Consider the following 72,089-nt stretch of genomic DNA (forward strand, 5'->3'; position numbering starts at 1 on the left):
GGGAAATGTGCAGGTCATAGTGGATGGCTTTGCTGCAATGGGATTCCCTAACTGTGGTGGGGTCATAGACGGAACCCATATCCCTATCTTGGCACCGGAGCACCAAGCCGGCGAGTACATAAACCGCAAGGGGTACTTTTCAATAGTGCTGCAAGCTCTGGTGGATCACAAGGGACGTTTCACCAACATCAACGTGGGATGGCCGGGAAAGGTACATGACGCTCGCATCTTCAGGAAATCTGGTCTGAATCAAAAGCTGCATGAAGGGACTTTATTCCCAGACCAGAAAATAACTGTTGGGGACGTTGAAATGCCTATATGTATCCCTGGGGACCCAGCCTACCCCTTAATGCCATGGCTCATGAAGCCGTACACAGGCAGCCTGGACAGTAGTCAGGAGCTGTTCAACTACAGGCTGAGCAAGTGCAGAATGGTGGTAGAATGTGCATTTGGACGTTTAAAGGCGCGTTGGTGCAGTTCACTGACTCGCTTAGACCTCAGCGAAACCAATATTCCCATTGTTATTACTGCTTGCTGTGTGCTCCACAATCTCTGAGAGTAAGGGGGAGACGTTTATGGCGGGGTGGGAGGTTGAGGCAAATCGCCTGGCTGCTGGTTACGCGCAGCCAGACACCAGGGCGGTTAGAAGAGCACAGGAGGGCGCGGTACGCATGAGAGAAGCTTTGAAAACCAGTTTCATGACTGGCCAGGCTACGGTGTGTAAGTTCTGTTTGTTTCTCCTTGATGAAACCCCCCGCCCCTTGGTTCACTCTACTTCCCTGTAAGCTAACCACCCTCCCCTCCTCCCTTCGATCACCGCTTGCAGAGGCAATAAAGTCATTGTTGCTTCACATTTCATGCATTCTTTACTCATTCATCACACAAATAGGGGGATGACTACCAAGGTAGCCCAGGAGGGGTGGTGGAGGAGGGAAGGAAAATGCCACACAGCACTTTAAAAGTTTACAACTTTAAAATTTATTGAATGCCAGCCTTCTGTTTTTTGGGCAATCCTCTGTGGTGGAGTGGCTGGTTGGCCGGTGGCCCCCCCACCGCGTTCTTGGGCGTCGAGGCTATGGAACTTGGAGAGGAGGGCGGTTGGTTACACAGGGGCTGTAGTGGCAGTCTGTGCTCCAGCTGCCTTTGCTGCAGCTCAACCATACACTGGAGCATACTGGTTTGATCCTCCAGCAGCCTCAGCATTGAATCCTGCCTCCTCTCATCATGCTGCTGCCACATTTGAGCTTCAGCCCTGTCTTCAGCCCGCCACTTTCTCTCTTCAGCCCACCACCTCTCCTCCCGGTCATTTTGTGCTTTCCTGCACTCTGACATTACTTGCCTCCATGCATTCATCTGTGCTCTGTCAGTGTGGGAGGACAGCATGAGCTCAGAGAACATTTCATCATGAGTGCGTTTTTTTTCTTTCTAATCTTCACTAGCCTCTGGGAAGGAGAAGATCCTGTGATCATTGAAACACATGCAGCTGGTGGAGAAAAAAAAAGGGACAGTGGTATTTAAAAAGACACATTTTATAAAACAGTGGCTACACTCTTTCAGGGTAAACCTTGCTGTTAACATTACATACATAGCACATGTGCTTTCGTTACAAGGTCGCATTTTGCCTCCCCCCACCGCCTGGCTACCCCCACAACCCTCCCCCCTCCCCGTGGCTAACAGCGGGGAACGTTTCTGTTCAGCCACAGGCAAACAGCCCAGCAAGAACGGGCTCCTCTGAGTGTCCCTTGAAGAAAAGCATCCTATTTCAACCAGGTGACCATGAATGATATCTCACTCTCCTGAGGATAACACAGAGAGATAAAGAACGGATGTTGTTTGAACACCAGCAAACATGTACAACAAAGCATTGCAGTGTAATGATTCCCGAGTACGTGTTACTGGCCTGGAGTGGTGAAGTGTCCTACCATGGAGGACGCAATAAGGCTGCCTTCCCCAGAAACCTTTTGCAAAGGCTTTGGGAGTACATCCAGGAGAGCCGCGAATGCCAGGGCAAATTAATCCTTTCACATGCTTGCTTTTAAACCATGTATAGTATTTTAAAAGGTACACTCACCGGAGGTCCCTTCTCCGCCTGCCGGGTCCAGGAGGCAGCCTTGGGTGGGTTCGGGGTGTACTGGCTCCAGGTCCAGGGTGAGAAACAATTCCTGGCTGTCGGGAAAACCGGTTTCTCCGCTTGCTTGCTGTGAGCTATCTACAACCTCATCATCATCACCATCTTCTTCGTCCCCAAAACCTGCTTCCGTGTTGCCTCCATCTCCATTGAAGGAGTCAAACAACACGGCTGGGGTAGTGGTGGCTGAACCCCCTAAAATGGCATGCAGCTCATCATAGAAGCGGCATGTTTGGGGCTGTGACCCAGAGCGGCCGTTCGCCTCTCTGGTTTTCTGGTAGGCTTGCCTCAGCTCCTTAGGTTTCACGCGGCACTGCTTCGGGTCCCTGTTATGGCCTCTGTCCTTCATGCCCTGGGAGATTTTGACAAAGGTTTTGGCATTTCGAAAACTGGAACGGAGTTCTGATAGCACAGATTCCTCTCCCCATACAGCGATCAGATCCCAGACCTCCCGTTCAGTCCATGCTGGAGCTCTTTTGCGATTCTGGGACTCCATCATGGTCACCTCTGCTGATGAGCTCTGCATGGTCACCTGCAGCTTGCCACACTGGCCAAACAGGAAATGAGATTCAAAAGTTTGCGGTTCTTTTCCTGACTACCTGGCCAGTGCATCTGAGTTGAGAGTGCTGTCCAGAGCAGTCATAATGGAGCACTCTGGGATAGCTCCCGGAGGCCAATACCGTCGAATTGTGTCCACAGTACCCCAAATTCGACCCGGCAAGGCCGATTTAAGCGCTAATCCACTTGTCAGGGGTGGAGTAAGGAAATCGATTTTAAGAGCCCTGTAAGTTGAAATAAAGGGCTTCATCATGTGGACGGGTGCATGTTTACATCGATTTAACGCTGCTAAATTCAACCTAAAGTCCTAGTGTAGACCAGGGCTAAGAGAACTAATTGTGCATAGGTTGGCTAATCAATGGCTAAGAGGGGATACGATAGTTAACAGTCTACAAATATCTGAAGGGTGTTAACACCAATGAAGGGGAATAATTATTTAGGATGGTACAAGGATGTGTAATTAGGTCTAATGGGATGAATCAAAAGAGGGAAAAATTAGGCTGAATAGAACAAAAAACTTCCTAGCGGTGAGATTAGGTCATTGTGTCACAGGTGTAGTGGATTTAAGCCCATCACTTGGGATATTTAAAAACTAGAGAGACAAAGGACTATACATGACAATAGGAAACATTCCTGCATTGTCTGGATCACTTAATTGTTATTCTTCACCTCAGAGTTCTATGATTCTCTGAACACACTCCAGCCGTGGTAGAAAATAACAGGATATGCAGACTGAGTTTTTATGCTCTCATCACCATGCCAATTCTCATTTTTACGTTTGTTCATTTCTTTCATGGTTAAGAACTCCAGAAGGATGCTTTCTTGCCCCATCTCAACAGAACAAGATAACAAAGAACAGAACTAAACTCTAGCTGTTTACAATGAATTGTGGCCTTTCACATCTAACAAACGTGTAAGCAAGGCTGAGAGTGATGTTGCTGTGAAATGATGAGCAGCCTTGACAATAACAAAAAGCCACTTCAAAGAAAACCCTGAAGGTCAAAACACCAACGAAAGGAAAGGGGAGAGAACAAAACAGCAAGAGACAGGAAAAACCAGAGCAAGGACCCAATCCTGCAAACTGACAGCTTGCCAGATGAACGCCCATTGGTTTCAATATGAGTTTCTTATGAGGAAAGTTTGCAGGATCTGGCTCCAAATCACTATCAAAAGGCACCTCACAGCACCTTATAAAACTGATTAAGCTTCAGAAGCCCCTGTGGGATGTAGGTAACTATCACAGGAGTCATTCTACTAAGCAGGAAACTTAGGCCTGGTCTACACTAGAGAGGCAGCTTACGTCTACACTACCTCTGTAAGTGTCTACACTACCAGGATGATTCCGCCGATGTAAATGGCCCACTACATCGATTTAGTAACTCCACCTCTGCAAGAGGCACAGTGCTTAGGTTGATGTAAGTAGGGCAACGCAGTGTCCGTGTAGACACAGAGTTACTTACATTGCCTGTTGGGTGTCAGCCCCGATGCCAACGGCTGACAGCTGGAGTCCTGCTGCCACCTCCCAATGAGGGATCGCAGGTGGGGAGAAGGATAGCCCATGCCTGGCCACTGCCTGGCGTGAGCTCTCCTCCCTTTTCTCTCTCAATCTCTCACCAGGAAGCGGTGGTGGGGCTCCGGACTGTCAGCCCTGGTGGTGGGACTCCGGGGCTGTCAGTGCCCTGCAATGCCAGTTAAATCGGTGGAAGCTCTCCTGGTGAGGATGGGCACTGCCGACAGGAGCGAGCGTGAACATCCAAAACTGCAGTAATTACTCAGTGGCTGTACATACACCTAAGTGAAGCCGACTTAATTTTGTATTGTAGACAAGGCCTAAGAGTCACACAGAGAGTTCACCTTCCCTGCAGTAACCATCAGAAGGACCATTTGTGACCACTAACAAAGAACGTCTCTGTCCCAGTCCCAGAGAAAAAGCGATTTTTTTGTTTCTGGTAACAGAGGAGCGTTGTACCTATTCTGTAAGCACTCATGCAGTGCCCCCACGGCAAATAGGGCTAGCAGCTGGGGATACTCTGGTCTGGTGAATGCAGTAGGTTGTGTCTAACTCACAGGCACATGGGTGCTTTTGAAAACCCCACTAGTTGTCTATCTGCATGTGAAGGGGCCTAAATACCTTTAAAAAAAAAACACACAGGACCTTTGTCTTCATTGCCAAAAAGGTGTGTTCTTATAGCGAGAAAGCTAATGTATGTTAGTGCTCTCAATGTAAAATCCTAGCGAAGGCTAGGCTCTGTATTTTTTACCACAATGAAGCTAGTTAAGATCAAACCTGGCAGGAGAGGCAGGGGTATCGTGTTGAACTTGCCTAGTTACATCTTGCTAATAGCAGCCTATGCCTCGTCTGCTCCTTGTAAAATTGGGTGAACATGCATTCGGTATCTTGTTGTAAAAACCCATCTTTTTTGCCAGTGAAGACAATGTCAGTTTACTGTTGTTGTGTACCACAGACTGAAGTTTATCGCACTTCCTTATCACCTTTCCCCAAGAATCAAAGAACTTTGCAAACATTATGGACCAAAATTTGCTCTCTGTTAAATCAGTGCAACTCCAGATTACCTCCCCTAATAACTGAATTGACTGCAGTGGAGTCACTCCAGATTTACAGCAATTCATCTGAGAAAACAATTTGACCTATACTAATTGCATGGGAAAGCCTCCGTGTAGCTTTCCAACCCATACACAGTTAGTGCCTGGAAAGTTAAGAAAATAGGTATATTTGGCTGTATGATGTTTAGTGACTCCTTTCTGCAGTGCATGCAACAGACTGGGCCAGTGGATTCTGAAGGCATTTACTGACATTCTATGTGGTTCTTCTTCCTTTCAACCACAGTTTCTCACATTTTGCAAAAACAACCTGAAGTTAAAATCTTGTGCAAAAAAACCTCACAAGACCCTTGAAGCTCTTTAGTTTTTGGGGAACTCAATGTAGGCTGCATATCTTGGGACAAAGTGCACAGAGCCACTAAATCCAGTTGACAAGATACTTCATGCAAACAGTACCTGGCAGATTGACACTTCACTCTGATGTGTGCCATTTTCAACTGCAACTATAGAGCTGTAAAATGTACCCAAGATGCTTTCCTTTGCATGTAAAACTGGGCTTATCAATCATATTCCATATTAAAGGGATTACTGTTGGTGACACATAGAAGTTGTCATTAAATTTCTCTCCGCTGTTCCTGGATACCATCTTTTCTTTCCTTTCTCTAAGTACATCTTTTCCTAAAGTACATGCATAATGGATTCCACACAAGTTCTTCCAAGGCACCGCTTTACTCTCTGCTTGTTGCATATGAAAAGTGGCTTTAAATTTGACAATAAAAAGATATTATGGTGTTTTCTTGATTTGTTCACTTATTTCTCTCATAGCTTGGGACAGGCAAGAAATCCACCGCTGTTGCTCACAGTCAGTGATGGAGGAAAATAAGGATTATTATAATATGGAATCAACGTATCCTACAGCCTTAATAGGCAGGGAAATATACTTCCAAATTAGATAGTTGTGCAGTTTCAGGCTCTGATCAGAATTTGATAAGCCATGTGTAATATGCCCTAACTAGAGATTCTTGATACTGTCCTTTCTGGAGTTCATTGCTAATAGACGTCTTCCAAGCCAGAATAGAACAACATCTACATTCTTATCCCTTACAGCTACTTAACTGTAATTCTTACTGTAGCTTGACAGCTATAAAGGCTTACGAGGGACACCTAGTGGCTGCATTTGCTGTAATCCTTCATGATCCTGCATTCATTAATCCATCTCTCTCCGATTCATGCCTTGGCTCCATAAACGGACACTAACTGTCTCGGTAATTCACTCATTGATTTATGAACCTGGGATAGGTTTGTTTTGACCTAACTATTTGATTAGTCCTGGTAGCTACTTCTATTAAGGGGATGCATCTTTTTTTGGCAGGGGTATAAGCAAAGGGGCAAATAAAGGACAGTTTATGCTTTATGCATAAATGAAGGCACAAAAGCTTTCAGAGCCAGATTCTACTTTTCATTCCATAGAGGTTGTGTTTGCCAGATCAGCTCAACAAGCCAGAACGAGTCTCTTTACTCACTCTTACAGTCCTCCGCACACTCCCCTACTTAGGGTAATTAATCCCCACTGCCTTCAATGGCTGGACTTTGTAGTAATCCTTGTAATTAACCCTATGTGAGATACTGCTGATTAGCCAGTTGCTAGAGAGAGTCCCAGCTCCACAAAGGTATTTCAGTGCCTAGCCCCCAGAGTTTTAGGCTCCACTTCAACACACAAAACTTCAACTCAACTGCTGCCTAAACACAATCAGCACCTACATTCTTTGCAGAAAAAGTTCCCTCGGTGCTTAAGATTCTGCTTCCGAGCATGTGCACTGCGGCCCCACTCCAGGCACCCAGATACCTATCTCCCTTGAACCCCAAATGATCCACAAATCAGATGAAGACAGGTGGACAGACGCCTATCTTGGCCACAGGCACAATCAGGTAGGCATGCTCAGACGCTGCCTCCCAGATCGGGTCCCATTCAAAATCTCACAAGTGCTGGTGCTGCCACCTATACCTTATAACTTTTCACCTGGAGGCTAGACCACTTGCCTGGAATGTGGGAGACGCAGGTTCAGTTCCCCCTCAGAGAGAGAAGGGGGAGGAAAAAGGATTTTAACAGGGGTCTCCCTCACCACTCAGGTGGAACAGCTTGAGATACTCTGATGTGGCTATTCCACTATATATAAATCCTCAAAGAGTCAGAGCAAAGCAGAGTGAGAATGATTCTGCAGCCTGGTTGTCAGGGCACCCACCTGGGAAACCCAGTGTCCAGTCCCCCACACGTATCACCAAGAGGCATAGGAGACCCCAATCCAAATCCTTTCTCCCCCTGTTTGAGGAGGCACTTAAACCTGGGTCTCCCATGTCCCACGCAGGTGCTCTAACTACTGGTGCTATAGGATATTCTGATGTAGGGCTCCCTTCTCTCTCTTGCTGAAGCTGTTCCACTTCTGTGTAATTAATTAAAGAGTCATTGAAGCATGGTGACTGGACCCTGGGGAAAGAGTCAATTTGAATGAACAGTTTAGCCACATTTCTGTCTGCTGGGGTGTTCCTCAAAGCATTCTGGGAAATCTCTTCTTGAAGGAATACTGCTTTGCTGGTGCTTCCTATAAACTACATGTTAAAAATCAAAACAAAATAATCCTAATAAACTTTGATTTGGCCACAGTTCTCCTGGTTGGGCTGTCCTCACTGACTCAGGCCAATCAGTTCTTCCACCTCTGGCTTACTGTTCCCCTTGGGGTCACCTTCCTCTGCTGGTATCTCCCTGTTCCGAGAACATATCTCTATGTTCCCATATATCCATATAGATATGTCCCATACCTCTTTCCCAGAGCTGGTCCTGGTTAGTTGGGAGAGACAGGAGCCTTGCCCTGCTCTGTGTTCAAGGCTCCTGGTCCGGGGCCCTGAAAGGGAAAGTAGACCAGGTCTCCCCGCAAACACAACTATACCCCCAGGACTGCTTCCTCTCTCCCTGTAACTGCCTCTCCCATTTTCCTAGGCTTTTGGGGATCTCAAAACTCCCCAAACCTTAACAGGGGCATTCTGTGGAACCGGGTCTGGCTGATCCCCTAGGCCCCACTACCCTTAAAGGGGACAGATGACCCATTACAACTCCCCACTTCTTTCAGACCACTTTAAGCACTGGTTCTGAGCCAATGCCCTGTCACAGGATTAGGAGGTGACATACTGCTTTCTTATGGATGAGACATAAAGCAAAGGTCTTCTGAGCTTCATGGGCATTTAAAACACCACGGCACTGCTTTGCGGGTGGACAAGCGTTAACCTCAGTATCCCAAAATTCTGGTTTAGGCAGAATCAGATTGTCCATCTAAAGTCCCCACTTAACTTTCACGTAGATACATTCTTCTTCTTCAATTCCTGCCCTGAACTGCTGTACAACATTGATGTATATCAGGGGTAGGCAACCGATGGCATGGGTGCCAAAGGCGGCACGTGAGCGGATTGTCAGTGGCACTCACACTGCCCGGGTCCTGGCCACTGATCCAGGGGGCTCTGCATTTTAATTTAATTTTAAATGAAGCTTCTTAAACATTTTAAAAACCTTATTGACTTTACATACAACAATAGTTTAGTTATATATTATAGACTTATAGAAACAGACCTCCTAAAAACGTTAAATGTATTACTGGCACGCAAAACCTTAAATTAGAGTGAATAAATGAAGACTCGGCACACCACGTCTGAAAGGTTGCTGACCCCTGATGTATATTTTAAACAGCAGCCTCATTTAACTTCAAAGGCATTTAAGCTCAGTCTCCGTTCATCACCCACCACACACAGTGAGTCATCCTAACTACCACCCATGCAACAGTTGATATTTAATCCATCTCGGTCTCCCTGTTTTATTCCATTGTATCATACAGAACAGAGATTTGCTCTTAAATAAACAGCCATTTACATATAAATGCATATCCTACTTGATATGGATGAGCTTTACAAAAGTATTCCAAAGGATACTCACGTGATTTTCCAGATTAGTAGCATTAGTCTAAAAGAAGTGCAATTCCCTTTTATGTAGAAAACCAACTTCAGCCACGTCAGGTCAGATTTTTAAAAGGTATTTTAGGCACCTAAAGATGTAGGCAGGCAGCTGGTGGGATTTTCAAACATGCCTAAGCAGGTTAGGCCCCCAAATCCCATGGATTTCAATGCACTTGAGGCAGCTAACTTGTTTAGGCCCTTTTGTGGTGATCTATAGCTTTAGGTGCCTAAATACCTCTGCAGATCAGGGCCTGATGCTGAGATTAATTCCATATCACTCAAAGCTTTCTACACTTTTCCTTTTCTTATGCTTATACTTTCATGCCTGGGTTTCTTGGGCATTACTGATAGAAATAAGGAAACTCTTTACTTACCTGGGCTACTTGAACCACTTTGAAAACTTTTAATAAAAATCTACTAGTAGGTGTTGGAGGCATAGCTTTGAGAGCTGTCAGGGAAAGAACAGACCTGGCCTACTTGCTTCTAGCCCCACTAGCGGGCACACTGCAAAACAGCAGTGTTAAAGGCTTCCAACCCTGGTCTCTGATACTTCAGGGGAATTCTCACAAATGTGCCTCAGAATGTACCTAATTATATAATGCCTATACAATACTTAACTGTCTTGTATTATAGGGGGACATTTCTCCTCACCCTAGCTCAGTGGTGATCAGTTTATGCCCTGAAGCATAAGGATTTTAAAAATGTTATCCTATTATAATTATAAATGTTATTAATAATTATGTTTATTAAGGTAGTGTGTACCTACCAACCCAGATTGGAGCCCCATGTGTTAGGCACTGTACAAACACAGAGCGGTAGACAGTTCCTGCCCAGAGGAGTCCGCAATCTAAATAGGCCAGGCTACCACACAAAATCAAAATGAACAATGTGATAGCAGCCAATGTCATCGCAGTTCCATGATTTTTTCGGGGGGGGGGGGGGGGGGGGGGGCAGGGAGGGGAGTTAGACAGGGATAAGCTATGACAGCAAACGAGGTGTGTATTCATTTCAAGAGTTTATTCTATGTCCTTGAGCTGGTACTTAAAATGTTTTTGCAGGTTTATCACCTACTGGGAATTAGGTCAAATGGGTTCCATAGTGCTCAGAAGAATTAATTTTATCACTGAAAAATTTACCTGCTCCTTTTCACACACACCCTTTACTGCAAGACATCCTGTCTCTGCCAGTAATTACTATTAAAATATGCCATATTCTTGCTGAATACAAAAAACAACTTAAAAAAACCACAACCTTGCAGATAAAAGCTGTTACAACATAGGAGTTCACAACAGCTAGGTCTCTTAATGTCAGCAAATAGTCTTATGAAAGAAGAAAGGAATCTCTGCATCTTATCAAAGGAATGACTTACCATTTACAGCCAATAGCACCAATATTGCCTCATTTCTAAAGAACACATAATATTGATTGGATACAGATCAGCAGCATAACTTGAAAAAAATCCCTGTGTGCACTGTATAAGGCTATCCAGGGAGAATGAAAGAAGAGTTAGTGTGTCAGGTATTCCATGTTTTATATCTAAATTAACCATCCTACTAAGAAATATAAAAAGTGCTAATTAGGGCCAACATGTTAATCAGTTAAGAAAGGCAACAGCCCTGCCTTTCTATCCTCTTCCAATAAATAATAATAATAATTTGATTTTAACAAAGGGAATTCCCCACTGTGTGTGTTCTGTTGCTAATTACATGTTCCAAATGGGATGAGAACAACATAATGGCAGATGCTTACACAATGTTTACCCCTGAGCAACTGAACAGAATTAAGCAAATTTACAGAGAGGTAACTTTAATTGTCGGAGTAAGAATAGGTTAGAGCAAGTTACAATTTAATATTAACAGCTGTCAGAATTTTCAGACTTAAAAGCCTCTGCACTAATAGTGCAAAACTAAGAGAACTACACATTTGCAAGAATCAATTACATTAGTAACTCAAGCCCATATCCACACAGGTACCAAAGTCTTGGGTTTAGGAGTCTGTCCCACTTTTAGTCTCCACTATGATCCACAAAACTCCAACCAAACTATGGCACCAAATGAGTTTAGGCGCATAATGTTTCTGAGCACGTACACCAGTGCCTCTGTCTGGCTCTCCAGACACTGTATTTTCCACCTAAACCCCGGAGCAATTCGTGACCTGGGGGAAAGCAAGTGTGCATCCACCTTAGTTATGTGCAGGACCCAATCCCATGGGCAGCCTCTGACTGACCAGATTTTAAATGGGACCTGATGTGGTAGACTCTGAGGAGGTGCTGCTGCCATCCACTTTATAATTTTTAACCCAATAGTTAGAGCACTCATCTGGGATGTGGGAGACCCAGGTAAAATTTACCTGCTCTTACGGACGGTTGGTGGTGGGGAGGAGGATTTGAATAGGGGACTCCCACCTTTCAGGAATGTTCTAATCACTGAGCTCTGGGATACTCTGATGCAGGGCTCCCTCCATCTCTTCTGTTGAAGCTCTTCCACTGTGGATAAATGAGTGATTGGAGCAGGTGGGCTGGCCCCTGGGTCACTCACCACACGTGGGTGCCTGAGCCGCTGGACTAGAGTCATTCTCACAATCTCTCTTCTCTCTCTGACCCAATGACTGTTGCACTGTGGATAAAGACTCAAAAGTCATACAGCAAGAGAAAGAGCACAATTCTATAGTCTACATACAATCTCTGAGAGCTCAGTGGCTAGGGCACTCTTCTGAGATGTAAGCGACCCCTGTTCCAATCTATTCTCCCCTCTGGCAAAGGTGGAATTAAACCTAGGGCTCAAACATCCTAGGTGAATGCTAACCACTGGGCTAAAAGTTAAAAGGTAGGTGGCACCCCCTCTCCCCCAGCTCCTTTGTGTGGACCGAGCCAGGCATCTAACTCATTCCCGCAACCAGATGAATTCCCATTTGGGGATCACTAAGCAGAGATAGGCACCTGCCTCTGACCGAGGGGTAGGATTTAGCACAATCCCCCCTCATCAGTAGCCCCTTACCTATCGCACTGAAAGACGCCTCTCTCCCCCAATTCATTGTATAGGGAGCGTAAGTGCCTAATTCAGGCTTTGTGGATTGCAGTGGTGTTCCTGTGATTTTCTAGGTGCCATGATGCTCAGCATTGCAATACCCAAGACCCTTTGTGGATCAAGGCTTCTGTGATTCAAATAAAGTATTTGTGTAACAACTTGAGAATTTTTATATTATGTAGGAACTAAACGCTTTTGAAGGGGGTAGTTAAGACAACTTTAGATTTCTTTGTGACAAATTTTGCCTTTGGTCTGGAAGGCAACTAAAAAAAGTCTTTTGTAGTGACAAGTATATAATTAATCTGATACTGCTTATTAAAGGTCTCTCTTCCACCCAAGAGAGCAAGAAAATGTGTAGCTGAATTTAGCATGAGCACCTAGATTATCAAGCTTGTTGTGTCTGAATCAGATACTATTTTTTTCCCCAGGGTGGTACATTTCTTTAGAAAGGGCAGGCCAAATTATTAGAGGGACTTTTAAAACCATACATAGATACCTACCTTTCTGGAGCAGTTACAACCAAACATGTAATTTCTAGAAAAATTCACTCCTCTCAAGAATCTTAGTAGCTGTGTTTCCAGGAACAAATTTGTGAAGTTAAAGGTGGGAAACTCCTGAAACGTAATTTAACCAATACAGATACAGCTGTTTAAGCATAAAGTTCGAACACCACTCATCTCACCTGAGGAGAGCCTGACTTTTACAGACAGTATTTAGAACAGCTTTTAGGTTTTGGTCTTTGTTTCACATGGCTTGTTTTAAAAAGCATACAAAAAGACATTAAAAAAATCAAGCAATCTTTTCCACAAGATTCAGGTGTAACCAAGATTTCCATCAAAGCTTCCACACTCACATGTTTTGGAATTCTCTCCCCACCCAATCATCAATAAGCACTTTTCTCCTCAGGACACTTGCCAAAATCATAACTATCGATTTTCCTTTTAGAGAATTAAATAATCCACTTGAGTAGTTTGCCGTTTTATCTCTGCTAAGCTATGAAAGATCCATTAATTACCATCCTCCCTTACTTCCAATTGTATTTTGATCTTTGTATTTTATGCTATTTAATCTGCAGTACTAATTAAAAAGATAGGTATGCAGATGTGTACATTTTAACAAACATCTAAAGTTAAATTATCTGTATTAACTGGGTTATAATCATTCCTGGTGTGCAAGCAATATTCACTTTTCACTGGCATGGTTATATAACAAGTGTATTCTTCATTGCCTCAACAAGCAAATGTTTTGAAAATGTGTTATTATTCCAACAAGATTTGCCCAAAGGGTAAAACAAGACAAAACATATGCACGCTGAAGCTAGGTGAAACTTGTGATCGTGTGTGTGTGAGATGTTAGTATAATTTCCATAATAAGGACTTAAAGCAATACTCTAGATGGCAAGTCCCAATGCTGTTTCACACAAGAACCCACATGTTCTAAAGATTACCGAAGGCAGTCCAGCGAAAGCCTCTACTCAGCACCAACTGTCAAGAGGTTAAGAAATAGCATCTTACATATTCAGTTCCCCTCCTGGACAGTGTGTACATGAATCTAACCAGTATGTACAGTAAGAGGAAATGATATGCCCATAGTGCATTTTGCATGTATACACAGCAAATGCACAATTTAAAAGGAAGTAATGCAATATATGATTTAGTGACAATTTGCCTGTGGGAACCCAAAGGCCAAGTCCAGCCCTCCTTAATGTTTGTGAAATCCTCTGATGTCAAGGGGGCTGCATAGCAGTGACCCATGGCAGAATTTATGCTAGGATGTTAAAATACTCAGATTTCACAGTTGGTTCTTCATCTCTTGCAAACCAATTATTGCTTTTAATCCAACCCAAAACATGTTGTGGAAATTTCATTTTGTTCTAACAACATTTCAGTTATTATTTCAAGTCAGTCAAGGGGAGTTAAATGTTTATATGCAAAAGGTTCACAAGCCAGCTGCTCCTTATGGCATTTCCACTTCAAATCTTTTGTGTTCAGTAGTTTAAATTGAAAGACACAATTAGAATTCTTTTCAGAGATATTTGGCATGTTAGCTCTTCAGCAAAGAGCAAATACAAAAACCAAAACCCAAACCAACCCAAAGACAAGTATTATTGCAGAATAACTTTTTGCATTTAATATACTACAGAAATGAGGCTTGTGTATAGTGAGTGGACTTGAAATTTTAGTTCATCTCTGATTTAAAAGGGAGAAGTGCTGGGATGGGGAAGGAGGGGGAAGCTCGTTGTATCAAACATAGTCAATGTCTGAATAGACAGATAACACAGACCGATGCAGATTTTTTTTAAAAAAACAAAAAAAATGTTCTATTTTACTATGTTTAGAACATTTAAAAAAAGACCAGAAGGGTGTGTTTTTTTTGTTTGTTTTTGTTTTGTTTTTTTTTTAAAAAGAGAACACACTATCAGAAATACTACTATTCAGTAAAAACATTCTAGAGTTTACATGAAGCAAATGCATCGTGTGGTCTCTTTTAGCTGGAAAAAGTCATGAAATGTCTTGTGTCTGCCTTAATTTTATCAAAAGTTACTGAGCATTTTATTTGGAAGGGGTGGTGGTTTGGGGTGGGGGATAACAAAATTTTCATGTTTTGAAACTGCCAGAGATTTTGAAAGCTCACGTCAAGGGAGGTGTCTATTTGTTACTGTTTGTTCTCAGTTCAGAACAGAGTAAGCATGGGAGGGCAAGAAATATGACATTTAAACATTCCCTTGCTTTATATTTCTGCCACACCTTTGGATAAAGTTGTTTGTATTGAACAAAGGCATCAAAGAGCATAGACGAACAAGGACTGAGGCGGATACAAATCCCACATTACATAAACAGCCCTGAGGCTTACCATAACCACAGTAATAGCATTTGAAGCAGATCGAGCTTCTGATCATTTGGAAATTTGCACACAGCTTTTCAGAGCATACAAGAACAACCTGCCTTTTCTCTCTTGTGAAACAGTTACTGTTACTGCACGAAAGAGAGCAGAGACCACACAGAAGAATTAGGACCAAGTCCTGCAGCCCTCATTGAGAAAAGCTCTTCACAGATTTAAAGGCAAGTTTTCAGTGAGCAAAAGCTGAAGGACTTGGCACTTACTGGAGATATTGCACTTGGCAAAAAGGGAGGCAGCTATAAAAGCAAAGCGGCAACACATGCCATGCTGCTGTACTTTTATCCCTTTTAACACTTCATGCTCTTTTCCAGGCATATGGACAACAACATGACAACTACCTGAAAGACAAATCCATTATTTTAGCCAGAGGAATTTAAGTTAGTTTGAGAGAGAGAGAGAAACAAAGCAAAGCAAAACAAACGGTGGAGGGGCTTATGCAATAAGAGGTCTGATCTCGCTATTATGGCCTGGAACAAATGGAGTTTCTTCGTTGACACCAATGCAAACTGCACTAGAGCATCTAAAAATTTTAATCCCAACCAGTGTTTATTGTATAGAAGTGAATACAAATGCTGCAAACAAAAGTTTCCCCAACAGCCAATTCAATGCAACTTCATTAACATCCAGGGTTGAGATATCAACTCCCTGGCTACATATTTAGTACTCCCTTATGATAACCAAGATGATGGATTTGGAGGAAAACACCTGAGGCTAAGGCAGAGAACTGGAATGGACTGGTGACCTGCACAAAAGGTCAAACCCAAGCTGTACTTTACCCAGTCTTCAGCTGAATGGGAGGGGATGCCACATCAGTCACTGAAGGAGTTCCTAGTTAGAACAGAGTAGGTACCTGATATTTCTTATGTAAAAAATTATTAACTTGGGCTGGAGGGAAGGAATCCAGCCCATGAAGGATACTACCTTTATATCACAGAGCACTGGTAAAGGACACAAATACCGTCTTTTCCTTTCTAGGTTACTATCAAGACATTCCTCACCCCCAAAGGCCCCTTTAGGTTGGCCACGCTGGTGTTGATACTTTATGATAATCAAGTAGTTAATGCCCAGTATCCTTTGGTGACAAATGATATGGACAAGGAAGATACAAAAAAAAAAAAAAAAAAAAAAAAAACCCACAGACACACAACAGCACATTTTAAACTCAAAACAATACTTTGTTAAGAAGAGACATGGAATAAGCCGATATTTATTCTTTCTTCTCACTTTCCTCAGGGGTAGGGTCTGCTGGAGGCTCTTCAACAGTTGCACTATTGCTCTCTGAACCAGTGTTACTATCACTAGTTCCTTCCTCTGCAGCACTGTCAGCCCCTTCCTGGCCACTCTCCTTATCTTCGGGTGTGGACGTTCCTTCTTCACCATTCTGCTGGCTCTCTGTAGTTTCTTCTGGGTGAGCCTCCTCTGGAAGAAGACATTTCTCAGTGTCATTTACACCACTATAGTTGACTATGCAAATACATTTTAGGTGCTAGAGAGTTACAGGAGAGAAAGAATGGTCAGGGATCTCTTTGTTACGATTTGAGATCAATAATTTACATTGTTTAGAGATTTTTAGTAGTCACTGCTCTGGAAAAATCTCATAAAACATGCATGCATATATAAGGTACCTTCCACACTACTTCTTAAAAGTACTCTGCAGCCTCTAACCTTAAGAAGAATGGTAGCCACAAATAAAAAAAAAGAAAATAAAGCAACAGAACTTCAACTTCCCTACCATGCTCACCTACCCCCAGCTGTTATGACAAGCTGTGGTTCCGAATGATGCAGTCATGCTTTCAATATCTAATTCTTCCACTAGTGCCACCACTTTTGGTTTGGCAAGCAAATTTGACAGTGGGGGAGGTAAACAAGGGTTAAAGACGACAGGTACAGCCAGGGAAGTGCAGCTTTCCCATGTCTGCTAAAAACAGAGGGAGAGCTCCCTCTCCTCCTTCACTGATGCAGTGAAAACTCCCTGTTTTGTTTCAATCTACATTAATGACTAAAAGATAAGGTGAGATTTAGGGAAGGTTTGGAAATCAAATCTTTTCTACTGGGTGCATCACGCATCCTGCCCAATATGCTGTTTTTGTTGCTATACTTTTTTTCCCTTTTCAAAATTGAGGTTATTTAAAGGTGAAAAACCCCTAAACCTTAGTAATGGCCCTTCCTGCATGTTGTATTGACGTAAGAGAATTCTGAAGCCAGACTTCAAGAGCTGTTACCTGTCTCCATGGGAGTGCTCTCTTCTTCCTTCTTCTCCTCTGTCTTGTTAACTGCTTGCTCTTCCTCAGGTGCTGCATTAGTCTGACTGCGTTCAGCTTGCTCAGCTGCTTCTTTTTCCCTTTCCTCTTGCCTCTTGCGGGCCTGTTCCTCAGCCTGAGCAATTTCAGCTGCTATTTTTTCCATGTCCACCTCCACCTTCAAACTGCATAACTAGCAATCAGAAGAGAAGAGTCCTTTTATTAATCCAGCACTTTGCTCTCTCAGTTTAGCATTTTGGTGTCAGGCAAAGCAGATATCTTGTGCATTAAGAATGCATTCTGAAACACAACCCAGAGGAAAACCTCATTCTGAGTTCAGTAGTTCTGCATGGGACAATGTTTGCATCTTGGTTTGCTAAGTTTAAGAATGTAAAATGGAGAGCTCCAGCAGCTATAGAAGTTCAGTTCTATCACAGAGATCTGCGATAAGACTATGCAGCAAAAACAGAAAAACAATGTAGGCCTTGATCCTCAGCTCTATTCAAGGAATACACAGTGCATTTGAGAAGCATGCACACAAAGGTGGCTTTAAACTATCTTTGCTATCTCTTGACCTTGGGAGCACAGTGCTGGTCTCCTTGACTTCAGTTAGACCAGTCTGAAAGCTGCTTTTAATTATGTTGGCTGCCAATAACCCCACTGGGCCATTGCAGAAGCCTGGAATCACCAAGGTACATGGAAGTCCTCTGGCTAAGACTCACTGCATTCTATAGCTCTGGGGCACCACAAAAAATATGCTAGAATATGAACCCTCTATATTTAAAAGAGCGAGACCGAAGCTGGGCAGAGGACTCTCTTTGAATAATGTGCAACAAGTAGTGTCCTAGAAGAGAGAGAACATTTTAAAGTTGTACCCTTTTCAGTTCATTGTTAAAGGATTCTGTGCTTTCCAAGAACTTCCTCTTCTTTTCCTGGTGGCGCTCTTCTATTTGCAGGAGCTCAGCTTCCAGTTTTCGCTAAAAATGAAAGTAACCAAGTTATGAAACTTAATACTCAAATATACCAAATACTGGATGAAATGCTTTGATGCATACAAACTATGTAGATCAATTTTTTTATATCCATCTCACCCTTATGGTGGAATCTGACTTTCCTGATTTGATGCTCAATAGCTGAAATGTACAAATGAGGGAAGCCCCCCCATCCCTAAGTTGTAGCAATAAGAAATCAAAGAAAAATTGGATGGATTATATTGTGCCTGAAGGAGTTCTAGGCCCTTTACAAACACAGAAGATGATAGGTGCTTGACCTGAAGAGCTTGCACTCTTCAGACATGCAATCTGTCTTTCTATACATTTACAGTGTCTAGCGCATTATATGCACTAGTACAATACAAATGAAGATTAAAATGGAAGAAGTCAATCGGATGCAACACATTTTCCCCTTTCTTTTGCAATTTAAAAAGAAATCTTCACTCTTTCTTGTCTCTGCCTAATTTGCCCAAGTGTTATGTATATACATACACACACAATATATATCAATCAGCCTTGTCTTTTCAATTGGTACACACACACAGGAACCTGTACAGTTGAAGTTAATTGAATGTGTCTTAAATGTGAGTTATTAGACACTCACTTATGCTTTTAATTTTCAGTTACAAATGTTAAAAAGGGGGAGATTTGCCACATTAAAAAGATGGCCACTAACAACTACACAGCTATAGGTAACAAGCTACTGAAAGTTACAACTGCACCAATATCTTTAAATCAAAAGCTTTTCTTTACCTGTTGAAGGGTTATAGAACTGCAGAGGACTGTGACGTGATGTATTGTGATAATTAAGAGGTTAATCTACACCTCTTAATCACTACACTTTATCCTTTAGTAGATACAAAATTGTGACATTGTATGATGCATAGGAATCACAGAAGTTTGGACTTATCCCTTGCTCCTCCCAAAAAACCAGGGAGAGGTTAGTTATCTGGGGCATGAAGAGTATTGACACTTCAACAAGTACATTCATGTAGATAATCCAAATGATTTTAAACTTGGAGTCCAGCCCAGAACCATTATATTTAATAAATTTTAGGTAATTAATCTTTACCTGATGAACCATTAAGGACTGAACTTGACGTTTGAGAACTTGCATTCTAGCTGTAGTAACAACGGAGCGGACGTCTGGTACTACACTTTCACTCAGTATCTCACTAATCAGACGGTGGTTCCTCTGGAAACGGGCTGTAGCTGTGTGCTTCATAGAAAATCCATCATCATAATCTGAAACAAAAATTTAACAAGTTAGACAAGTCTCATTAAACTGTATCCTTAAAATACATTGTAGTCTTCAATTCAGCCAGGAACAAAACTGCTGCCATGACAACATGAATAAGTTTTATGCACAAAGATACTAGATTTACAGAGCAGTAAAATAATCAAACTCAATTTTGAGAGACAGTATTTTATTTGCTGTGAGACAGCAGAGCATGGGAGCTATGATTTTAGCCAGATCCTACACACAGCTACAAACTGATCTATTCGCTTTAAACAGTAATTAGTGCCTATGCCAACACACTATTTTTCATGTGTCAAGAACGAGAGAAAAACACACCACACTGATTATACAAATTCTGATAATGAAACTTCACAATTTACGGTGCTCACTACAATAAATTCCTCATTAAAATACAGACGAGAGTTCAACAAACGTAAACTTTATGCTTCAAAACTAAAGGGCCTAGTTTGTAGAGGTGCTGAGCACCTGCAGCACCAACTGAAGTAAACAGAAACGGCAGATGCTCAGCAACTCAGGTCCTCATGTAAAAAAGCCACACTAACAAAACCTACTCTAAGTTTGTTCACAGAAGCCAAAGCATTTAATTAGTAAAATCACTTGCTGGAAAAAAAATTGAGATAAACATGCATTAGAAGCAAGTTATAGGTCAACAAATGTCAAGTGCTAGTCTCCTGCTTCTTGAGGGAGGAGAAGAAAATACCAGAGAAACGTTTGGTCTCAAGCCTATGACGACCTGTCTTTTTTTGGTACATTTGTAGAAGACAAACTACCCCAAAAAGTATGTGACCAAAGAAATTTTTTCCTTAATTAAAATGGAGCTTTAGCTCTGTGGCAAAAATCGGGAGTTTAGGCAGATGTTATTCTGAGGATTATATATAACTATTTGTGAAACTGTTATATTAACCAAATATTGACTGTACTAGATATTCACTTTAAAAAGCAGAAAAACATTTTGAGACAACACCAGGAAAAAAAATAAAAATCTCTCCACAATTATTAAGCTGGTTCTCTCTTATTTTAGGACTTGTCTACAGGAATGTTTAGTTCAGGCCAAACAGATGGCTCAATCTACCCTGCACTAGCCTGCCACAGTTTGCTGTCTGTTTGGAAACAGCTGATGCGCATTATCAATTCATTAATGCACTTTGATCTATTTCCTTTTCAAGATGGACTAGATCAAAGCACATTAACGAACTGTTAATGTGCCTTGGCAGCATCCACAAGGACAGTTAGACTGCAGCAGGCTAGTTGAGCTACATTCCCACTCCAGCTTGCCACAAACTACATTTTCATGATGACATGCCCTTAGTGTTTTCAACAGTCCCATCACTGTAATATCAAAGAGGTTCCTAAGCTTTAAAGGATGACAGTCCTCCTGTGCTTTCATTTTCTACCCTCGTTGTCATCACTGAAAAACCTTTCCCCATCTCCTTTAAATGTCTACAAAAATGTCTTGTTATTCTAAGTTCTGTTTTTTATTTTACACAAACTTTCCCAGTTATGGGATACATGTTGAGATTGTTGCTCCACTCTTTACAAAACGGGGAAAAAAATTGAAAATAAGTTCTGTTATGCCAGAAATTCTAGTACTGAGAAGGCCAATTCTGATTGAAACTCAGACTGAATATTGCTTTTCTGGAAGAAAACAAACAAAACAGTTTCACATTTGGGATGTATAAAGTATTAGATTAATTTGAAAATAAAATTAAAAGTGGAAAATAGTAGGAAATGTGGCAAAGAGTTATTTCATAGATTTTCAGGCCAACGGAGACCTTTATCATCATCAGCCCTAGAACTGTACCAGGAACTGTGATTCCTGAAAGAAGCCCATAACTTCTGTTTTTTGCATCAGAACAACTTTTAGAAAGCCATCCAATCCTGATTTAGGCTTCAACTGACTGAAATTTATAGGTGATGGATTCTCTATTGTTTTACTACCCTTGCTGTTAAAATTTTAAAAGTGCTTAATTTCTACTCTGAATTTGTCTAGCTTCAGCTTCCAACCACTGGATCTTGTTATAGCTTCATCTTCTAGACTAAAGAGCCTTCCACCATTAGAAAACTACAATCAGCAATATGTGATTTCAGCGTGAGATTGCAAGTCCCCTTCTATGCTGTCAAATGGTGGAGCAAGTTCACCATTGACAAACAAGTATAACCCACTTCAGTGGGAGATGCATCTGGTTATATCCAAGTTGAATTTGACCCAGGTATAATCAGGTTGAATAGCAGGCTGTGAAATGCCAATTGCTAAAAAATCCCAGGCACATTCATGTGTTTTACACAGTTTATACTGCATATAGTGGAAAGTGCTATTTACCACGGGAATTATCTCATGGCTGGGCTTGCTGGGGAGGGTGGGGGGAAGAGGGTGTAATTGCCTGGCTGCATTTTTCACTCTCAGGTTTCAACAGATAATTCAGTCAGCCTTTTAGCATAATTTTAAAAACTGAAATTGACAATATCTTTGCGTAACTTTTCTCAGTGGGTGTGATATGGATGCCGAAGTGGTATTTCCTTTCAGTTAAAGAAAGCATTTTGACAGTTTCCTCATTAAGTTGCACTTTGTGTTGACAAGTTATATTTTGATTGACAGAAGCAGCTGAACTTAAAAAGGCTTACGTGTGTTCAGTCACCAGATGGAATAAGTCAAAAGACAACAATCAAGTAGAGTCTGTCAGAACTACCTGCTGCGCCTATTATTAAAGTACAACATTCCATTCAAGTAGGACTGAGGGAACCCTATGCAGTGTAAGGTACTGCGTGGACTACAAATAGGTCTGGATTTTGTCACAGAGGTCACAGAAAATGTGAATTTGAATAAAGTCCCGTGAAATCTTATAAATGGTTGTAAAAATACATATGATTAGGCCTCCAAATTAAGTGTTGTTGCCACCTGGTTCTGTGACCCCGTATGCTACGTTGCAAAGCCAATCAAATTTGACCCATTAGCTCCTCCATTTCCATTTACGGAGGGGCAAATGGGACAAAACCTGAGTGGCACTGCAACCCCTCCCCGTGCACAAGGTTACAATGAGCAGAATGGGACAGGAGCTGCTGCTGCATGGTGAGTGCAGCATGAGCTTGCTCCCACTCTTGTGTACGTTGCTGTAGTGAAAGCTACATTCCCGCCCCAGCACCTCTGCTGTGAAATTTAGAATGGAAATTTTTAGCAAAATTGTAGCCTAAACCACAAATAACCAACTTGTCAAGTCTGAAACAGGCATTTTGAAAATATTTTTAACAGGGTTGCTACCCACACCATTAGAGGTTTACAAGAACTTTTTAAAGAGTAGCCTGGCTGCTGGTGGGCAATTCAGTCGTAAGCTTAAGAAGAACAGCTGTGTACCTTAACATGTAGTTTGAGGTAAGAGGATTCTGAAAGTTAATACTAAAGTTATACATTTCATGTTTTCTTTGTTATATGGTGTGCAAGTGTTTCCCGTTATAGTCCAGGAGTAAGTCAGTGAACTATTAACAGTTTTCAATACTGAGGGAATAAAAACAGCTACCTGAAACTTACTCTAGATTTTATGTCCCAAGGTAAAAATATACCTCACCAAAAGTGTATACAAATCTCCTTTCTGCTTACCATCTGGGTCTTCTGCTGGTTGGATGCTCATATAGGGTTCACCTTTCTCCATGCGTGACTGCCTTTGTCGGCTTTCCTCCTCTAACGCAGCCTCAGCCCGACTCTTTGCGTTGATGTAGGCAAGGTAAGCAGGCGAGTTATGGTAGGCCTTCATGGATTCATTGTACTCTATCTGAAATTTGACGGATATTGTTTTATTGAAATAAAAACCTATCTATTGTACCCTGGCAGCCCTATTTTGCTTATTGACATCAGCCCAATGGTCCAAAAGGACAATTTGGTATAAACGATTTGCCTCCCTTTCTACTGCATTTCTCTTTTAGGTACATAGGCTGAGAGACTAAGGCCAGAAGGGACCATTGTGATCATCTAGTTGATCTCCTGCACATCACAGGCCACGGAACCTCCCCCATTACTCCTGCAATAGACTCATAACCTCTGGCTGAGTTACTGAAGTCCTCAGATCTTGATTCAAAGACTTCAAGTTAGAGAGAATCCATCATTTAATCTAATTTAAATCAGCAAGCAACCCGTGTCCCATGCTGCAGAGAAAGGCAAAAAATCCCAGGGTCTCTGACAATCTGACCTAGAGGAAAATTCATTCCTAACCCCAAATATGGCGATCACTTAGACTCTAAGCATGTGGGCAAGACCCACCAGCCAGATTCCTGAGAAAGAATTCTCTCTAGGGGAAAGAATTACACAAGAATTACTCTTTCATATTGCTCTTGATTTAGGGTGCACTACTAACTTGAGTGGTGGTGGACCATCTAGACACAAGAGCCAAGAAGAATTTAATTCTGGGAAGTCTTATGCTATCCTCACTGCTATAATTAAAGATTAAATCTTGCAAGCAATTCTTTGTTTTATCTGTAACTACTGTAGAGTCATCCCATGTTTCCGATTCTATCACTTCCAACTACTTTACACATCTAGAAATTCTGAGAGTTAACCTTGACCCTGATCTCCTCTCCTCCCTCACTGCAATACCTCTTATCTCAGAGTCTGATTATCACCTCCTCCAGGACAGGACCAAACCATTTTTTATTTTTGTCACTTCTATCATCATGTATTGAAATTCTCACTTTTCATTCTTTTATTGTGTTCTTCAGTCCCTCCCTACACGTGGTTAGGGGTGATCCAGACAGTCTATTTTCTCACTTCAGGTAGCAGAATTGTATCACTCCACCTGCCTACATTGATTTACTGCCCATTTCAACCACTTCTTTAAATCTCACTTTTAAATCTTGCTTTACAAAATCAAAATAAACATTTTCACAGAATCACAGAAATGTAGGGCTGGAAGGGAAGTCATCAAGTCAAGCCCCCTGCACTTAGGCAGGATCAAGTAAATCTAGGCTACCCCGACAGGTGTTTGTTCTTAAAAATTTCCAAAGATGGGGATTCCACAACCTTCCTTGGAAACCTATTCCAGAGCTTAACTACCCTTACAGTTAAGTTAGATCTCAAGAAAAACTTTCTAAGTCTCTCTTGCTGCAGATTAAGCCCATTACGTCTTGTCCTACATTCAGTGGATGTGGGAGAACAATTGATCACAGTCCTCTAACTACCCGTAATATATTTGAAAATCCCCTCCCCAGTCTTCTGTTTTCGAGACTAAACATGTCCAGCCCATTTAACCTCTCATAGGTCAGGTTTTCTAAACCTTTTACTGATTTGTTGCTCTCCTTTAGACTCTCTCCAATTTATGCACATCTTTCCTAAAGAGTGGTCTCTAGAATTCGACATAGTACTCCAGCTGAGACCTCTAGTGCCGAGTACAGTGGGACAATCACCTCCCGTGTTTTACATAGAATGCTCCTCTTAATACACCCCAGAATGATATCCTTTTTTGCAATTGCACCACATTGTTGACTCATATCCAATTTGTGATGATCCACTATAATCCCCACATAATATTCTGCAGTACTACCGCCTAGCTATTTATTCCCATTTTGTAGCTGTGCATTTGATTCTTCTTTCCTAAGTGTAGTACTTTGCACTTATCTTGGTTGAATTCAGTTCTCCAATTTGTCAAAGTTGTTTTGAATTTTTTTCTTGTCCTCCCAAGTACTTGCAACCCTTCCCAGCTGGGTGTCATCTGCAAATACTTGCGCATACTTTCCATTTCACTCCATTATTCAAGTCATTAATGAAAATATTGAATAGTCGGACCCAGGACTGACCCGTTATAAATACACCGGCCCAGTCTGACAACAAACCATTGATAATTACTCTTTTGAGTATAGTCTTTCACTTGTTTTGAGATGCTCTGTACTAAAGGTCAGTTATACTGTATGATACTGCTGTATGTACCTGAAGGTTGTCTTTAACTTTTACTAAATTAGTCCTTTTTAGCGAGTTAAAAGTAGGAATCCTTGATTTCGTTTCAAATGGCAGAAACCCAATTTAAAATAATTTTTCTGTTGGTTAAAAATAGTAAAGTGATATTTTGAATGAAAACAGTTCTAAGCACCTATTTGACCAGATTACCTATGACCTCAGATGCCTGAAATTTTAACACAACACAATAAATGAACAAGAGATGTCAAACGAACAGCTTGTAATTGTCCTACATAGCTTTGGATATCTATTACTGTAGCAGCCTTGCAAAACTTTAAAATTATCAGCAGACACACAAAATATATTATTGCCCTTTGTCATGATGATCAATAATGAAAAACTAATGATATTTTACTTGCCCATCAAAAAACAAACAACAACAAAAACATTCTGGCAGAGTAAAGTTTTGCAAGGCTGTCCCATAAAAACCAATTCTTATATACATAACTGACCAGCTGAAGCTACAGAGAATCAGTTTTGTAAGAGGATTTAGGTGTGGAAAAATCAAGTCCACTCATAGTTAAAATTCCTATTTAATATAAACATTTCATTTTGAGTATGGTTTAAAAACTGAAGTCCCTGTTGACATATGATTATTATCAAGATGCTTATCAGTATACATAGGGCTTAGTAAATGATATACACATGCCACCATATAGGAAAGATGAAATTTGATTCTCAGAGTAGTTTCTAGAAGAAAAACAAACACCACAGGATGGAGGACATATTGTGGGGAACAATCCTGGAAAGGACTAGATGACCTAAGAAGTTATTTTCTATTTATATGTACTGTGAAATGTTAAAAGGTCCCAATTCAGCAAGGCACTTAAGCATATGCTTAACTTAGAGCATGAGAATACTCCATTAACTTCAATGGGACTACTCATGCTTAAAGTTGGGCACATGCTTAACTACCTTGCTGCACCAGGGAACAAGCTTAACTCTTCTGTGACAGTTGTGCCAGGGACATAAGATAGGAGAATCAGCATTAATAACAAAAGATTTCATCCCTTACCTTTTCTGCTTCATATTCATTCAAGTACTCTTGCTTCTCCTCATCAGTGAGATCTCGCCACATCCCTCCAATGATCTTGCCAATTTCCCATAACTTCAAGTCAGGGTTGGATGCCTTCACTTGATCCCAGACCTTAACAGAAACAGCTGGAGCTTTACTACTGATATGTAAACACTTCCAAATTAAATGTTTTATGGTATCATCTTAGTATACTTTCAGAAAAGATCACTATAAAAAACAAAACTATATTAACTCAGTGGTTTGAGCATTGGCCTGCTAAACCCAGGGTTGTGAGTTCAATCCTTGAAGGGGCCATTTAGGGATCTGGGGCAAAAATTGGGGATTGGTCCTGCTTTGAGCAGGGGGTTGGACTAGATGACCTCCTGAGGTCCCTTCCAACCCTGACAGTCTATGAAATTTATCTAATTAAGAAAAAGTCTGGCTACCTCCAGTGATTACTTTTTGGAGCAGGAAGACAATAGTACAGTGATCTACTGAAACTGGCAACAGCCTGATTTATTGACAACAGCTTCAGTTGTGAATCTTACCCTTAAATCTGTGAATTCTATTCTAAAATGCACATCACTGTATCTCTGGGAAAAAATTAAACATATTATCATGCAAACATGTCCAGCAGCATTTATGTTCAGATACATGACAATGTGCATTGAATTTTTAAGATCAGAACTTGGACCTTCCTGTATTCAACAAGTTCAGTCATGCTGATCAATTTCAATTCCCAAAAGTTCTGATTCATCAAAAACCAGTTTCTAACTTTATATAAAAAAGAAAGCTGCCAGTGTTATTACTTGCCATGTGTGATTAGGAATACTATTTGGCAGTGGGAGGGCTGTTGACTTAATTCAGACTGCTGGTAAAGACACTTTACCAGAAGCAGGAAGGCATGTATATTTCCTTCTGGCTCACCCACTCCTTGAAACTGGATCACATACCCTTCTCAAGCTGAATCAGATTCCAGACTCTACACAATACTCAATTTCCCATTGCCTCTCAAACAGTTTATAAAATAATGAAGTAGTGCTGCAGGTTAGGTAGGTGAACACACACATTCCTCCCACTGCTACTCTTCAGGTCTAGCTACACCACTGTACTATACAGAGGAAGTTCCGACAATACGTGGATCCTTGACAGCAGGGGCAACGGTAGTAAATAACCATTTCAAAGAAAACCTTAATTTTCCCTCCCCTAACCCTGTAGATAAAAAAATATGTAACAGGAAAATTGAGGGTGCTGACCTTTTGTTTGGGGGATAATTTTTGTTTTCCTAGAAGGTGGCTACCATATGTTTAGACCATTGTTGCCATTATTCTGATGGGGAAAGCAACTGTGTTTTAAAATTCCCTTTATGAGTAAGTAATCTCTGCAGGTTGTTAGAATTTAATAGAGTTTAGAAGTTGGAACTAAAATAACTAATCAATTGTTGGCATAAACTTAACCTTTAATGCTACTTATTCAACCTAAATCCAAAACACTGGGTACCCACCTTCCTGCTGTACCTCATGTAGGGCATCAGAGGCTTATCTGGTGGCTTTGGGGGTTTGGGAATTGTAATACCAGAGGAAGCCTACAAAAGAAACAAAAACAAAACGGATAAATCCATTTCTTAACATGAAAACTAGGCAACTTCAATACATAGCAGTCTGGGAATATAAATACTCTTGTACATTAAATACATGTACAGGTACTATAACTGGTCCTCATAATAATTTGCCAAATTCCCCCTCCCCTGGCCCCAAATGTATTTGTCCAAGTATTAGTTTGAAAAAGGTTACTCAATAAAAGTCCAAAAGGGGACAATTTTCTAAAAACCAAAAGAGACAGCCTCAAAATTTGCTTCTGCTCACCAGCTCCAACAGTTTGTTTTCTCAATTTTGATGAGAATGACTGTTATGGTACCTGCTCTGACAACTAAAGAAATTACTACTGGAAAAAGGATAAGGAGAAAGTGTGAAAGAGCAGGAAATTATCTAGACATTCTTTCATTCAATCCGTTTTAGAAATACACTTCTTCCACGAAATCTTTCAATGGGAACTTGGGAGTCAATCCAAATATTAAAAAACGTCCCTATGAGACTGATCCCTCAACCTGTGCATCATCTGTGTCCAAATTGCATTGTTCTTGTCCAAATTAGATTGTGAGCTCCTTGAGAGACCTTGTCTTCCTTTACGTTTGTACAATGCCAAGCACGTTGCCTGCACTTAAAAAAAAAAAAAAAAGAAGACACTAAACAGTAAGTGTTATTGATTGAAAGCTGTAGCATCCACTTATTCTTCTGTTCTCTTCCACCTACACACCATCTCAGTTAAAAATAGTGCATTTATAATAAGATAAGGTTTGTTCCTCCTGGAATAGTATACTGACATCATCTAGTTTATAACAGCTGTAGATTCTAAAGGCCCCAATCCTGCAAACACCCGTGAGCAGTTCCATGGGACTATTTTCACGTCTAAAATTAATCAGGCTCAAATAAGTATTAACAGGATTGGGGACTGAGGTTCCAAAAATACTTGAAAATGGCCAATAAGGTTACTGTTCAGTGTTTTTGCTTTCAGTATTTTTAATCCGGATATTTTTATGTTTCACTACATACATGAAACAATGCATACATACTTGCATAGCGTTATAATGTACATGAGGTGTATGCATTACCAAATGTATACATATATACACACAGAGATGGATTTGAAAAACATTAACTGAAACTGTTTAATGCTTTTAAATTAACAGGAATTTAAAGATACCATACATATTGATATATGCATGGCAGAGAAAGCTGTGTATGCTTATGACATACAGAAACAATGAAAAGTCTGACAAATCTAACCTATTCATGTATTCAGTAACATAAATGTAAGTTCAGACACTACGTTCAATCAAACGCCAGCTCATACCTTCACTACAGGGCAAGGGGGTCTTTTCTTTAGGCACCTTATTAAACAAGTTGAATTTATGGAGTTTAAAAAGGTATACTGCATTAAATGGCAACATCTATGGATTAACTGACAAATTCTTATTTGTATTACACTCTGAAGAGACTAGAAGTTGTGTAGATAATTTTTTTTTTTTTAACACCTTTGGAAAGAAATTACATAAAAATTAAAATGATCATTTTTAAATTAATAATTTAAAATAGTGTAGGTCTACAGTTTTTACAGTAAATATTAGGCGAAAAGTGTGCATTTAAAAGTTTTATTTTCTTTCTTGCCTGTATGTGAATCATGTTCTGCATCTTCACTCAAGCTCAGAGGTACCCCGTATCAGTACATTTCCTCCCACTTTATGCCAAGTATTCCTTAAAGGGCCTACAAAGCATCCACATTTCATCCAGCCATGGAGGACAGAAAGCAGGCTCCCTCATTTTATTGACACCACTCACTTGGTTGGAGAAGTCACTGTTGAATCTGGAGATCTGATACTAACCATACAAAGTAAGACTGGAATGGAAAATAGAAACATGGGTTTCTTACATGGCACAACAGTGCGATGTAATCACCAGTTACAATTTCTAGTTTGGAACTTGCCTTTCCTCTTGTTCCATGCCTATAATCTCAATAAAATGTATAATTCCCTCCCTCCAAGAGGAAAATATAATCCACACTCATATTTAAGAATCTTTCCTTAAACGTGTAGTGATCACTGAGGCGTCAAGCCATGGAATTCCAAAAAGACAGACTTTCCACATCTCAGATGGGAATAATAGATCTCTCTCGATCTATTAAATAGAAGCTTATTTTCCAGTACAAGGCTTCACAATGAAAGGGGGGAGGCAGGAGAGGAGAGAAGATGGGGAAAAAAAATCCGAGTTAATTTTTTCTCTTTATAAAAGTGGCAGCAGCCAAGATTCAGAAGAACCTAACTCTAAAGCCATTTCTGGTCAATTCCTGTTGTTTGCCGGATGATGTAATAGTTGATTCTCCTACCGTGACCCGGCTGTTGGTGCCCGGGTTCCCTCCCAGCCTGTAGTTGTTGTAGGCCAGATGGCTGTATGGATTGTATCCCACAAACCCTGGTGTGCTGGGCATTTGCTGATGGAAACAAATGAGACAAAAACACGAATGAGAAATGAGTTCAAACGAGGAAAACACAGAAATGAAAATGATCTGCAATATGGCATGCAAAAACAACTAGAATTTAAACAAGCAAATGAGGTGTAGTAGTTGGTTTCCTCTCAACATGTGAAGTACTCCAATAGAAACCTGTTCAGGAAACAGGATTTTTAGCTGAACGTGTTACTATAGTATACTATAAATACTATAAACTATAAAGTCATTTGATGTTTTATTATCAGGCGTGCAAACTTTTAACGTGAGTGTGCCATATAGCCTGCTTATGGCTATTAAAGTTTGCAAACTTTTCGTAAGTGGCCAAACAATTCAGGAAGAATCTAGTATCCAACGAAACAAAATAATTTAACATACAAAGCAATACAGTGCATACGATTATGTGGAAATCACCAACATCATCATCCATTATGTGCACCAATGGAAGCACAGGCTATTGGACAAAAAAGTAAAAAACCCATTGATACTGATAGTAGAAGAACAGTGGTTCTCAAAGTGCAATCTGTGGACCAACAGTGGCGTATGAAGCCATTCCTGCAAAATTAAATGTTTTAGAAATTATGCACCGGGGGGTGCAAGGGGATTTGATTAGAAGGCTGGAAGAGAAGGTGATCCATAGAGGTATCTTTCCCTCATGAAGTACTCTGCAGAATTAAAGAACTGGAGAACCACTGCAATGGAATATACATGTTAGATACATTTTTTTGTAGTTATCTCATCAAATCACTATTTAAATTGCTTCTAAAACAATTACATAAGTTAATTAACATGTCCATATCCATTCCAGCAATTAAATTCAGTGGGTCAGTTTGTGTACGTGTCTGTAATAGTGTGGGTCATTAAGTTTGGTTTCTTACGGATTCATTCTACTCATTAAACCTTCAACCATTACTGTCTCATTCTCTGTCTTTCTCTCTTCGAATTAATTTCCGTCTTGCCCCTTCTCCATGTTCCCTAGTTTTTGCTTAGTTTCTTTGTTAGAAAAACCCCCAGCTGTTTAACAGTGAGCTAGTCTCACCCTCAACTGTACTGGTGCTACCACCCCACTACAAATTTTTCCTTTACAAATCTTTGTATTTTACCCTACTCTGTTCCTTGATGGTTTTAAACCTCATTCATGCAGTGTCTAGCCACATTCTTCAGCAGAGTTGTGGTCTTAATTAGCAACACATGCTGGAATAATGATTTAACGGGTCTCAAAGTACACTTTGTCAGTGGGATGTATTAGAGACTACTGTTATAAACACAGTTAAAATGGAGTTCAGTGTTCATAAGAATCAAGACGTAGAGGCTCCATATCAAAGGGAAGAGTCTTATAATCTGAAGTGCACATTCACTTTATAAACACTTCAGTGCAAAAATACATTGACACACTGCGGTCAATTTACTTTGACACAGAAAACAGTATCTGATGAAGTGAGCTGTAGCTCACGAAAGCTTATGCTCAAATAAATTGGTTAGTTGCTAAGGTGCCACAAGTACTCCTTTTCTTTTTGCAAATACAGAGTAACACGGCTGTTACTCTGAAACAGTACTAAAGTTACACCTTACTTGCCAATCTTTAAACATTAATGTGTTTTACTGTTAAGCCCCTCAAACACAAGCAAAGCAGTTGCCATTTGTTCAAATTTGTCATATGTAACTACTGTATGTAAACTCACTTTTCAATAAGCAGCCATTTCACTACAAGATCAGCAGTGTATGAAATACGCCTACACAAATTATATTTTATTAGATCTCTCCTCCAAAATAACTGGACGCTATGATGTACAGACCTTAAGTCTTTATGGTTGCAAAACAGACAAATCCAATATTACAAAAAAGAAAAACACGACAGAAATGTTTATTTCATGCACACTGTCTCAAGTAAAGTGGATTACTGCCATTTTCAGTACTAAGCACAGTAAGATTTGGTAGTGGAGGAAAAAGGCAACAGATGTGTCCGCTTTTCTGTTTTATCAACTACATTCATAGAGTGTAGATTAGATTCTCAAGTACTGTACATGAAGTACAGTGAGTAGTACAGATCGATGATGTACATAAGATAGGCAACACACATTGCTCACTGCACATCTGAGATCACTCTTTAAAAGACATGCTTATTTAACTAAAGAAAGTAGCACATCTGAAAATGAACATGAACAAACAAACACTGCATTCATGGAGAGCCCCACTGAAATCAATTGTGTTCCGAACATATGCAGGGACCTGCATGCACAGATCTGATTGCAGGATCAGGGACTGTCACATCAATCTGAATAGTAATATAAAACCAAGTAAGGTATTTGCAGAGCAAAAAAAATTTTAAATAAAACTTTGGACTCAAGCTGTTACCCAAACTGGCACACTTATGCAAAAATAGTCCGTCCCACCCCCGCAAATTTATATGGGAAAGTTTACAAATTTCTTTGACACCAAATATATATTTCCTGCTCTCCAACCTCTTTAAATGTGGATTTTTGTTTAATAATAATGAAAAGTTACATATTTCCTATTTTGTAGTCACTGTCTACAGGACTGGGGAAAAAGTAGATCCTAAGAGCACTAATATAATTAAGAGGTCTGTTGACATTTTCTATGGCAAGCTATTTCACTTGTGCCTCAGTTTACTCTTCTATAAAATGCAGATAATACTTTCCCGTCCCCACAAAGTGTTGTGATGTTTAAATTTGTACAGTGTTCCAGTCATCGGATGCAAGTTGTTATAGAAGTACAAACATTTTCAGATGCTGTCCTGGCCACATTATGTCAAGAAAGATTGGATATTATATAATAAAATTTTCTAGGTAAATCCTCAACAGATTGATTCCTTTGCAAACAGAAGTACTTACTTTATACTATGTGAGAAACTTTATTCACACAATGCTCACATTACACAATGCCATGGATTTCAATAAATTTAAGTAGTAAGATTTTCATCATGAGGATTCCATTATTCTGACCCAATATAAATGAAAGTTTGCATAATTCTACATTACTGTGTGAATGCCACTGAAAAACTATAAATACAAATTTAAACCTACTGTAAAAAGTACAAAAAAGTATGTTAAAAACTTGGACCGACATCAAGCTTTTAGAGGCAATAAAATTTAGAATTAAGTATGCTACTTAGTCCTTAGTTTACTGTTATATCAAATTGGAATATTTATAATGGATACATGGTTATCAGGCCCAAAGCCTAGAAACATTCACCCCTGTATTTAACTTTACTCATGTAGGTAGTCCCACTGTCTTCAGTGTAAAGTTAAACACAAATTTAAGTGTTTGAAGGATCTGGCCTTAAGTATTGAGTGAGTCTTATCCCAGTTTCCCCACCCCCTTTTAAAATTTAATTTAAATGCTGAATGTCATTTCAACAGTTCAGTGCAAACAGTCTTATGTTCATAATATTTTAATATTGGTAGCTGTGACTACCAAATTATTGTCTTAAAAGCCAGACTACCAGATTTGTGTTAATGAGAAAATTCATTATACTTACGGTTGTGGGAGCAGGGGTGGGAGGTGGGGCATAGGATGGCCTTTCTGTTTAAAAGACAAAAGCAAATACATAACTTCCTGACAACTCAGATATATTATGCATACGGTATCCAAAAGTGTACTAGGCACACAACAATAATTTGGTAAGAAACTTATGATAACAAGACAGATCCCTGTCCCAAAGAGTTTACAATCTACATTGACAAAATAAAATAAAAAAAAAAAAGAAAAGAAAAAGGGATGGAAGAAGAAGAGATGCATTTTAAAAAAGGCGACACCAGTGTCAGGTTACTATCCTTTTATTTAGATGTACTGGGGTAGGGAGAAATGTAGGAAGAGAATTCGGAAAAACTGTGCTAGCCACCATGGAAATTAAAGCATACTAGATTTTCTTCAGAGGCAAGGAAATGGATTTGAAGTGTAGAGTTTGACATGTAACAGTATGCTTTAGGATGAAGCAATTGTAGGCTAAATTTTACGTTCAGTTGTGCAGCTCACCCCCTCCCCAAGTGGTTTCATTCACAGCTTTCGGTAGCAAATAGTTGGCATTAAATAAAAGCACGGAGAGGGAGCACATCTTTTCCTACTTCATTTAGAAGTTGCACAAGAGTAACTGAGTGCAGCATTTACACAATTTATCTTTATTAAAGAAGGAGCAAATCTCGTCCCTTGGTGTGGAAGGTCCTGCCCATTGGAGGGGGAAATTGTGGGGACAATAAGTAAGGGAGTATGAATCCCAAAGCCTAACTCCATTGGTGATCAACGCATGCCACTGAGGTAGGCATGATGGGATGCGTCTTCTGCCACTATGGAGGACATACCCAGACAGCAGAAACTATTCCAGCCTTAAGACTGGAGAAATGGCTACAGAGCAATTCTGCAGCTTGTCAGGTAGGATGCTTGTGTGTTTCTTTCATCTTTTGGACACTTAAAGAAATCCTCAGTGCACAGCCCTGGCTGTGAACTGTGGCAATATCTAGTACCAACTGATTGGTAGTTCACTTATAATTACTGTATATGATAACATTCCTCTTAAAATGAGCCTGGTCCAGTAGCCCTTTCTCATGTGACAGCAATGGGATTATTCATATAAGTAAAGGCTGCTGAAACAGATCTTTACTCGTTAAATTAAAAAAAAACAAAAACAAGACAACAAAAACGTACTTGACATTTTGGTATATAAATTTTCAGCCAGCTGACATTATATCTCAAATTCTGAAAGACAAAAAGAGAACACAACGTCAGACTATTAAACAGAACAATTTTTGTTTTCATGAACCATTAAAACTAATACCATTATAACTAGAGCATCTGCTTTTCAGGGTTTATTAATTTCATTTTTGGGGGGTTATTTTTAGCAATTTTGAGGTTTTATGTATATATGTCCAATCAGTTTTTTTGGGGGTGGGGGTGGGGGTGTCATTTTTGTATATACTGTAATGAGTAATCTGTGTAATATTTCCTAATGTGCTTTAATGTAGTACAAACAATAGCATGTTAAAGCACACAAGGGAACCTTTAGCACACACCAGCACCGTCTACATAGACCATGTAATGTCAGTATGCTTTAGAAATCACAGCCCTATAATGTGTACTGCTGCTACATGTAGACAAGCTCTTAGATACAAGTAAACATTTCCAATGTTTTTCCACAGTTTATTGGATAAACACATTTTTTTTTTTTTTTTGTATCTGGAGTGTTTTATTAATGTTTAAGAATATAAGAATGGCCATACTGGATCAGACCAATGGTCCATCTAGCCAGGTATCCTGTCTTCAACAGTAGCCAGTACCAGAGCTTCAGGGGGAACATACAGAACGTGGCATTTGGACTGATCCACCCTGTCTTCCTCTCCCGGCTTCTGGAAATCAGAGCTTTAGAGCTGCCCTGAGCAAGAAATTGCATCTCTGACAATCTTGGATAATAGCCATTGATGGAATTATTCTCTATGAACTTACCTAGTTTTTTTTTTTTAAACCAGTTATACTTTTGGCATCACAAAATCCCCTGGGAATGATTTCCACAAGTCAATTGTGCACTATGTAAGAGTATTTCCTCCTGTTTGTATTAAAGTTGTTCTTTACTGGCTAAAACCTAACTTAAGGAGCCCTAATTATAACAATGTATTGCGGGTAAATTCACAAATTTGTCAGCTCTGAAGTGAAAGAAAATAAACAACTTCCCAGAAACTAGGCCTACATTTTCTTGTAGTGACTGATGAACTTTTTGTAAACTAGCTTGGCCCTTAAGGCTGAACTACTAGGATTAAATAAACAACTCTGAAACTGAAATCCAAGGTTCGTCTGATCTTTCTTGTAAAGATTTTACTTGTGCATCACTTTTAATAAAAATTACAGTACTATATATTGGATTTCAATTATTTGTCTTATATGGCTGGCTTCAAGGACTGGATATGAATGCAGGAGTGTGCACATATGGTATCCTAAACAACATTATCTATAAACAAGTTCATAGTAATACATTGTCACATGGCTAAATTGCACATCAGAGTAACAGGAAAAGCAAGTGTACCTGTTACAGCTAGTAATGTCATAGTCAATGGGAGCTGGGATTGTGCAACCTGTTGCAGGAGTAAACCCATACATGTAAAATGCTCTGTAAAATAACAGCAATATCCTGCTGGCCTCTCTCATGAATTAAATCCATTGAAGACTTAAAAGAGCAAGATTTGGGCAAAATCCTGTAAATGCTCAGCATCTGACTTTAATAATGTTTATGGCACCAAATACTAAGACTGCTATGCACATGCTTCAATTTTGAACTTGTGATTATTTCCACACATAATGGACGACTTATGCATGTAAAGTTCCAGGCATGCTTGAGTATTTGCATGCCCAAGGCCTACAGATGGACTGCATTGTTGACAACACTAGACAACCCTTACTAAAGAAGTTGCCATTCCCATACAAAGTCCAATGAAAAGAATGCTTACACAGATCAATTTAAAATGCAGACCCTGCTCCAGAGCAACAGAAAGATCTAATTACTCATCCAATTTTGGGGAGAGTGGGAGGGAATGTGCTAAATACACAAATATAATATTTAATATGCAATTCCACCGCCCCCTCCCCCCCCCCCTTTTTTTTTTTAAGAGGCAGCAGATGCTAAGCACTCTGGTGACTCAAGTCACTTCTAAACACAGGGTTTCAAACCTTGATAGTTTTATTCCAATCAGTAACATGGTACCTTAGAAAACCAGACCCACTGCAAAAAAAAAAAAAGCCTAACTACAGCGGGGGAACTTGCTTAGGAAAGGATAGTACTGGCCTCCTCCTCTACCACTTTTGGGATCCATGTCGGGGAGGAGGAAAGAAATGTTTTTGACTGCCTTTCTTCCCTCCCCCATGGAGGGGGTGTGAGGTAGCTCCCCCTCTCCCTAGGAGGCGCGTGGGTGGGTGTGGGGGGGGGTAGCTCCCCCACTCCCAGGAAGAGTGTGTGGGGGGGTAGCTCCCCCTAGGAGGGGTGTTGTGTGGGTGGGGGGTAGCTCCCCCTCCCCCTAGGAGGTGTGTGTGTGGGTGTGGGGTAGCTCCCCCTAGGAGGGGTGTTGTGTAGGTGGGGGGTAGCTCCCCCTCCCCCTCCCCCTCCCATGGGCGCGAACGCGGGGGTGGGGATCCTCTCCGTCTCTCTCCCTCAGCCCCTCCCCACCCCCCTCCGTAGGCCCAGGCTGCCGCCGAGGGAGCTCTGTGATTGCCGGGGCAGAGGCCCCCGCGCCGCAGGCCCCGCTCACCGCCCAGCCCCGCCCCTCGCCTCCCCTCTGAGACTCACCCGCTCCGGCGCCGGCCTCGGCCCTTTGTTCCCAACCAACACCGGGCTCCCTGGTGCCCGGGCAGCCGCGACTGGGGGAAGCCGCCTGCCCTTCCGCCTCAGCACATTCCACACGGCGTCCCAGCTCCCCCGCTCTTTTGCTCCCGCCCCGGGTTTACTCCGAGCCAGGCACCTCCATACACCACCGGGGGATTTTTTAGCGTTTACAATAAGGGCAGGGGGAGGACGGTTATTCTGTGGCGAACCTGAAGAGCCGAGCGGGTAAAGAAAGCCAAGAGGGGAACAGCTTCGCCGGGCCGGAGCGCATGCCACGTGACGTGACGCGCGGCGCCCACAAAGCGAACGGAGTGACGTCAGGAGGGCCTAGAGACGTGTCGGGCGGAGGTCAGGGGCCAGGGAGCACGTGATGCGCGCCTGCTGGACGGGGACGGGGGGGTGGCGCTTGGAGCGTTGGTCCCTCCCGGCCTTTACAGTTCGTCTCGCGCCTTCAGGGCCAGTGGAGGGCGGGGGGAGGAGCTGGGTTTGGCGCCTTTTTCTCTCTCGCGGCTGTTGGTCTCGCGCCTCCCGCCTGGGAGGCTGGCAGCCGTCGCCCGAGGAGAAGGCAACGGATTGGGTTGGGCGCCTTTTTCCTGCCTGCTCGCGCTGCCCCTGGGCGTCCCCTTCCGTAGGGTCCCGTCAGGCCCCGCTTCGTTCCTCAGGAAACAGCGGGTGCGGGCCTTACAGCTCTGCCCTACAGACCTCTGTTCCTGTACCCCACTGCTTCCTGGCACGCAACGCTCGTTATTAACACACAGCGCCCATTGAAAACTAGGTGCCCCGGCATGCGGTACTACCGCGCACGCTTATTGTTATAACACAAGGTGCCCCGGCACAGCTGCTGTTACAGAAGGAAGCACCCAGGCATGGGGTATTGCCACGCGTGGTTATGATTATAATGCGCGATGTCCCTGTGCCACGCGTAGGGTTACTGCTATAATATAGGTTTCAGAGTAACAGCCGTGTTAGTCTGTATTCGCAAAAAGAAAAGGAGGACTTGTGGCACCTTAGAGACTAACGGGACGCTGTGTCAGATGCCACTATCGTACGGTTATTTTATAACCAGAAGCTTGACCCACTCAGCTATTACTCTAAGAGGAGATGCCCCGAGTGAGGCAGTGTGGAGATGGCAACTATTAATTGTATGAATTGATACAGAGTTTGAAGCAAATTATGGGGTTTGGTGCTGGCAGAAATAAGGCCAGGACCGGCTCTAGGCACCAGCAAAGCAAGCACGTGATTGGGGCGGCACAATTCCAGGGGTGGCTTTTTGGCCATCCTTTTTTTTTTTTGGCTTGGGCAGTGGCGCACTTGGGACGGCAAAAAACCTAGAGCCGGCCCTGAATAAGGCCCTGCGTTTTCTCTTGGGCGTTCACAGTTTGTCTAAATCAGACCATCACTGAAGACATGTCACTTTTACAAACAAATAGAAGGATAAGGTCACAATCTGTGGTTACAATGAAGACTTGCTCAAATACAAGGGATAAATCCATGACTTGCATTCGGCTACTAAAAGACAAAAGGAACCAAAAATACATATTTTATGATCAGCTGCATGAGCTTCTTTTTAAACCACCATTTTTACATCATCAGAAAATTTATGAGAAAAAGGTGAGAAAATATCTTTTTATATGTGAAAAATATCCTTTTACTCAGGTTTTGCGTGCTGTTGGTAAAGGAGTCCATGGAGCAAAGTGCAGGTTGCACTTAGTGTTAGAGGTGGGACTACCATCCATGAATCCTGGCTTTCAGTCTTGGGTTCATACCATTACACCACACTTTTCTCTCCAATCTAGCAATAACATGATTTTGGTAATATGAAAAAGCTAAAATGTTGAGAAAGATGCCTTAGATATGGTCGTATGAGTCTGTTTCTCATTGGCATTTGTATACTCTGGTCCCAAGTGTGTAATCTGTACATGGTTGAGCATTTAACTCATGAGAGTAGTCCCACTGGAGTTAGTGGAACTAACTGTTGTGAATAAATGTAGAACAATGCAAGTAAAAATTGCACAATTGGGCTTTCTGGTATTAATCTGTAAAGCTGTTTTTGTTAATGGGCTCATTTCTACCACACTTACTCAGACTGAATAGTACTTGATACTGCAAGCATTTCCCCTAGTCTTGAGAGGCCTACAAGCTAAGTAATACACAATTTAAAATGAGGAGAGTTGGCAGAATCTGTCCTAATGGCCATGGGTGACAGCTATCATAGGCTGGAGGAGGCTGTGCCTCCCCAAACAGCCAGGTCTGGCCCCGCCCACACTCCACCCCCAGCAGGCCCCCTCCTGCTTCCCACTCTGCGGCTCCCTCTGTGCCATGGCCCCGGCTCAGGCTGGGGCCACGCCGCCCATCCTCCCAGCGCTCCAGAGCTGTGGCCGAGCCTCCTGTTCTCCCAGCGCTCCAGGGCTGCGGCTGAGCCGCCCGTCCTCCTGGTGCTCCAGGGCTGGGGAGGTTGGCGCTGTGCCGCGCTCCCTCCCGACATTCCGGGGCTGCGTCTGCGCCACCCCGGAACTGTCATGGGATAAGAGGGAAGGTCTTCTCATGGATTGGTAACTGGTTAAAAGACAGGAAACAAAGGATAGGAATAAATGGTCAGTTTTCAGACTGGAGAGAGGTAAATAGTGGTGGCCCCCAGGGGTCTGTACTGGGACCAGTCCTATTCAACACATTCATAAATGATCTGGAAAAAGTAGTAAACAGTGAGGTGGCAAAATTTGCAGATGATACAAAATTACTGAAGATAGTTAAGTCCCAGGCAGACTGCAAAGAGGTACAAAAGAATCTCACAAAACTGGGTGACTGGGCAACAAAATGCAGATGAAATTCAATGTTGATAAATGCAAAGTAATGCACATTGGAAAACATAATCCCAACTATACATATGCAACGATGGGGTCTAAATTAGCTGTTATCACTCAAGAAAGAGATCTTGGAGTCATGGTGGATAGTTCTCTGAAAACATCCACTAAATATGCAGCAGCAGTCAAAAAAGCGAACGGAATGTTGGGAATCATTAAGAAAGGGGTAGATAATAAGACAGAAAATATCGTATTGCCTCTATATAAATCCATGGTACACCCACATCTTGAATACTGCATGCAGATGTGGTTGCTCTATCTCAAAAAAGATATATTGAAATTGGAAAATGTTCAGAAAATGGCAACAAAAATGATTAGGGGTATGGAATGGCTGCCATATGAGGAGAGATTATTAAGACTAGGACTTTTTAGCTGACTAAGGGGGAATATGATAGAGGTCTATAAAATCATGACTGGTGTGGAGAAAGTAAATAAGGAAGTGTTTACTCCTCATATAACAAGAACTGGGGTCACCAAATGAAATCAATAGCAGATTTAAAACAAACAAAAGGAAGTATTTTTTCACACAATGCACAGTCAACCTATTGAACTCTTTGCCAGAGGATGTTGTGAAGGATTCAAAACTATAACGGTTCAAAAAAGAACTAGATAACTTCATGGAGGATAGGTCCATCAATGGCTATTAGCCAGAATGGGCAGGAATAGTGTCCTTAGCCTCTGTTTGCCAGAAGCTGGGAATGGGCGACGGGGGATGGATCACTTGATGATTACCTGTTCTGTTCATTCCCTCTGGGGCACCTGGCATTGGCCACTGTCGGAAGACAGGCTACTGGGCTAGATGGACCTTTAGTCTGGCCCAGTATGGCTGTTCTTATGTTCACTTACCATCCTGGTGCTTCCAGGTGAGGGGGGGGGCAGCATGGGTCAGAGGCTGGTGGCTGCAGTTGGGGGGCTCTGGGCTTCGGCGCGGGGGGGGGACACAGGGACACATGGAAGGGGCGGGGCCTCTGGCAGAAGGGGCGGGGCCAGGGGCTAGCCTCTTTCAGTTGGCGGTTCACGCGCTGCCCATGGTAATGTCACATCCTCTCCCCAGTTAGAGATAGTAATTGAAAAAAAAAAATATGGTGACAGGCAAGGAAATAAGGGATTGGGCTGGTGATTGGACATTCTTTGGACATTATTAATGTTTTTTCTAAAAGCCAAAACTTGTTTAGAAAAGCTATGGTAGAGATAAAGAAAATAACGAATGGCATATAGAAGGCCAGTTTGTGGAAAGGGAGGTGGAGAGTGAGGGAATCACTTTCAGTGATTAGGCCTGTATCAGGTTGGTAGAAGAAAAAGGTCAAGGAGCGAGGACAGCATAAGAGAAAAAAATGAGAGAAGTCAAAAGAGCAGAAAATTCAGTAGAGTGGAAAACTCCAAAGGATGAAGACAGAGTACAGGGACTGAAGGAGATAAGCAAGAATAGGTATTGGAGGACTTAGGGTGAGGAGAAAAAATGAGTGGAGCTTTTAAGGGACAGGGAAGAAAGCAGTCACTGGGTTGTGGATGAGTAAATACCATTTTCTTCCCACATACCCTTTATGGTAATTTAAGTCCTGTGTTTTTCCTTCTGAAAATAGGTTTACTCTGCAGCTGCTGGAAGAGGGAATGTACTTCATATATTCTTTTACCAGAAAATATCTGCTTTCAAAGTGATGAAGGGACAGCCTCTTCCCCAAGATCCTGCATCTGGAGATGGGAGTAGGCTGCCACTGGTGTCCCTCAGATCTCAGTTACTAAAGAACCTGAGAGATCTTAATTGAGAATGCAGGCCAGAATGAAAGGAAAAAAGAAAGATAACAGGAACTGCTGTGAAGTCTGTCAATGAGGTATGATGGCCTTTACAGGTATTTAAAATGTTTACTCCATCTCTTAAAGAAAGAAATAGCTTGTTGGGTCACTTGTCAATTCTGCTGACTCAAAGACTGAATAGAGGTTTGATTGGCACTGAAGATGCTTTACTGTGATTAAATTGGGCATCAAAACTTGAAGACAAGGAACAATGAAAATGACAAGAACAATATAGGCCACTTCACCTTGAATGGTTCCTTGAAATATGTGTTAACTGCTTATGCTAAACAAGTTGTTGCACCTTGTATTTAACTGTGACACTCTGAGGGTATGTCTACATTACGAAATTTGGTCGAATTTATAGAAGTCGATTTTTTAGGAAGCAATTTTATACAGTCGATTGTGTGTGTCCCCACTAAGCTCCTTAAGTCGGTGGTGTGCATCCACAGTACCGTGGCTAGCGTCGACTTTTCGGAGCGTTGCACTGTGGGTAGCTATCCCACAGTTCCCGCAGCTATCCCACAGTCCGCCGCCCACTGGAATTCTGAGTTAAACTCCCAATGCCTGATGGCGCAAAAATATTGTCGTGGGTGGTTTTGTTTTGGATACATGTCGTCAGTTGCCCCTCCCTCAGTGAAAGCAACGGCAGACAATCGTTTCGCGCCTTTTTTCCGTGCGGACACCATACTGCTTTCAGCAGACGGTGCGGTAGGACTGCTAACCATCGTCATCGAACCACCGCTTCCACTGCAACTCTGCTCTCCTGCTCTTGTCTCGATAGTGAATTTGTCCATGTTGGCTGTCATGGGCTCCTGCTTCCACTGCAACTCTGCTCTCCTGCTGTCATGGATGCACCTCGCAGGTCCTCTCGTTGTTCTCTATAAATATCTATTCTTGTGGCATCTGTCATCAGCCACTGCTTCCGCTGCAACTCTGCTCTCCTGCAGACGCCATACCATTGCAAGCATGGAGCCTGCTCAGATCACCGCGGCTGTTATGAGCATTGTAAACACCTCGCGCATTATCCTGTAGTATGTTCAGAACCAGAACCTGCAAAAGCAGGCGAGGAGGCGATGGCAGCGCAGTGACGAGAGTGATGAGGACATGGACACAGACTTTTCTCAAAGTACGGGCCCTGGCAATTTGGACATCCTGGTGGCAATGGGGCAGGCTCATGCCATGGAACGCTGATTCTGGGCCCGGGAAACAAGCACAGACTGGTGGGACCACATAGTATAGCAGGTCTGGGATGATTCCCAGTGGCTGCAAAACTTTCATATGCATAAGGGCACTTTCATGGAACTTTGTGACTTGCTTTTCCCTGCCCTGAAGTGCAGGAATACCAAGATGAGAACAGCCCTCACAGTTCGCAAGCGAGTGGTGATAGCTCTCTGGAAGCTTGCAACACCAGACAGCTACCGGTCAGTCAGGAATCAATTCGGAGTGGGCAAATCTACTGTGGGGGCTGCTGTGATCCAAGAAGCCAACGCAATCACTGAGCTGCTGCTATCAAGGATAGTGACTCTGGGAAATGTACAGGTCATAGTGGATGGCTTTGCTGCAATGGGATTCCCTAACTGTGGTGGGGTAATAGATGGAACGCATATCCCTATCTTGGGACCGGACCACCTTGGCAGCCAGTATGTAAACCGCAAGGGGTACTTTTCAGTGGTGGATCACAAGGGATGTTTCACCAACATCAACGTGGGATGGCCGGGAAAGGTACATGACGCTCTCATCTTCAGGAACTCTGGTTTGTTTGAACAGCTGCAGGAAGGGACTTACTTTGCAGACCAGAAAATAACCGTGGGAGATGTTGAAATGCCTATAGTTATCCTTGGGGACCCAGCCTACCCTTAATGCCCTGGCTCATGAAGCCATACGCAGGCACCCTGGACAGTAGTCAGGAGCTGTTCAACTATAGGCTGAGCAAGTGCAGAATGGTGGTAGAATGTGCATTTGGACGTTTAAAAGCGCGCTGGTGAAGTTTACTGACTCGGTTAGACCTCAGCGAAACCAATATTCCCACTGTTATTCCTGCTTGCTGTGTGCTCCACAATCTCTGTGAGAGTAAGGGGGAGTCGTTTATGGCGGAGTGGGAGGTTGAGGCAAATCTCCTGGCCGCTGATTGCGCACAGCCAGACACCAGGGCGGTTAGAAGAGCACAGCAGGGGGCACTGTGCATCAGAGAAGCTTTGGAAACCAGTTTCATGACTTGCCAGGCTATAGTGTGACATTTCGGTTTGTTTTCCTTGATGAAAACCCACCTCCTTGGTTCATTCTACTTCCCTGTAAGCCAACTGACCTCCACCCTTCAATCACCGCTTGCAGAGGCAATAAAGTCATTGTTGTTTCAAATTTATGCATTCTTTATTAATTCGTCACACAAATAGGGGGATAACTGCAAAGGTAGCCCGGGACGGGTGGGGGAGGAGGGAAGCACTGGGTGGGGTGGTGGAGGAGGGAAGGACAAGGCCACACTGCACTTCAAAAGTTATTGAATGCCAGCCTTCTGTTGCTTGGGCAGACCTCTGGGGTGGAGTGGTTGGGTGCCCGGAGCGCCCCCCCAACCCTGCTTTCTTGGGCGTCTGGGTGAGGAGGCTATGGAACTTGGGGAGGAGGGCGGTTGGTTACACAGGGGCTGCAGCGGTGGTTTGTACTCCTGCTGCCTTTCCTGCAGCTCAACCATACGCCGGAGCATATCAGTTTGATCCTTCAGTAGCCTCAGCATTGCATCCTGCCTCCTCTCATCACGCTGCCGCCACCTATCATCTTGATCCTGCCACTTCTCCTCTTGCTCCCGCCACCTCTCGTCTCGTGTGTCCTTCCTGTCTTCGCATTCATTTTGTGCTTTCCTGGACTCTGACATTGCTTGCCTCCACGCATTCTGCTGAGCTCTTTCAGTGCAGGAGGACTGCATGAGCTCAGAGAACATTTCATTGCGAGTGCGTTTTTTTCACCTTCTTATCTGTGCTAGCCTCTGGGATGGAGATGATAGGGGGAGAGTTGAAACATTTGCAGCTGCTGGAGGAAAAAAGGGAGAGTAGTATTTAAAAAGACACATTTTAGAGAACAATGGGTAGACTCTTTCACGGTGAATCAAGCTGTTAACATTACATAGCACATGTGCTTTCGGTACAAGGTCCTTCCCCAATTCTCTGGGATGATCGCTTCACCCCTCCCCCCACCACGTGGCTAACAGCAGGGATGATTTCTTTTCAGCCATAGGCAAACAGCCCAGCAGGAATGGCCACCTCTGAATGTCCCCTTAATAAAATTCCGCTATTTCAACCAGGTGACCATGAATTATATCACTCTCCTGAGGATAACACAGAGAGATAAAGAACGGATGTTGCTTGAATGCCAGCAAACACCGGGACCATACGCTGCCATGCTTTGTTATGCAATGATTCCAGACTATGTGCTACTGGCCTGGCGTGGTAAAGTGTCCTACCATGGAGGACGAAATAAGGCTGCCCTCCCCAGAAACCTTTTGCAAAGGCTTTGGGAGTACCTCCAGGAGAACTTCATTGAGATGTCCCTGGAGGATTTCCGCTCCATCCCCAGACACGTTAACAGACTTTTCCAGTAGCTGTACTGGCCGTGAATGCATCCCAAGTCTTCAGGGCAAATTAATCATTAAACATGCTTGCTTTTAAACCATGTATTATATTTACAAAGGTACACTCACCAGAGGTGCCTTCTCTGCCTTCAAGGTTCGGGAGCCCGGTTTGGGAGGGTATTGGCTCCAGGGTGTTAAACAGTTTCTGGCTGTCGGGGAGAACAGTTTCATCCTCCTCCTCATCTTCCTCATCCCCAAAATCCTCATCCCTGTTGCATGAGACTCCCCCCTTGCAGGAGTCCACGTACAGGGGTGGGGTAGTGGTAGGGGCACAACCTAGAATTGCATGCAGCTCATCATAGAAGCGGCATGTCTGGGGGGTCTGACCCAGAGTGTCCGTTTGCCTCTTTGGATTTTTGGTAGGCTTGCCTGAGCTCCTTAAGTTTCACATGGCACTGCTGCGGGTCCCTGTTATAGCCTCTGTCCTTCATGCCCTTGGAGATTTTTTCAAATATTTTGGCATTTCGGCTTTTGGAACGGAGTTCTGATAGCACGGATTCATCTCCCCATACAGCGATCGGATCCAGTACCTCCCGTTTGGTCCATGCTGGAGGTCTTTTGCAATTCTGGGACTGCATGGTCACCTCTGCTGATGACCTCGCCACACTGGCCATACAGGAAATGAAATTCAAAAGTTCCCGGTGCTTTTCCTGTGTACCTGGCTAGTGCATCTGAGTTGAAAGTGCTGTCCAGAGCGGTCACAATGGAGCACTCTGGGATAGCTCCCAGAGTCCAATACCGTAAAATTGAGTCCACACTACCGCAAATTCAGTTTAATGTCTGGTATTTTGCTTGTTAAGAGGATTGTATCTTCCACTTGCAGCATGGTGGATTCGGTGTAACAGATCTTTTCCATCTATATCTTCTGTGGTTCCATGCAAATTATTAGAACTTTTCAAAGTAACCCTTCCAGTTGGTGTGGTTTTGAGACAGTACAGTAGGATTAGCCCTCAAAGGGAACTCCTTTATCCTCAGTTTTGTAATACATGTTATAGTATATGTATAGTGATGTGACTTTCTGGAAGCAATTTATAACTGTCTTACTAAATACTTCTGCTCACTGTAATGAATTATAACTGCTCCTCTTCAGATTTGTATGCAGTGTTGTTGTAGCCATGTGGTCCCAGGATACTAGAGAGACAATGTGCATGAGGTAATGTCTTTTATTGTACCAACTTCTGTTAGTGAGAGACTGTGTAGCGTTTTCTCTCTCACCAACAGAAGTTGATCCAATAAAAGACATTACCTCACCCACCTTGTCTCTCCTCAATTATGTCAATTTAAAAAATCAAGATTTGTACCCATGTTTTCAGTAGTGAAACAGTAGTACTTTTATCCACTGACTGCTTAAGCACTTTGATACTTAAGTGGAAATACAACATAACCTTGATTAAACATTTTGGTCTGAACCTTCAATCCTTAATCTGGTAAAATTCCCACTGACTTCAATGACAGGTTTCAGAGTAGCAGCCGTGTTAGTCTGTATTCGCAAAAAGAAAAGGAGTACTTGTGGCACCTTAGAGGCTAACAAATTTATTTGAGCATAAGCTTTCGTGAGCTACAGAATGCATCAGATGAAGTGAGCTGTAGCTCACGAAAGCTTATGCTCAAATAAATTTGTTAGTCTCTAAGGTGCCACAAGTACTCCTTTTCTTTTTACTGACTTCAATGAAATTTTTGTCTGAGTCTGAATGGGTGGTTTGACTGCACTGTAAGGCCCATAGTCCCAATTCTGGAAAGGGTTTACAATATGGGGTCTCGTTTGAAGTAACTAGGATTCTATTTGGGAGTTAAGGATCTGTGCTTGTGATTAAATAGGTTGCTGACTACCATTATAGACCCTATATTCATTTTTTTTCTTTTTAGATAATCTACACATTTTAATTTTTAGCTTTTAAGGCCAGACGTGTTCAGCAGTATAATGCATGCAGTTTATAAGGGTAGTGAGAACAGTCATAGTTGCATTAGATAGGATAAAAAATACAGAGAATATCATGTTTCATGGCATATGCCCAATGATGGATGGTTAAAATTAAATTTTCTTATGGGCAAGGTTATTCCATAGTTGCCCATTGCAGGGATTGTAGCACCTTCCTATGATGCATCTGGTACAGACCATTGTCAGATACAAGATCCTGGATGATTGGTCTTATCTGGTATGGCAATTCCTATGTTCCTGTGCGAACTTTTCCTGTGAGTATCCATGTGCCTAAATAGTTTTACTGTCATATATGTCAGCCTAGACTTCTGGTAATTACTTACTTGCTGTTTGTCTATTCTGTTTGTCTGTGTTGTCTTTTAGATTGTAAACTCTTTGGTGTAGGGTCTGTTTTCTATTCTATATTTGTACAGTGCTTGGCACAGTGGGGTTCCAGTCCTGGTCAGGGTCACTGGCATACCCAAATAGTAATAGTCAATAATAAATAAACGATGATATACCAGGCAACATACCCACCCCCCCATGTGATATGAGAAGATCCATAGGAAACCTGGATTATAATATTTGTAGAGAAGTTCTAAAGTAAGCATGGGTTGTAATGCTAGAGCACCTGTAGTCCACTGCATTCATTTTAGATTTAGGTAACTTTATATATATATTGATATATATAAAGTTACCTAAATCTAAAATATATATATATATATATATCTGTATATGTGTGTATATATACTGTGTATACCCCTCCCGCTCCCCACCCCCCCTCACCTTTTAAATGTAAGTGCATGTCAAAATTACATAATATGCAGTTTCAGGTTCAATTTAATTATTCTTTATTGCAGTGGTATCATTTACTTTGGTAAATTCATATCCCTGTTCAAAGTGCCTTAAAGCAGTTTAGTTTAAATTCAAGTATTGTAAAAGATATATATTATAAACACAAAAAAAACCTGCATAGTGGAATTACTAGAACAGGCTGTTACATTCAGGATGCCAAGTACTCAAGTATTAACAACACCAGATCAATATTTGACTGTCAAGGTTAATGTTAATTAGTTGGTTTAGTACAGTAGATATAGAACAACGGCCTACAGTATAAATGCATTGTTTTTACATTAATACAATTTAGAAGCAGTTAACTAAATACTGGATGAAATTTGCAGTGTCAGTATCTGTTTTGCGTGCCACAGGTAATAGGGCAATTGCTGACACCTGAATAAAATGTTGACATGCTAATGGGAAACAGCAGAAAACAGAGATACTGAATGCTTGCAGCTCCCATGAACTTCAATTAAAGTTTGGAAGGTCAATACCTTAGATATTCTTCATAAGTAAACTGTTATTCTTACCTAAACATATATGTTGTTTAAACCTAGTTTCACAGTATAGTAAGAATATGTTTGTATAAGTTTGTATTTCTATTTTCCTGTGGAAAGAAAGCTATCTAATGTAGCTGAGGTTGGCCCACACTGCTTTGAATTAGCAGTGGAAGATACCATAAAAGATATAGTACATTTTTTTATTTAAATTTGTAGTCCTTATTTGGTTAATTTAATTAAATATACAGTAAATAAGCCCAGGCATAATAATGATGTGCCATATACTGTAAAACAATAGCATAAATTACTTTTTAAAGAGGATTTTATACAAATTACTTTAAACACTTACTGTAACAACTGGAAATGTATGGAAATAACTATTTTCAAAATTGTGGGATGGCTAAATTTTTAACAGCTTCAAGGAGTTATTTTACTTATTGCTCAGATGATAATACAGATATATTAATCAGGAGGGAGAAGCAGTTCTGGGATTTTTCATTTTATATTTATATAATGCCAAAACAGTAGAACCTCAGAGTTACGAACACCTCAGGAATGGGGGATGTTCGTAACTCGGAACAAAACATTATGTCTGTTCTTTCAAAAACTTACAACTAAACATTGACTTAATGCAGCTTTGAAAGTTTACTATGCAGAAAAAAAATCTGCTTTTAATCATATTAATTTAAATGAAATAAGCATAGAAACAGGTTCCTTACCTTGTCTTTCTAGTAACACAATGGAGCTGATCCTACAAGACTTCTGTGTGTGGAACTTCCATTGAAGTCATAAAATGTCATGCATGGAGTGCTTGTGGGACTAGGTCTAGTATTTTGTATTTGACATCAGGTGAAATCCTGGCCCCAGTGAAGTCAGTTGCAAATCTCCTATTGACTACAGAGCAGTCTGGATTTCACCCTTTATATTTCACTAGAACTCAGAGAGGGAAACCTATAGATGTAGTAAGCTCAATGGCCTATATCATACCTTCAGTTTTAAAGTAAAACCCTGAATTGATTTTAATGGAGAATTCTCCTTAAAAATCAATGGCATGATATCTCTCAATATTATTTCCTTGTAAAACCGGTTTTAAGGAATATGTGCATGGATGCACTGGAGAAAACACTATTTTAGATGGGTTACTTTCTCAAATTAAAAAAAATTAGCCATTTCCTTTTCAAGGAAAATTTATTTGTAATTATTTGTAATAGTTTACATACTTTAAGAGTTTTTATACATTTACCTTTTGTCAGTTAAAAAAAATGGTTTTAGATGTGTACCATCCAGTATGATACTTTTGTGTTTTTAGTGATACAAGGATACATGATGACTATTATATTGAAGAATAAGAAAATAAAATGTTCGGTTTTCATTAACTGAAAAGAGAAAACAGATTCTTTGTTACAAAAGTAACGTAAAGGTATAAAGGTATAGTTCAATTCTTCAATATTTGACGAAATTCTACAAAGCAAAGCAAGATTTTGGAAAAAACAAATGAGAAAATTAATGAACAAAGAGTAAAAAACTAATAGGAGTTAGGTTTCTTGAAATATAACACCTATACCCAGCTCTCTTTCATTTAAGACAATCTCACATTATTCGTATATTTATTAAAGCATATACTTAGAAACATTTCATAGTTGTGACAAGATGAGGGGAAGCCATGTGGTCCATCTACATCTGTCCTAATGTTATTTATTTCCAAAGCCCATCATAAATGACCCATGAGTTAGTTTGCTGCAGGTTAAGGTTTGATAGATGGAATACTGCAAGACCTCCTCATTACCAGCCTGACTTCAATGTCAGGTAGGTTATTCTGTTTAGTCTGTAAACATCCATCATCTGTTGCTGCTAGGTGGAGATCAAAGCGCAAAGAAACAGATTTTTTCCTTAAATGAGGATTGTCCTTAAAGAAAGATCCTTCCCATTCTTTAATAACTTCATCCACTTTTTCTGTCCTGAAACAATAAATGAAATATAAATGTGATCCTGAAGGCACAATATTACATGTCTTCAAAGTATGCTTTTAAAATGTGATGAAAAATTTCGTAATGGGATATGGAGATAATTTTAGGAAATGCAAAGATTTCAGAGTTCTTTTTTCATAGCTACATTCTCAAGAAATACAGACTAAAGGGTTAGCCTCATTATATATCTGCTTATTGTAGAAAAATAAAAATGGATCAAAAGCCATGAGTCTAAACACCCCCAGGTTTTAGTGGGAAGGTTATTTGAAATCCAACCCCAGATCTGAGTTTTGCAGTTACCTCTATATCTGTAATGGGCAGAACCAAGTCCCTGGATCTGAATGCATTCAAAATAAAGAGGGTTAGAAATCCAGATGCAGACTTCAGAACTGTTGCCTACTTTTAGTGCAAAGATAGAATTAAGTACATAGTAGCTAAGAGCCTGATTCTAGAGCCTTCATTCACATGAGTAAACTTTACTTAAGCAAGTAGTCCCATTTAAGTCTATCAGACTGTTGGCAAGAGTGAGGATTACTTACATAAATAAGAGTTTCAGGATCAGGTCCTAACGATTTCAATGAGTAATTGTACTTAAATATTAGTGACACAGTTGGCCCAGTTTTCATTAAATATTAATGAAAAAAAGAAGGTACAAAAACAACAACAACGATGCTGTCCTCTATTAGTAAAGCAAGTTAAGGTAAATAATATTTAATAATTGCTTTAATTAACAACAAGGAAACCTGGCAAATTTATCATGTATCTGTAGTTCATAATGAAAGTAGGAAAGGGGCCAATATGAAAAACACAAGAATAGAATCTGAAAAAATAATGTACAAGGCTAGTAAAATACCTGTTTTTTTTTTAGTAAGATAGTATAGTTCACAGTTCTTAGGTCTTAAAATGCTTTTAAGATTGGCTAGGTAAAATATAATTTTATTCTATTCTGTTTCATACTAAAAATGTAGAAAGTCTCTTGAAGATGGTATGTTTTTATATAACCTTTAAATACTCTATTGCAGATTTATGTAAGTATTCCTCAACTGATAACACATAAAGAATAAAATCTTGGTCCCACTCATATAAATATGATTTTTGTCATTGATTTCAGTGGCACCAGGATTTCACCCAAAGGGTATGATTCTGAAAATAATCTATTTGGATTCCACACTGTGGAAGTACATGGAAACCCTTAAAAATCACAATTTTTAGCCTCATGCAAGCAGAAGGTAGACAGCAATGTTGTTGATTTAAGTAATAATTATTTAGCACTCTGCAGCATTTAGTAAAGTATTGCATTGTTTACCTTCTTTTTTTTATCATTAAGGTTACTAACTGACACATTATTGGAAGGGAATCAGATACTAGAATTAGTATTATTATAATATATAGTGTCTCATAAAAACAAATACAATCACAAAACTTAGATAATAAAAAATTGTGCAACGCAGTATAGCTTGAAGAGTAGCTATTGCTACTCTGTGTAGTGTAATAGTTGCTTATAGAAATCAAAGCATTTATTGGGATGCTGCAAGTAACAATTCCAGCACGCAAAGGCAGGGTAAAAACTTGGTACATATCCCTCCCTGCTCAAATCCAATATCAAAACAAGACAATTTAGTATTAAGAGAAAGATACAGCATCACTTATTGGTGGAAGTGCTGTCTACACTGATAATTACTACTTTCCCCCTGCTGGTTAAATAATTTAAAAACAGTAACAAAAGTTTGATTATAGTAACTCCTAGGAATCCAGGGTAGTTTGCCATCCACACAGATTTCCGTGTTGGTCTGTTCTCTCGAGTCTTCATTCGTAGTTGGATCTAGATTATCAGAGAGTGCAGGAAGAAAAGGAGTACTTGTGGCACCTTAGAGACTAACCAATTTATTTGAGCATAAGCTTTCGTGAGCTACAGCTCACTTCATCGGATGCATAAAGTGGAAAATACAGTGAGGAGATTTATATACACACAGACCATGAAAAAATGGGTGTTTATCATACACATTGTAAGGAGAGTGAGTGCAGGGTCCATGTCCTTCATGTTAGGCGCATCTGTTGTGGACAATGCCTGTTGAAGACTACAGTATCTTGAGGTTCTGAAGACACCCTGACAATTCCTCCTCCATGACTTGCCTCCCATAGCTATAGGAACCTGCTTGGATTCTTCCAAATCCTCTTCTGTATCCCTTTGGGATGATTATTGAATATCCTAAGTGTTTGTCTCCCCTTTCTTTCAATTCATCTGTGCATCAGTTCTCGAGGCACTACGAAGCGGTGAGCTCTTGCTTTTTGTAACAGCAAGAATAAGTCATTTATTTTCTTAATTATTGTGTAAAGTTCCCTCCTAAAAGGTATAAATTTGGAATTTTTTCCAGGCTGCTTTTTCCAGTTGTGTAGCCATGCCTTCTCTCCTTCCTGGATGGGCACATAATTCTCCTATTTCCTGGCATGCTTGCTTCCAGCTCATCTTTCCTCCACCTTCTGGAATGCTGTCCTCAGGTCAGATATAAGACTTGGCCATGTCACCCACCAGTGGAGTTTCAGGGGGCCTTGCTGGTTCCTGCTGCCTGAACATCCACAGGGAAGCATGAATTTGCAGAGTTGAAAAATAATTTCATAGGGAGAGTGAAGGACAGTTGCATGCTGGCTGGTGTTATATGCAGAGATGACAAAAGATGTCTTTGTGTCCCAGTCTTGTTGGTCTTCACTAAAACTCTATGCATGGAACCAATGGTCTGGTTTACTCTTTCCACTCTCTCATTACTCAGAAGGTGGACAACACTGGTCCTCACCTTGTTTACCTGGAGTTGTCGGCAAACCTCGTGTAATAACCATGATTCAGATTCTTTCCCCTGATCATTACAGATGCAACTACATGTTTTATCAATGCATCCATAACTCTCTCACTCCTTTTAGCCCTCAGTAGTTGTGCTACCACATACTTTGAGAAGGTGTCATACACTATCAACAAATATTGATTTCCAGCTGGTGTTTCTGTAGTGGGCCTTTTAAGTCAATCTGTATGAACTCGCAGGGCTCAACAGATTGAGGCATTTCCCATAAAGGACTTCTGCCTCTTGTTGCTGGCACTTTCCTTTCTTGATGGGTGAGACAGGAAAAGTACCTTAACATCAGCAGCCATGCCCAGCCAAAAAAAAATCTGTTCTGTACCTGGCTCATTGTCTATTCATACCACTGGTGTCCTGCAGCTTCATTATCATAAAGACACTGCAATACTGTTGTTGTCTGTAAGCTTGCTGGCAAGACAATCATGTTATGCCCCTTCACCAGCAAGTCAGTAGCTGGATAAACGGGTAATTGTTCTTGAATTGAACCTCCCTCCATCTACATATCCTTCATTTAATCTGTTAGTGCACCAAAATTAACTCAGTCTCCTTAGTCTGTTCTTACTGGATGTCCTCACAGGACCAGTGTGAGTCTATTTTTACTGCCTTCACCTGGCAGAGAGTATCCTCAACCATATTTTGCTTTCCAGATTTATGGTGAATGTATATTTGGACAGTTAGTGAATCTGTCTCCACAGGTTTTCCTTCTGGGTTATGCTTCATAAGGAACCGTTGCAGGGCATTATATGTGTACACTGTGAATTCCATAACTAATAAATATGGACAATAAGCCTAGAGAGTTTTCACAAATAGCCAAACACTTCAGTTCTGTAGCCAAAAGCCACCGATCTGACTACCAAGCTTATCAGTTTGTTCAAGTGTTTATAGATCCATAGATACTAAGGTCAGAAGGGACCATTATGATCATCTAGTCTGACCTCCTGTACAATGCAGGCCACAGAATCTCACCCACCCACTCCTGTGAAAAACCTCACCTATGTCTGAGCTATTGAAGTCCTCAAATCATGGTTTAAAGACTTCAAGGAGCAGAGAATCCTCCAGCAAGTGAATATCAATTTGTTCAAGTGAAACCTTTGAGCCCTTATAGGTTACCATGAATGGACAGGATGGGTCTGGGAATTTAAGTACAACATGGCTGAGAAATCCTTCCTTCAGTGACTCAAATGCTTTTTGGTGTCCCTCTGTCCAGAGAAAGTCATTCTTAATTATCTGGTATTCACGTTGTGAAATTTAGTACAAATCTCCTATAGAATCTGGAAAGGTCTACAATCTACTTTACCTTCTTCGGGTTTGTAAGAACCTTCACATCCTTTATAATGGTCAGTTTCTGGGGTTGGGGTTTCAACCCTTCTTGCTGACTGTATGTCCTGATGCGACTCCTCACAAACTGACTTTTGTTTCCTGCATGTTTAAACCATGACTGTTTAAAAAGCTTTAGAATCCTTTCCACTTTTACCAGATATTCCTCCCATGTTTTGTGGAAACAAATGAAGTCATCTGTGTACATGAGGATGTCTTCAATTCTCAAAACTTGGGTTAAATCATTTACTATTCTCTGGAAATATCCCTGATGCATTCATGAGTCTGAAAAGAATTGAAATAATCCATGAGGTTTCACAAAGGCAGTTTTTTCTTGATCTTTAGGTGCCACTTTAATCTGATGGTATCCAAATACCCAATCAAAACTACTAAAATATTTTGCTCCTGACATACTATCTAGGGGTCTGCTATGTGGGTAGCTATCTTGAATTGTTTTTGAATTAAATCTCCTGTAGTCAATGCATATCATAGAATCATAGGACTGGAAGGGACCATCTAGTCCAGTCTCCAGCACTCATATCTTCGAGTCTCTGTTGAACTTTTCCACAATTACAATTGTGGTTGCCCAAGGTGATGTAGATTGCTCAGTCAGGGCATCCTCCCACAAATGGTTTAGCTTTCACTGTTACCTGATATGTCAGGGGGATCTGATGTGGAGGCTGCATCATGGGAATGCTCTCTGGTTTAAGCACAGTTCGATGTTGCACCAAATCATATCTCTTAAGCTCTTCAGTATTCTTGGAGAACATGCTAGCATATTGTAAGAACAGTTCGGATTGTTTCCTTTTATTGCCTTCTACAGGTGCTTCTGTCAAGTCAGCCTCTGACTGTACTACTGACTGGATTGCTCCACAGCTCTTGACCTCTGTGAGAGGCTTTGAGACACTAGCTACATTGGACACTGTCCCCGTGGTCTGATTTTTCACTAGCTTGCCAGTCCTCATTTGGTCCAGCTTGAAACACATTTCTGCCAAACTGCAATTCTAAATGGATGTTTGTAACTTCCAACACTCCTACAGGTTCACTGCAACAGTCTTTTATTCTTAAAGGTATTATTGAATGATGACCTGGCTTCACCACAACTTTATTCTGAACCTCCACAGGAAGCAATTCATCTCTGTCACCCTCTGTAGTCATGGTAGAGTCACCTCTAAGGCCCCAAGAGTTTTCCCTCAGGATCCACACTTCCTCCTACCCACATCCAACGGAGGTATCTGAATATTGTATGGGGGCAAATTTGTTTTATTAACACCCCAAGGGTTCTTGTGGTGCTCTTGGATGAAATCCACTCCCAGTACTACAGCACTAGAAATATTGGTCACCTCAACAAAAGCCCATTTAGTGTGCAAAGACCCTGAGTTCAGTAGGAGCTGGATGTCTCCCATTATGTGCAGTGGTTGATGATCAATACTTATCAGTTTACCTCCTGCATAAACTTTTTTATTCCTTTCAGCACTGCGTGTTCTCCATATATCAGACATAATTCAGGTCATAAGTCCAACAGCATTGTGGTTTTCCAGCTGTTGATGTCTCTAGACACATAGTAACAGGTATCTGGCTGGCTCTTCAAATGGCCCATGCTAATAGTTGCTGAGGGTGACCCTATTGCCTCAACAACTTTTAGCTTCTCTGGTGTGGGTTCCTGTGCTCGGGCAATTCTGACTCCAGTAGCCTTTTCATCCACTTTGCCTGCAAATGTCAGGAAACAGTCTGTCTCAAGTAACCCATGAGACACCTGAGAATAGCTTGCACCCATGCCTCCTCCAGCATTTTAGCCACCTCACTAGCAATTATTTCGTGAAGTGCTGCATCTGGCATAAAGGAGTCACCATGAGTCTGGTCATTAACAGCTGATACTTTAAGGAAACCCAATTTCTGCTTCCACATTTGTAACTCTGTATATAATCTGGCCCATAGCGTTATCTAGTATGTTATCTTCCTTCCCCAGCAGTTTATGAAGTTCCCCTATTAAACTGTTTATAAACTGTCTTTTCACACAGGATTCTCTCATGGCTTGCCACTGGGCATAGGCCCCTCTCTGCATTGCCTGTTCCAGATTTTGCGCAGCACATTCTGCTTCACTCAAGTCATGTTCTGGACAGGGTGGTGTAGGGAAAGCCCTATTGAACAATCTCTTCAATGCCCACAAATAACTATGCAGGAGTTCCACCTTCCTGACACCTCCTGGCTTGTCATTCCTTCCAGTATTTCAAAAGATCCCCTGCCCTCCACCCCCCAGCAGTGTATAAATGTTTGTGTAACTTTTTGTAAGATCCATGATTTGCACTAGGAAGGTGCTAGCAAAAGGCTTTGGCATCACCATCCAAAAACACTGCGAAGTACTGTACTGCTTTCTCATCAGTCCATTCATTTACAGAGAGCAATAGCTCAAAGTCTGTTAAGTACTCACAGATTCCAGTCTCACCTGCATGACCAATACATTTATTCTCGGGCCAAAGTGCTTTTGCCATCTTGAAGCTACTGCCACCAGTTGTAATACTCGCTTACAGAAATCAAAGGATTTACTGTAACTCCAGTACACACAGGCAGAACTAAAAACTTCTCCTCTCCTTTCCCGTCCCTTGTTCTGATCCGAGAGCGTACTATCAAAACAAGGCAACACCTTAGCACTAAAATAATGATACAGCACCACTTATTGATGGAGGTGTTGTCTACACTGATCTTATAGTTGCCTCCTTGCTAACTGGAAATGGTGTACAAGAAGGATGCTACCAGGGATACAGAGTGCAGCCCAGAGAGGTTTACATTTACATATATAGAACACATATATATATAATTATTATTTTGCTAAATTTATGTTTGTCTTACTGTATAGTGCCATGAGCTTCAGCACTTTCCTTCACAACGCTTCCATTTAAGATTGCTTGCTTTGTCAATTTTTCCACCTTTTCATCTTCATGCTTCTTTACGGCACCAGCTATAAAGGAAAATGCAAATATACCAGATATTTCTTCTGAGCCCTCTTCAGGAGCCTTCACTCCTTGTACAATCATCAGGAAAAGATCTCTTTATAATGTTCAAGAGACTAGTAGGAGGTAATCCTGGCTAGTATGCCAGCTTGTGTACCATCTCCTTTAGGGACTGTAGTCTGTCACTTGGGGGCGTATCTGGTAACTGAACTATCTATATGTTGTGGTCAGCAGTATGTGCTAGCTTTGGGCGCACACTACCCCCTTTCAGAAGAAAATCTGTGTTTCTCTGCATGCCCTCCTAACTCACCCACCTGAATTCAGCCCTGGCAAACAAATTCCAGTGGAGGATGATACACCAGGCCGTGTCTTTAGCCATCTTCTCCATTCTGGCCTGAGAAGAATTTAGCTCTAAATTGTTTATTTTGGCATTATCTGTGACTAAATTAGGCATTTAATTGTTTTTTAAAGATACTGTAGACTGGAATATGTGACAATAGATCTGAGATAAGAGAAATCAGAAATAGTTCTTTCCTAGCTATGCATTAATCAAATACAGAATCAGCTATGTTTTTCAATAATTTACTGTAAGATATCTGATGCACAGCATTCATCAATATACTTTAATTCAGTAAAGTTTTTACTCCTGGAGTTTGGGGTACAAGTTTTACTCTCCTTTGGGTTTATCTATGGGAAGAAAGCATGTGGTCCATCACAACACTAGTACCTTTTTGTCGCTCCTGTTTAGGAAATTCATCTGGGGAACATTAAGAACTGAGAAACTATTGCGGTTTTATTTTAGGAATGTTCCCTTGTCTTAAAAAACTCACTTGAAGGTGGGATAAAAGCTGTCTTGCTGGTGGTAGGTTTTCTGTCATCTTTTCTATCAGGTGTAGAACAATGAAACCTGAAAAAATGAAAATATTACAAAAATGTAATAATGTTGCTGTTTTAATCCAAAACTTGAATGGTGAGCAATTGAGGGGAAAATATGTAGAAATAATGACAATGAGATTTGTATATAGATTTATTGTAGTCACATCTTATTTTGATTGTAGGACTAAAGAATGTTGAAAATTTGTATTTGTATTCCATCATTCTTTCCTGAAAGGTTTTTAGTAATTTTGAAGTATGCGAGAAATGCCTTTTCTTAATATTTTTTTTATTTATTCATAATGAGCTATGTATATTTTTACATAGTTATACAATAGCAATATATTGAAAAAATGCAAAATAAGTTCCCTCACTTGGGGCTCTAATGTGCAAACGTTTTTGCCCGTGAGGTTCTTGGAGTGAAACCCTCTAGCTTCTTCTGCATGGGGCAGAGGAGGCAAAATTCCCGCCCACCCAAAAGTATTCCTAAGAAACACTTTTACTTGCAAAAATAGTGGAGTTTCATGTCGCCTGTGGAGGTTATCCCTATTTAAGGGAGAATGGGACCCTTATTCTTTAACATGGGAACACTACCAGTATTTCAGTATTTAACATCATTTATGTTAACAGATACTCAGATGTGCCAAACCCAAATCCTGCCTCTGATTTGCACTATACCTGAGATTTTCCAGATGAAATTTATCTAATTTATCTTCAGGGAATTCACATATTCAAAGCATGGGAAGGCTTAAAGATGACAATGCTAATGTATGAGCAGTACAGTGTATGTGGGAAAATGAAGAACTGTTTAAACTAGTAGCTTTGGAATTATAATTATTTAAGTTTTCTCTCTTTCTTTAAAACATTAAAGCTAAATCTGTGTTGAATTATTACAGCAGCATTTTGTTTTTACAGGTTTTGATCAATATATTTTACTCCAGTTTGATGCTGGTGTAACTCAATTGAAATCAAAATGGTGTAACACTGTTGAATCAGGTCCACTATGTATAATTAGATTAAAACTGTACTGAAGCAAACATCTGATAATACAGGTGGGCACACACATCCAGTACTATCTTTTTTTCTTTTCAATGAGGGTTGGTGAGTCCTAAATATTTCCTACTGTGGGGGCCAAACTGCTTTTAAATATTGGTTAAATAATAAACTTTACTTTAAAAAAACAAAACCGATAATTTTTCTAAAGAAAACCATGGAAAATCAGAAAAAATAAGCACTGCAGACTTTGTAAGATAAGATATTTTAATGGCATGAAAGTTGTTCATGCAATCATTTAACATATTAATTTTAGATTTTAAATATGCCTGAATAGAACTTGCACAGGTCAAAATGAAAATTCCTTTCATGAAGGATTTGCTACTATATTTGATGGCGGAGTTCATGTGATTGCAACTCTGAAAAGTACTGCAAACAGAAGTTCTCAAAAATAATATAAAAGCAAATACACTTTCTCCATTCTGTAAAATACCTGTTTTCCTCTTTCTCCAGCAAACTGCGATACGTTGCTATCTCCTGCTCCAGCCTCATCTTAGTGTTCAGTAGTATTTCATGCTCCTGAAGCTGTTCCTCAATACCTCTCCTCACTTGCTGTAGCTCCTTCTCTAAACCTTCAATCTCAGCTTTTAAATTCTGCAGTTGCATCTGGTACTGCTGCTCAGTGGCATGCAGACAACTTTCCAATCCTCTTTCCTGGCAAATAAATCCAATATTAAAGGTCCAAAAAGTAGTTCTAAAAGTTCAGTTCCACATAGTGTTTACTAACAATTCAGACAACATATTTTAAAATTTATTTTTCAATTTATTTGCTAAATAATCTTTAGGAACTGTAATAATAATCCAGCTTTTATAACACCTTTGATAAGAAACTTAAACTGGTGGCTTTTTGCATCTAATTTTCCAGTAAGATCTGTAAACATATAAACTCAATTAGAAGCTCACACACAAAAATTGTAGCCTTCTAGTATATGATGAAATCAATCAGTTTTGATGAGTAATTTCACCCAGCTGTCCAGAATGATGTGTTTTCTAATAGTCACAGGTATTCACAGTGTTGCAAAGTCATCGTCATCAAGTTACAACTCCTGTCTGCAATAGGGAAATTGACAAATATCTGACATCTGTTGTCAGTAGTGGATCTCCCTGAAATCGTGTTACAAACAGTGTAATTCCTAGGCTTTGTCATCACTAGTGAATTTTAAGAAAAATTCCCATCAGTGCTACCACCACTTTATCTACACCACTGGGAATGCTGGTGTACACAAGTCTCTTTTGGTGTGACACTGGAAGTTGCCAGAAACTAATCTACACTAGATCTCCCACCAGAGCAGATGAACTGGTGATAGCAGTGGGAGAAGGATTGTTTTCTAAAGTTCCCTAATGTAGTCAGTCAAAGCAGTTGGATAGATGGACAGAATTGTTTTCAACACTATTATAGACTTAAGCTGTGATTCAGCAAAACATTTAAGTACATTCTTAACTTAAAGTATATTATTAATTGTTTTGTTGACTCAGAGCCATAGTTCCAAAGAATTAAAATAAACATGATTTGAATAGATCAGTCAGGCAGGATATTTATTAGGAAATTGATATGGGGATATTGTGGAAGAATTCTTGAAATCCGTGGATATTGATTGTCAGGAGTAAAAAAGTAAACATAGTAGCAGTATATGCAAAATTATAAATTCTGAATCAAAAGATGTCATATTCTTAAGCATTGATAACCGACTGGGGGAGTTTCTGGCAATTAATGACCAAGAGAAAGAGATAAAGGCCCCAGGCAAAGCCACTATGCATTTCTGTTCTTGCTGTGTTTCCATCATCTGTTGGATGTCATTGATGTGCATATTGAACTATGGAATACTGCATGTCAGAAGAAGAAATGGGTTATTTTTTTCAGGAAGTTGATAATATCAATTTTTGACCATGCTTACCACAGCCTGGAGAGATTCAATTTCAATTTGCATATGATGCCACTGTCGCCTGGCTTCACTGAGCTCTGCTCTGGCTGCCTTTAAAGCTTCTTCATCTTTGTCCATTCTTTCACTTGTAGCTTCTTCTAGCTACAGAAAATGATAAACAAGATAACAGTATTACAAATAAAAAATATTTTAAAGAATGAACATAAAATAAATGTATTTTTGAAAAAAAATCTTATCTACTTCTCTTAAAACAGGTTTTTTAGGTTAATTTTTTTGTGTGGCAACTGAATATATTTGTTCAAGGTTGTAATGAAAAGCTAAACTGTCATTATCAGAATATTGTAAACTCTGAGGAACCTCTTGTATTGCAACCTCTACTGGGAAATACTTTGCTGCATCTTTAGTAACTGTTGCACCTCTACGAAAGAGGCTTAAGAAGACAGGTTACTTTTGTCTCTGCTATCTTAACATAAATACTCACAGAAACAGACACAACTTGGACATATTCTGTACAAAATCTCAGTTGATTAACAATATCGCGGCCAAATACATTGGCATGGGTTGAACAATCATATAGTAGAGAAAGAATGAAGAACTCATTGAAATATTTTATTAATAATTTTGAGACTTGTATTATCTTAGGTGCAGAAAAGTATAGGATAGGGATGGTCAGGCTAACCTATTAGAGAACCTAAACCAGATGTTTAGAACGCTCTTCCCCTGCACTTTATAACACTCTTCGTTGTAATGCTGATCCAGTATTGGCTTACCAACTATATTATGACCAAATCCAGCCCTGTATTAAATAGGCCTAGCTTCACTGAAGTCAGTGAAGTTGGCAATGCTTATTTCAGATCTTATTCCACTATTAGATATGTTACATAAATTAGATTGTGAAGCAGCTTGACAGTAGCTGTGGTTATGTGGTATATTACATGACTTTAAAATGGTCATGTCAGGTCAGTTTCTAGTAGGAATGATGCTCAGTACTTACCTAGTGTTTATTATGATAATGATACTTAGGGTTCCTTTCACATTTCTGTGTTTTGCCTGCAAGCATTGGTGACATCACAAGCACCTGAAGCAGAACATTTTCCTTTGCGCACTTTCCTACTTTACCATAGGTTCTTGTTATGACATCAGCTGTTACTGAGGGAAAAATTCTTGAATTCGGGTCTTGGCAGGAGAGTAAAAGAAGAACTAATATTTTGTCTTTAAAATGTTAATGTGTTTTTAATGTTATCAATCCACCATTATGATAAGAAAAGCCATGTAATTCACACTTCACGCTGAACTCTGTTCTCTACCTGCCGTTTTGTGTCTCAGTACTGCAACACATGTGAGGCCAGATTTCTCAGTACGCTTTGGCTGCTTTGCGCTGCCCTGGTGCAAAGAAAATGTAAAGTTGGCTTAATAAGACAGTTAAACTGTGTTTATGGCTGCTTTGCGTCTTCAGAGTGGCGCAAAGCAGTCAGAGTGTATTGGGGAATCTGGCCTATGATGAGTAAATCTCTCAGTATTCAGAATTTCTGCAATATTAAAGGAATCTGGTGGCAATTTAAAGACTAACAGATTTATTTGGGCATAAGCTTTTGTGGGTAAAACACCAGTTCTTCAGACGCATGGAGTGAAAATTACAGATGCAGGCATTATATAATGACACATGAAGGGAAGGGAGTTACCTCACAAGTGGAGAACCAGTGTTGACAGGGCCAATTCGATCAGGGTGGATGTAGTCCACTCCCAATAATAGATGAGGAGGTGTCAATTCCAGGAGAGGCAAAGCTGCTTTTGTAATGAGCCAGCCACTCCCAGTCCCTATTCAAGCCCAAATTAATGATGTTAAATTTGCAAATGAATTTTAGTTCTGTTGTTTCTCTTTGAAGTCTGTTTCTGAAGTTTTTTTGTTCAAGTATAGCTACTTTTAAATCTGTTATAGAAAGTCCAGGAAGACTGAAGTGTTCTCCTACTGGCTTTTGTATGTTACCATTCCTGATGTCCGATTTGTGTCCATTTATTCTTTTACATAGGGATTGTTCGGTTCGGCCGATGTACATGGCAGAGGGGCATTGCTGGCACATGATGACATATATAACATTAGTAGACATGCAAGTGAATGAGCCTCTGATGGTGTGGCTGATGTGGTTGGGTCCTCTGATGGTGTCACTAGAGTAGATATGGGGACAGAGTAGGCAATGAGGTTTGCTACAGGGATTGGTTCCTGGGTTAGTGTTTCTGTGGTGTGGTGTATAGTTGCTGGTGAGTATTTGCTTCAGGTTGGGGGGCTGTCTGTAAGCGAGGACTGGCCTGCCAAGGTCTGTGAGAGTGAGGGATCATTTTCCAGGATAGGTTGTAGATCATTGATAATGTGCTGCAGAGGTTTTAACTGGGGGCTATACGTGACGGCCGGTGGTGGTCTGTTATTTTCCTTGTTGGGCCTGTCCTGTAGTAGGTGATTTCTGGGTACCTGTCTTGCTCTGTCAATCTGTTTCCTTACTTCCCCAGGTGGGTATTGTAGTTTTAAGAATGCTTGATAAAGATCTTGTAGGTTTTTGTCTCTGTCTGAGGGATTGGAGGAAATTCGGTTGTATCTTAGGGCTTGGCTGTAGACAATGGATTGTGTGATGTGTCCTGGATGGGAGCTGGAGGCATATAGGTAAGTATATCTGTCAGTAGGTTTCCGGTATAGGGTGGTGTTTATGTGACCATCACTTATTTGCACTGTAGTGTCACGAAGTGGATCTCTTGTGTGTACTAGTCCAAGCTGAGGTTGATGGTGGGGTGGAGTGGAAATTGTTGAAATCCAGGTGGAATTCTTCAAGGGCCTCCTTCCTGTGGGTCCATATGATGAAGATGTCATCAGTGTAGCGCAAGTAAGGAGGGGAGCTAGGGGACGAGAGCTGAGGAAGCATTGTTCTACGTCAGCCATAAAAATGTTGGCATACTGTGGGGCCATGTGGGTACCCATAGCAGTGCAACTGACTTGAAGGTATAAGTCATCCCCAAATCTGAAATGGTTTTGGGTGAGGACAAAGTCACAAAGCTCAGCCACCAGGTGTGCCGTGGCCTCATCAGGGATACTGTTCTTGACAGCTTGTAGTCCTTTCTCATGTGGAATATTGGTGTGAAGAGCTTCTACATCCATGGTGGCCAGGATAGCGTTTTCAGGAAGATCTACCAATGCATTGTAGTTTCCTCAGTAAATCGGTGGTGTCTGAAAGATAGCTAGGAGTGCTGGTAGCGTAGGGTCTGAGGAGAGAGTCCAAATAGCCAGATAATCCTGTAAGATTGCTGATGCCTGAGATGATGGGGTGTCCAGGGTTTCGAGGTTTATGGATCTTGGGTAGCAGATAGAATACCCCTGGTCGGGGCTCTGGGGGTGTGACTGTGTAGATTTGTTCCTGTGCTGTAGCAGGGAGTTTCTTGAGCAGATAGTGTAGTTTCTTTTCATACTCCTCAGTGGGATCAGAGGATAGTGGCCTGTAGAATGTGGTGTTGGAGAGTTGCCTGGCAGCCTCCTGTTCATAATCCCACCTGTTCATTATGACTACAGCACCTCCTTTGTCAGCTCCTTTGATCATAATGTCAGAGTTGTTTCTGAGGCTGTGGATGGCGTTGCGTTCTGTATGGCTGAGGTTATGGGACAAGTGATGCTGTTTGTTCACAATTTCAACCTGTGCATGTCTGCGGAAGCACTCTCTATAGAAGTCCAGTCTGTCATTTCAACCGTCAGGAGGAGTGCACGCAGAATTCTTCTTTTTGTAGTGTTGGTAGGAGGGTTCCTGTGGGTCAGTGCACTGTTCTGTGGTGTGTTGAAAATATTCCTTGAGTTGGAGACGACGAAAGTAGGCTTCCAGATCACCACAGAACTGTATCATGTTCATGGGCGTGGTGGGGCAGAAAGAGAGTCCCCGAGATAGGACAGACTCTTCCGCTGGGCTAAGTGTGTGGTTGGATAGGTTAACAATATTGTTAGGTGAGTTGAGGGTACCACTGTTGTAGCCCCCTTGGCATGTAGGAGTTTAGATAGTTTACTGTCCTTTTACGTCTGTAGAGAAGTAAAGTGTGCGTTGTAAATGGCTTGTCTCTTTTTTGTAAAGTCCAGCCACGTGGAAGTTTGTGTGGAAGGTTGGTTTTGTATGAGAGTCTCCAGTTTTGAGAGCTCATTCTTGATCTTCTCCTGTCTGTGGTACAGGATGCTGATCAGGTGGTTCCTCAGTTTCTTTGAGAATGTGTGGCACAGTCTCTCACCATAGTCAGTGTAGTATGTCGATTGCAATAGATTTTCTACCTTCAGTCCATTTGGTATGATGTCCATCTGTTTGCACTTGGAGAGGAAGATGATGTCTGTCTGTATCTGTGCAAGATTTTTGTTGAGGTTGATGGATTTCCACTCCATACAGCTAAATTTAGTGCCTTGCATAGTGTCAAGTATCAGGGGGTAGCCGTGTTAGTCTGTATCCACAAAAACAACAAGCAGTCTGGTGGCACCTTAAAGACTAACAGATTTATTTGGGCATAAGCTTTCGTGGGTAAAACACCATTTCTTCAGATGCATGGAGTGAAAATTATAGATGCAGGCATTATATAATAAATTTTAATTCTGCTGTTTCTCTTTGAAGTCTGTTCCATCATGTGCCAGCAATGCCCCTCTGCCATGTACTTTGGCCAAACCGGACAGTCCCTACGTAAAAGAATAAATGGACACAAATCAGACATCAGGAATGGTAACATACAAAAGCTAGTAGGAGAACACTTCAGTCTTCCTGGACATTCTATAACAGATTTAAAAGTAGCTATACTTGAACAAAAAAACTTCAGAAACAGATTTCAAAGAGAAACAGCAGAACTAAAATTCATTTGCAAATTTAACATCATTAATTTGGGCTTGAATAGGGACTGGGAGTGGCTGGCTCATTACAAAAGCAGCTTTGCCTCTCCTGGAATTGACACCTCCTCATCTATTATTGGGAGTGGACTACATCCACCCTGATCGAATTGGCCCTGTCAACACTGGTTCTCCACTTGTGAGGTAACTCCCTTCCCTTCATGTGTCATTATATAATGCCTGCATCTGTAATTTTCACTCCATGCGTCTGAAGAACTGGTGTTTTACCCACAAAAGCTTATGCCCAAATAAATCTGTTAGTCTTTAAGGTGTCACCAGACTCCTTGTTGTTTTTGTGGATACAGACTAACACGGCTACTCCCTGATACTTTGCAATATTAAAATACAAAAGGGTGATGTAAGACCCAAATTTCAGTGTGGAATTTTTGGTATTTGATGGTTGTAGTCAGATTTGTCACATTATTGTAACATTGTTGTTCTCAAGAGATGTGTTGTGTGTGAATTTATAATAGGGTATTTATAACCTTTAAAAATATGACACAGAGAACAAGTAATATAAACATTGCAGACAAATATGGCATAGTTTTATGAAAACAATAGAAAATCTGTCCTGAGAAGGTAAAGTTTTCCATAACATATGTGCTCAAAATTGTAAATCCTCTTTATAAATGGCTTCTTTACGTCATCTCTACATGATATTCAGGATGTTTTCCTCCTGAGGGATAATTCTAAATGAGGCTAGAGGGTACCATGTTATTGTATATGTCATCATGTTTTTTTAGTCACAACAATATAACTGTCTTGTATGTACAGACAAACATCCAGATTCATTACAGAGCATTCCTTTCGAGTGAGTTTCATAACCTAAGCATAACATATTTTCTTAGCTTCTAGGTCTAGTCATACTGCAGTAAATTCTAAATCAAGTAATATGCTGCATTGAAAAGGAAATACAGTACCTCAAAGAGGTTGAGGCTGAATTTGGTAGACATAGATTGTCTCCTTATTCTCTTTACCTGGGTTCTTGTTGAGAGGACGGTCTCTATCTGATTTCTGGTGATGAGCATTTCATAGTTTGCCCTGATCTCATTGAGGAGCTGGGACAGTTCCATTCTGCTCCCATCCTCCACCTTGACTAACGGGAACCTTATTGATAGGATGAGCCAGCTGCTGCAGAGCCTACACTGCCTGCAGTGAAAGCAGAGAGGGGGAGAGAAAATACAGCAGAATTTTAAAGATGCAGAGCTCTTTTTTGTAGGAGCATTGAAAAATCATCTGCTTTTAATCGGTTTTGAAGATCATGTTTAAAAATACAAATACCTCTCAATTCTGCAGTGATTAAAAAGGTAAGACCCAGATAATGTGATGAAATGAACAAAAGTAGTGTCTTCATGTGTTTATTACATTGTAAATCCAGACATTTACCCAAGAAACTAGAGTCTGAAAGATATATTGATAATAAGGGCAAAATTATAGTTGTCCAGTGTGAATTTGAAAGACCAGAGAGGGGGCACAGTACACTTTCCTGGCAGTACACTCTTGCATGTGGCAATCATAATTTGGTTGGCTGTACTCCTGGAATGCAAAGGAGGGAAGTAAGCCAGCATTAACAACAGTCAGAAAGTCTAGTGTTGTACTGGGTGACTGGGCAACTAAATGGAAGATGAAATTCAATGCTGACAGATGCAAAGTAGTGCACATTGGAAAACAGAATCCCAAGCAGACATACAAAATTATGCGGCCTAAGTTAGCTGTTACTACTCAAGAGAGAGATCTTGGAGTCATTGTGGATAGTTATCTGAAACCATCCACTCAATGTGCAGCAGCAGTCAAAAAAGTTAACAGAAGGTACCGTTAGAAAAGGGATAGATAATAAGATAGTAAATATGAGAATGCTGTTATGATACACCCACACCATGCAGTTCTGTTCGCCCCATCTTAGAAAAGATATATTAGAAATGTAAAAGGTACAGAGAAGGACCACAAAAATGTGTAGAGGTATGGAACAGCCTCCATATGAGGAGAGATTAAAAAGACTGGGACTGTTCAGTCAGGAAAAGAGACAACTAAGGGAGGATATTACAGAGATCTATAAAATCATGATTGGTGTGTAGAAAGTGAATAAAGAAGTCACTGAGCCTCAAACTGGCAGATGCTGGGACTAGACAATGGGAAGAATCACTTGATAATTGCCCTGTACTGTTCATTTCCTTGGAAACATCTGGCATCACCCACTATCTGAAGACAGGATACTGGGGTGGATGAACCATTGGTCTGACCCAATATGACTGTTGTTATGTTAGAAATTTAAAAGACCTAGATAGCTTTACAGTGTACAGTAGTACAGTTAGGACATCTAACATATGCTTTTGTTGATAATATATATTTGATCATTTTCCAGTTAATTTTTGGTGTGAATATTTAGATAAAACTAATACTATACATCTTCATTTATCTAGTTATTTCTGCTTAACTAGATAACATTGATATATAACTTGCTGAACTCTACTTGCGAAAAAAAGAACTTTTAGAAACACTGAAGTGTAATTTAATCCAAAGAATGTTGCTATCAAAATCTAAATCTGTATTTAGAAGTCATTATTCTATGCGAGTTTTATCTACTGTTAGCATAACTGTATCTTATTTTTTATTACGGTCAAGAAAACACCATAATAGAGGCTCAGACTAAATGTATACCCCAAATCAAATAAAGACAGTAGGAGAACCAAAAGAATGCCACCATGGCTAAATAGCAGAATAACAGGCTATTAGAGGCAAAAAGGCATCCTTTAAAATTTGGAAGTTAAATTCTAGTGAGTAAAATAGGAACGAGCACCAACTCTGGCAAATAAATTGTAAAAGTATAATAAGGCAGCCCAAGAAATAATTTGATAAGTAACTTGATAAAGATGGGAAAAGTAGCAGCAATTAAAAAAAAAAAGTAAATCGGAAGCAGGAAGCCTGCCAAGTGGGCAGTGGGGCCACCAAACAACAAAAGTATTAAAGGAGCACTCAGGGAAGACAACGCCATTGCAGAGAAGCTAAATTAATTCTTTGCATTAATCTTCACTACAGAGGATGTGGGGGCGATAGCCACATCAGAGCTACCCTTTTTGATTTTTTTCCTACCTAGCCCCCCCCGTTCCTCAGACGTTCTTGTTAAACCCTGGATTTGTGCTGGGAATGGCCCACCTTGATTATCATACATATTGTAAGGAGAGTGATCACTTTAGATAAGCTATTACCAACAGGAGAGTGGGTTTGTGGGGGGGTGGGGAGAAAACCTGGATTTGTGCTGGAAATGGCCCAACTTGATTATCATACACATTGTAAGGAGAGTAATCATTTTAGATAAACTACTACCAGCAGGAGAGTGGGGTGGGGGGAGAGAAAACCTTTTGTAGTGGTAAACACCCATTTTTTCATGGTTTGTATGTATAAGAACATCTTCTGTATTTTCCACAGTATGCATCCGATGAAGTGAGCTGTAGCTCACGAAAGCTTATGCTCAAATAAATTGGTTAGTCTCTAAGGTGCCACAAGTCCTCCTTTTCTTTTTGCAAATACAGACTAACACGGCTGTTACTCTGAAACAAATCTGAAGTATTGTCCCAAATTGAAGTTTTACAATGAATTGATAAATTAAACAGTAATAAGTCACTAGGACCAAATGATATTTACTTAAAAGTTCTGAAGGAACTCAAATATGAAATTGCAGAACTACTCACTGTAGTATGTAACCTATTACTGAAATCTGTCTCTATATCAGATGACTGGAAGGTAGTTCATATTGCTAATATTTTAAAAGGGCTCCAAAGGAGATCCTGGTGATTACAGACTGATGACCCTAAGTATAGATTGTGAGATTAAAGGAAAAATTTTCAAAAGTGACTTAGGCGACTAAGTCCTATTTTCAAAAGACATTTAGGATCCTAAGTCTCATTGAAATCTGGCACTTCTCAGGGCCAGATTTTTAAAGGTATCTAGGTGCCTAAAGATGCAGATAGGTACTTAATGGAATTTTCAGAAGCACCCATGTGCATAACTGCTATCGATTTAAAGAAATGTTTCTAGGCTCTGAAAGTTTTACCCTGGTATTGTTTCTCATTGTAAAAAGTCATGATTCAGTCTACCTATATGAATGTCTGTGTTATATTCTGTGTAATAATAATTAGTAATTAATTGCTAACAGCTTTTGTAATCACATATAAATCATAGGGCTGAAAAACCACAGTTTATTTAGGAAGTCTTCTGTGTTGAACAAGGGAGGATTTTCAAAGTTAAAAATAATCAGGGCTAATGCAAAAATTACTTGCAACAGTTAAAAAATTTATTGAAAAACCGCAGTAAATAGAATGTTCTTTTTAGCACCCATAAAAGACTACATCTCAGTGAAGTGAGAAGAGAAGGCAGATACTAGAACCCTTATTTTTAAGATGGGGAACTCTTAAGCCACTTAAAATTCTACATTTGTCCAGAACACTTCCTTGTTTTTGGTTCTGTCTGTAGGCACATATAGGAGGATCCTCTGTTCCATTTTCATGTTGCTTATTTAGCTGGCCTTTCTTCAACTGACTGGACTTTTGATGAGACTATTTTGCCATCCACCAGCTCTTCAACGATTGTCTTAACCACTCTAGTTTTAGATGGTTCTAAAAATAAAATATTAATAGTATTATCCATTCAAGATATTAAAATAAAGACTCAAATAACATAAAAAGTTGTGGTCCAGTTAAATAAACATAGGACAGTATGCCTTATGACAGTGTAAACTTTCACGGGAAAAATTATAAATATATATGTGTATATATATAG

The 72,089-nt window shown here is 40.8% G+C and overlaps 3 protein-coding genes across 7 annotated transcripts in view; all 3 read right to left on the reverse strand.

The window, feature by feature from the left end:
- Nucleotides 1-11,036: 11,036 nt before the first annotated feature.
- On the reverse strand, nt 11,037-38,467 carry SMARCE1 (SWI/SNF related, matrix associated, actin dependent regulator of chromatin, subfamily e, member 1). 2 transcript variants are annotated; one of them, XM_007061977.4, is made up of 11 exons: nt 37,965-38,467; nt 35,342-35,392; nt 34,179-34,222; nt 30,497-30,664; nt 28,122-28,202; nt 26,618-26,749; nt 23,260-23,431; nt 19,479-19,651; nt 18,290-18,391; nt 17,397-17,607; nt 11,037-16,593 (listed from the first exon to the last, which is right to left on the reverse strand). In XM_007061977.4, the coding sequence occupies exons 2-11, from the start codon at nt 35,346-35,348 to the stop codon at nt 16,382-16,384; spliced, it is 1,302 nt and encodes a 433-aa protein (XP_007062039.2). In that variant the 5' UTR covers nt 35,349-35,392; nt 37,965-38,467; the 3' UTR covers nt 11,037-16,381. The 2 variants fall into 2 exon arrangements, with proteins under 2 accessions (XP_007062039.2, XP_007062040.2); XM_007061978.4 differs by having other exon boundaries at nt 30,560-30,664; nt 37,965-38,466.
- A 10,558-nt stretch (nt 38,468-49,025) lies between these two features.
- On the reverse strand, nt 49,026-68,454 carry KRT222 (keratin 222). 4 transcript variants are annotated; one of them, XM_043536987.1, is made up of 7 exons: nt 68,291-68,416; nt 63,420-63,601; nt 62,438-62,566; nt 60,976-61,196; nt 59,447-59,523; nt 58,516-58,624; nt 50,760-51,490 (listed from the first exon to the last, which is right to left on the reverse strand). In XM_043536987.1, exons 3-7 carry the CDS (start codon nt 62,540-62,542, stop codon nt 51,277-51,279), a joined length of 726 nt encoding a protein of 241 aa, XP_043392922.1. In that variant the 5' UTR covers nt 62,543-62,566; nt 63,420-63,601; nt 68,291-68,416; the 3' UTR covers nt 50,760-51,276. The 4 variants fall into 4 exon arrangements, with proteins under 4 accessions (XP_007062042.1, XP_037742923.1, XP_043392922.1 ...); XM_007061980.4 differs by lacking the exon at nt 63,420-63,601 and having other exon boundaries at nt 49,026-51,490; nt 68,291-68,454; XM_037886995.2 differs by lacking the exon at nt 63,420-63,601 and having other exon boundaries at nt 49,027-51,490; nt 68,234-68,454.
- A 3,181-nt stretch (nt 68,455-71,635) lies between these two features.
- KRT24 (keratin 24) overlaps nt 71,636-72,089 on the reverse strand; it is a 6,100-nt gene continuing 5,646 nt past the window's right edge. Inside the window, exon 8 of the mRNA XM_027824427.3 lies at nt 71,636-71,926. Within this exon, the coding sequence (XP_027680228.3) occupies nt 71,823-71,926 (104 nt within the window). The 3' untranslated portion in view covers nt 71,636-71,822. The remainder of the gene's footprint in view (nt 71,927-72,089) is intronic.

Source organism: Chelonia mydas, chromosome 27 (genome assembly GCF_015237465.2).
Source record: "Chelonia mydas isolate rCheMyd1 chromosome 27, rCheMyd1.pri.v2, whole genome shotgun sequence".
Lineage (NCBI taxonomy): Eukaryota > Metazoa > Chordata > Testudines > Cheloniidae > Chelonia > Chelonia mydas.

Excerpts from the sequence above, each read along its gene's own strand:
- SMARCE1 (XM_007061977.4), bottom strand. Across the intron at positions 30,665-34,178 it reads CCACCCCTGCTCCCACAACC|CAAATGCCCAGCACACCAGG; the intron begins GTAAGTATAATG and ends TGTTTCCATCAG. Across the intron at positions 28,203-30,496 it reads TGACCAGAAATGGCTTTAGA|GCTTCCTCTGGTATTACAAT; the intron begins GTTAGGTTCTTC and ends TTTCTTTTGTAG.
- KRT222 (XM_037886995.2), bottom strand. The coding sequence starts at position 68,386 with ATGGAACTGTCCCAGCTCCTCAATGAGATCAGGGCAAACTATGAAATG. Across the intron at positions 62,567-68,233 it reads TCAGCCTCAACCTCTTTGAG|CTAGAAGAAGCTACAAGTGA; the intron begins GTACTGTATTTC and ends CATTTTCTGTAG. Across the intron at positions 59,524-60,975 it reads CTGGAGAAAGAGGAAAACAG|GTTTCATTGTTCTACACCTG; the intron begins GTATTTTACAGA and ends TCATTTTTTCAG.